The sequence below is a fragment of the Xyrauchen texanus genome, chromosome 28 (assembly GCF_025860055.1).
Source record: "Xyrauchen texanus isolate HMW12.3.18 chromosome 28, RBS_HiC_50CHRs, whole genome shotgun sequence".
Classification (NCBI taxonomy): Eukaryota; Metazoa; Chordata; class Actinopteri; order Cypriniformes; family Catostomidae; genus Xyrauchen; species Xyrauchen texanus.
Window position 1 is genome coordinate 41,350,542 of NC_068303.1, and position 60,948 is coordinate 41,411,489.

A 60,948-nucleotide genomic window follows, 5' to 3' on the forward strand; every position below is an offset into this window, starting at 1 on the left:
ACTGCGGAGAAACTCATAACATGAGTCTGAGTCTCTGTAGACTTAGCGAAGGAAATAGAAAGAATGACACACACACACTCGGTCTGTATTCAATGTTTATTAGAGCAAGCATGTCATTTATATGTTCATGAGAAAATAAGCAGCCAATGGGAGAGCGGTAACAAAGGAAAAATGGGTGTACAGAAAAGAGGCCATGTACAGATGTTCCAGCCGTGATGCCTCACGGTTGACCTCGGTGGACGGGTGTGACCTTAATCAGATCACAGAAATAAGTATGCAGAACATGATAAAGGGAAAGAGAAAACTGTCAGCAGTTGCTAAATATATTGACTCACTATCGTGCGCACTGCAGCCTGCATCTGGGGTCAACAGATCATACACGGGAGGCCAAAAGACACGTACACAGAGCAGAACAATATGTACAACATTACAATTTCTCACAGTATCATTTAAAGCGCTAAAATCCAAATAATTAAGTCCACCTTTTTCATTAATGTTCATTACAACGGATTTTCTAATACTGAATTGATTTTTATTTTTTATTTTTTTCACAAATAAATTAAAGAGTATCTGGTCAATAACGTTACCCAACTTAGGCTCCAAAAGCACAGATTGAGCAGCATAAAGAAGCCTTGAGAGGCCTTCAGCCTTTGTAAGAAGTATTCTACCTCTCAAACTAGAGATCTCTTTGTACCCACTGGTTAAATCTCTTCTTAAATTTATCCGAAAGGGGTTGAAAATTTTAAATACATCTTTCTTTTTGGTCCTTCACTATATGAACTCCTAAATAACAAACCTTTTATTTCACAAGAATACAATGAATAAATGCACTGAATGTTATTGCAGTTGTTTATGGCCAAAAGCTCACATTTTGTACATCTATTTATATATATATATTTTCTTTTATTTATTTTTTTTTATTCAATTTTACAAACAAAATAGGTATTGAACAAACAATATAAATTTACAATTCTCAGAGGGCAGACATAATTGTAAAATACAATAAGTAACAGCGATAAAGTCTCAAATCAAATATACAATCAAGAAGACTAAAAAAAAAAACAAATAAAAAAATTAAACTAAATAAATGAATATCATTTATGTAAAAGTCCTTGCAAGGGGTAAAGGAGCTAAAGTGCACTTTTTTTTTATTATATAAATGTAAAATCTAAATACAACAAAATGGCACAAAACAGTTATTTTCAAGAAAATACAGGTGTGGAAGGCTCAACACAAGGAGAAAAAACCAAAAACAATAATAAAAAAAAAAAAAAAAAAAATACATTTAAAACAGGTTATACAATACTAACAAATTATACAATTTTAATGCACATCGATTTTCCATTTTAGAGAGGGCATCTGAGAAGTATTTTAATTCGTTTTTGAAAATAATAAACAAAGGAGGAGATTTAAGAAATCTACATTTATGTATAAAGTATTTTGCCAATAATATAATGTTATTAATCAAATCAAATAACCTACAGCAATCATTTGTTAATCCATACATTATATTTTGTAATTTGAAGGTGAAACCGTCCTCCACCACATTTTTTTCTATCAGCCAGTTCTGTAATGTTCTCCAAAAGGATTTGGTGAAGTTACATGTAAAGAATATATGTTCTGTATCTTCAATTAAATATTTACAAGGCACATTTTCTAAATTAAATTTTAAATTCAAAAATCTATTGGAAGGATATATGGTATTTAGAATCTTAAAATGTGTCTCTTTTGCTTTGGGGGGAAGAGGAAATCTTAGATAAGCTGTTCTTAAATATTTTACAGTATCTTTATCAAATGTATGATCTAATTTATTTCTTAAAATTTGGTAGGGGCAGGAAGATTGGATGATATGTTTTATGTATTTGTTAGAGCAAACTAGTTTATTTTCAAATTCAATATCACCAATATATAGTGACGGGAGGACTGCAGTAATTTTTGAGTATGACAGGGAACACTTCATTAACATTTTTAAACCAGAGGGCATTGCATTAATAATTGTAAAAAATTGTTTTGGATGACAGGCAAATCCATGTTTTAGCGTGAAGGCATTGTAATCCAAGATATTACCATGAACATCCATTAAGTCCATTACAGACCAAATATTTCTGCTTAACCTGTTCTCGTAGAATAGAGACCTGTTTCTATGTAGAATATATCTGTTATTCCACAAAGGAGTATTGTGGGGTGTAAAATTATGTGTGTGCACCAGTTTCCAAAATAATAGAATTTGTTGGTGGAATGCTGATAGTTTCACCGGGAGTTTGAGTAAATCATAGTCACATTTGAGTAGAAAGTGAATTCCAGTTTACAAAACAAAGCTGAAGGAATGACATACCAAAAACTATTAGTGTTACATAAAAACATTTGTAGCCATTTTATCTTTAACAGAATATTCATATTCTCAAAATCAATCACGTTCAAACCGCCTTGTTCATATGACTTGATAATATCTCATTTTTTTATATAATGCATCTTGTGCTTCCAAATAAAATCATAGATTTTTGTATTAATTGTTTTTATAATAGCTGAAGAGGGAGCCAAAGCAGAGGCAGAATAAATCATTCTAGATAAGCATTCAACTTTGGATAGAACATTTCTCCCAAAAATTGAGAGATCTCTCTGCAACCAGCAATTCAATATTCTATTGGCTTTTTGTAACTTGTTTTCAAAATGTTCCTTCATACTAACTTTCAAGTCTCTGGTAATTAAAATACCTAAATATTTCACGTTTTCTTTCACCGGAATATTAAACAAAGAAGTAACTTGATTGGGGTGTAGTGCCATAAGCTCACATTTATTCAAATTTAAATGAAGGCCTGATGCCTTAGAGAAGGAATTAACTAGAGAAATAGCCAGAGGGATTTGGTCTTTGTTTTTTAAAAATAATGTCGTATCATCTGCTAGCTGACTGATTGCTAAAGTTTCCCCAAATACATTTAATTTCTTTACCGATAAATCATGCCTAACCAAAGTGGACAACATATCTGTCGCCAAAAGTATATCTATTTATGTCTATGGTTTGAACAGTCTTCCTTCGTCGTCAAGATGCGACACAGCTGTGACGTCATACGCAAAGCCCACAAGTTAAGAGTTTCAACAGAGGAAACACCAGGGGATTGAAATGTTAAAGTGATATTAAGGAGGTGTGGACCGCACATATTCTTCCGTGTTTAACACGTTTACTGTCCACTGTTGAACGTCAGCGCTGCATCTCTGTGCTGACGTTACTATAGCAACCGATGTAAATATAGAAAATAGAAACAAATGTTGAATTATTGCGCTGACATCTACTAATCTCTAATCAAACACACCCGAGAATCACTGGCAGGTCTGCGAGTGTCATTCAGTTCAATTATTGGCTGGAATTAGAGCCGTGTTTGATAGCTGTAAAATAATAAATCCTCTCAACAACTTTTTATTCAGTACAATTTGTTCTTCCTGTTCTGCAGGACAGTTGATGTGTTACAAGCTGTTTCCTGTTTCGTATCAGGATGTGTCGACAAACTGCCATTTTTAGAAATGTGTTTCTTGTGTCTGTACTCTCTGTCCGAAGCCCTCACGTATCTCAAATCAAATATTATAGAATTCGAGCCGCGTTTGATAGCCCTAATCTAACTCACAAGTCTTTTCTATCCGCACAGATTATTCCGTCCTGTGATGTTACATTTTGCTCTGGTTTTAGAAAAGTCTTCAGACGTGAATCCAGTGGAGTTATAGAGGAAGAACAGGACAGAAATGTAAGTGAAAATGTATTCAATTCATACTGTAAAGATCCCAAAACAAAAATCATTTATGCAAAATCACATAACATTTTGTTTTCAGTCGAATCTAACATTTTACAGGGGGGTAAAACAAATAAAAAGTTTATTTTTCTTACCTCATTGGTTTTATCCCACTAAAGTTGTGGGGGGGGGAAAGGGTTCAACTATATTATATTTTCTTTATGAATGTTTAGATATTTAACTGGAAAACAAGAAAAAAAATACTGAGTAAGAAAGGAAATACATGCTATTTTCTTGTATAAGAATGTGCAACATGCATCAAATGGTTGCTGACCATAAAATGTAAATGTATATGACCGTCAAGGCAAGCGCTAACAATTAGTTATATTTAGAAAAATAAATCAAACCTGTCATTCGCTACAGAAACCGTCGTGTCCTCCACCATGTTGAAAGTTTACCTCTCCTCCCAACTCCGGTATCGACTCGGTTACTAACGTAACCTCGGTTCCCTGAGAGAGGGAACGACTATTGCGTAAGTAGCTTACGCTATGGGAAAACTCCGTTTCTCGAGAAATATTGAAGTCTTTATGTAAAACGCATTGCAGCTGCACAGCAGACAGTGATGAGCGAAGCAGCTCGGTCATTGGCTGTGCTGCGGCAACTGCTCGAACCAGTGACGGGGCGACTTAGAACGCGCCACCAATGGGGGCGCGCCCCGCTTTCGCGCGCTCATAGCCTGCTGAAATTAGCATATGAGGGCTATATAATGAGCATCCCGTCATTCCGGTTCTTTAGGTTCAATTGACTGAAGCGACTGACCAAGCACAGGCACGGCAGCTTACGCAATAGTCGTTCCCTCTCTCAGGGAACCGAGGTTACGTTAGTAACCGAGTCGTTCCCTTATCGAGAGGTCTCTCCTATTACGTAAGTAGCTTACGCTATGGGAACCCCATGTAAAACGCCGTGCATGCTGACTTCGCTGTATAAAGCCAGAGGCGGGTGCCTGAGCCTTAAAGCAAAGTGATGTTCCACGAGCCGGCCAGAGGCGAGCTATTTAGTGGGGTATGACAGGGCTCTTACCTACAAGGTGGGGTGCTCCTTGTACAAACACAAACACATATCTTATGTACTGAGTTTTTATGTACTGGTACGCATAATAAACCCTCTAAACCGGTCAGAGACGGACCTTATAAGGGAGGAGATAATGCCCAGCATGTACATACTCCAGTTCATTCCACAGTCAGACTGATAGAATGTTGGAATGTAGTGAGGGGACCTGTAGGTTATAAAACCTGATAAATGTCGAAGGCGAGGCCCAGCCTGCCGCCGCACAAATATCTTGAATGGGTATCCCACTCGACCATGCCCACGAGGAGGCCATGCTCCTCATAGAGTGAGCTCTGATGCCTAAGGGGCATTGAAGGCCCTTGGCCTCATAAGCTAGCGCTATAGCATCCACTATCTAGCGCGATATTCGTTGCTTTGAGACAGCGAGACCCTTAGTTCGGCCGCCAAGGCATACGAATAATTGTTCCGTCTGTCTGAACAGGGCAGAACGTTCCAAATATACTCTGAGCGCCCTGACCGGGCAGAGTAAGTTTAGCGCCGCCCTCGCCTGCTGAAGACGATAAGCTGCCAGAGATATCACCTGTGCTCTGAAGGGTGTAGAGAGCACCTTAGGAATGTACCCGTGCTTTGGCCTAAGGACAACTCTGCAGTCGTTAGGTCCAAATTCCAGGCAAGCAGTGCTTGATGACAGCGCTGCAGGTCGCCTACTCTTTTAACTGAAGCGAGTGCCAGCAAGAGCGTGGTTTTGAGCGAGAGCTGCTTGAGGTGCACGGCTCGGAGAGGTTCGAACGGGCACCTTTGAGTGCGTCCAGGACCGTGGGCCAGGTCCCAGATCGGCACCGAAGGTGGGCGAGGAGGGTTCATCCTCCTAGCGCTTCTTAGGAAACGAACAATCAGATCGTTCTTTCCCAATGAATGTCCTTTATCAGGATTGTGTGACGCTGCTATGGCAGCCACATAGACTTTGAGCGTGGAGGGTGTGCGGCCCGCCTCCAGCAGCTCCTGCAAAAAGGCAAGTACACTCGGTATCTTGCACGCTTTGGGGTTCAAGCTCTTGGTATCACACCAGTCACTGAACACTTTCCACTTTTGGGCATACAAGCCTCGTAGAGGGGCTCGTGCCTCAGCAATGGTTTTCAGAACTCCACTGGGGAGGTTCTCGGAACCCGCTGAGGGGCCATGCATGGAGGGCCCACAGATCGGGCGGGATGAAGAATCATCCCGCTGGCCTGTCCGAGGAGGTCTTGCCTCAGCGGAATCGGCCATGGGGCAGATTGCATCATCTGTACCAGCTCTGGAAACCACGCCTGGTTTTTCCAGAGTGGGGCTACCAGGAGCACTGCACATTTCACCTCCCTGATCCGACTGATGACCTGAGGCAGCATCGTGATCGGGAAAAGCATACAAGGGGCGGCTCGGCCAGATTTGGGTGAGCGCGTCCGTGCTTTTTGAGAAGAAGAGAGGGCAGTGCGCGTTTCCTTGGAGGCGAAGAGGTCGACCTCTGCCTCGCCAAAGGTTCGCCATAACCACTGAACCGTCCGAGGGTGGAGAGACCATTCTCCTGGGAGAACTTTGTCTCTGGATAGCATGTCCGCTCCTTGGTTCAGGACGCCTGGCACGTTCGCTGCTCTTAGCGAGCGCAGGTGGTGTTGTGACCATAGGATGAGCTCCCTGGCCATAGAGTGCAGGAAGCTCGACCTGAGTCCACCTTGGCGATTTATATACGAAACTACAGTCATGTTGTCCGTTCGGACGAGGACGTGTTCGTTTTGCAGGTACAGAAGCAGGGCTCTGAGAGCCAAGGCGACCGCTTTCATTTCCAGACAGTTTATATGTAGGCGCTTTTCTGGGTTTGACCAAAAACCGGAAACAGGCCTGCCCTCGTAAAGGGCCCCCCATCCTATTTTGGAGGCATCTGTCGTGATCATTTTTCTCCACGTATTCACGCCCAGACTCACGCCGGTTTGATACCATTTTATGGCTTTCCAGGGCGTCAGGGCTTTTATACAGCCGTGATTCGCTCTGATCAAAAAGTGGCCTGAGCGCCACGCGTGAGTGGGGACGCGGCTCTTGAGCCAGCGCTGGAGAGGACGCATGTGCAACAATCCTAGCTGGAGTACAGCTGATGCCGAGGCCATGAGGCCGAAGCATTCTTTGAAATCGCTTGAAGGGGGCGGCGCTACCGCTTTGAACGATGTTGCAAGGCGTCGAATAGAGAGCGCCGCTCTGATGAGAGGCGCGCTGTCATCTGCACTGAGTCTAGCACTATTCCCAGAAAAGAAATATTCTGGCTGGGGGATAGCACGCTGTTTGCAAAATTTATTCTCAGACCCAGGCATTGTAAATGGCTGATAGTCCAAGATCTGTGTGTCATTAACTGAACCTCTGATTGTGCTATGATTAGCCAATCGCCGAGGTAATTCAGTATCCGCACTCCCGCTGTCTCAGGGGAAAGTGCTGCGCCCATACATTTCGTGAATGTACGGGGCCAATGATAGGTCGAATGGTAGTACTGTGTACTGGTATGACTGTCCCTCAAAGCTGAATCTCAGAAAAGGCCTGTGATGAGGCGCTATCGGGATGTGAAAGTAAGCATCTTTCAGATCCACTGATAGAAACCAATCCCCGGGCGTAACTTGCGCGAGGATATGTTTGGTTGTTAACATTCTGAATGAGCGAATCATTAACGCTTTGTTCAGATGTCTGAGATACAGGATGGGGCGAAGGCCACCGTCCTTTTTCGGACGAGAAAATAGCGGCTGTAGAAACCCGCCTCGCTCAAAGAGGGAGGAACAGTTTCTATAGCGCCCTTCTCTATCAGTTTGAGCACCTCGGTGCGTAGAACATGTGACACATCTTTCCTCACTTTCGTCTCGACCACCGCTGAAAAGCGGGGTGGTCTGCGAGCGAATTGAAGTGAGTATCCGTGTTTTATTATGTTCAAAACCCATTTCGGCATGTCGGGGATTTTTTCCCAGGCTTCTGCTCACACAGATATGGGCTGAATGCCGGCTAGGGGTGTGTCGTAGTGACGTATGGGCCCCACCGGCAAATCGCTTTGTGCTAACACAGAATCTACAGCTCTCAGAGGCGCAGGTGCGCGCTGAGCAGCTGTATTGAGTGCCGAGTGCAGAGGTGCGTGTGAGAGTACAGGCACATGCGCTATTTCCGAAATGCCGACAGCATGAGTGCTTGAAACTGTATGATCAGTGTTTTGAAGTGGGGGTGCATTCATCATTATGGGCACGCACGCCACGTTCATAAAGCTTTCCGCATTTAGCGGGGAGTTTCTTAGCTCGTGCATTACATCTGTGATGTTTGCGGCATAGCTGTTTGAAACTGTGTGAGTAGCTGTGTGTAGGGGTGCGTGCAATGCAGCAGGCACACGCGCTACACTTATAGCACTTCCCGTTTTTACTGGGGAAGTGTTTATAACTGTGGGAACAGTGCTTGTGTGTAGCGGTGCATACATGACAATAGGCACACGATCTACATGTTTGGGACATCCAGCCTGAGCTGGGGAGGTGTTTGGCACTGTTTGGACAGTATTGATATGTGGGAATGCGCACTTTAGTGTGGACATGTGAACCCCTAGTGACACAGGCAGAAAATGACTCTTTGGTGATTTCTGTGTGTCGCCGTAAAACGGCGTTTGATTGCAGGTGAGCGAGTTTTATGACTGGCCCATTGACTGCTGTATAGACATTTCCAACCGCCTGTAAGGGGACTGGGTAATGTTTTGAATGTTTGAGAGGAAGCAGTCCGGCATCTGCGAGACACGTACTTCCTCTTTTCCTTCCTGCTGCTAGGAAGACTTACGAGACTCCGAATTCAGGGTGATTCTGGGTCGAGAGCCTCGTTGCTCCTGCGGCTTTCTTCGGCCAGCGGAACGCGAGCGGCGTCGAGCGTCCTTCTCCGGTCTGCTCTTAGGCTGGGAGACGGGTGGCTCTGCCCTGGCTCGCTGCTGCTGCTGGGGCATTTTTTGAGATGAGCTGGAGCGCTTAGGCAGGAAGTGATGCATAGCTTGCGAATCTTTTCGTGCCGCAGTGAAGCGCTCCGTGAAATCTCTCACCGTAGATCCGAACAGGCCGCTCGGAGTGACAGGCGCGTCAAGGAAGGGTGCTTTATCCGCGTCCTTCATCTCCGTTAGCGTTAGCCACAGGTGGCGCTCAAGGACGACCAAGTTAGCCATGGCCCGGCCAATGGATTGGGCGGTGGCCTTTGTGGCTCGCAAAGCTACGTCCGTAGCGGTGCGCAGGTCCTTAAAAGCATCAGGTTCAGGTCCAGACTCGTCCATAGAACGGAGAAGTTTGGCTTGAAACACTTGTAGAACCGCCATCGAATGCAGCGCTGACGCAGCTTGACCGGGCGGCGGCGTATGCGTGACCGGTGAGAGCTGATGTGGTTCTGCACGGCTTCGATGGGTGAGAAGCTCTGGTCTTCCATCCAGCGGTGGAGGGTGGGCATAGATGGTTGGCCACAGTCTCCTCTAGGGGCGGAGTTGCCTCGTAGCCTCTTTCTCTCGCGCAGTCCACTGAGGAGAGCGAGGAAGAGAAAGAAGGCTTTAGGCGAGCCGAGTGCGGGGCTTTCCACGACTTTGTGAGCTCGTCGTGCACCTCAGGGAAGAAAGGAGAGGGTCTCTGTCGGGGGGCCTGCCGGCGCCCCTGCAGGAACCACTCGTCCAGCCGGCTGCGGGTGGGTTCTTCCGGAGAAGACCAGTCGAGCCCGAGGTCTTCCACGGCCTTGGACAGGATACAGACGATCTCCGAGTCCATACCGGTGCCCGCGCTCGTGTCCGCTGTTGTAGATGGCGCGGGGTCGAACGAGCCCGGCCAGTCGTCAGATGCAGCGTCAAGAGAGAGGCTGTCATCCTTTCAATCGTCGTCCCCCGATGCGCCGAACGAGACTAGACCCACCGCTTCATTGGAGGGGTGCAGGCCCGCTCTCGTGAAATGGACCGGCTGCGGGGAGACATCTAGTAGCGGCGATGCACGCGGGGACTGAGCCGGCATGACATCACCGAAGTCGGGGTGCTCTGGCAGCCTCTGTGAGCGGCGCTTTTTCTTGCGCGTCTCGAACAGAGGTGGCAGCACGGGGGCAGCTGGCTCGCTTGCGGTGAAAACGGCAAAGCGAGCGCGCAGCTCGGCGAGGCCCAAGGAGTCGCATTCAGGACATCCGCCCTGAATGAGTGCAGCTTCTGCATGGTCCAGACCCAGGCAGCGAGTGCAGAGGACGTGCCGATCTCCGTTGTGAAGAGGGCCTCTGCACGAGGCGCAGGCTGAAGGCATTTGCAACAACGCCTTGGAAAATCACTCTTTTAATTCTAAAAAAAGCGTCGCGGGGGCGAACGCTTGCAGAAGAAAAAGGATATGCGATGCGCGCCGGATGGCGTAGCAGAAGGCGGCTGAAGGTGCCGGCGTCCTCTCAGCAGTCCCGCTGTATGCGTGTCAACGGCGGCGAAAGACTCCAATAATCCGGAGGATCCAGCGAAGAGAAGGTCTTCGCTGAAGGAGATTAAATCTAAAGAACCGGAATGACGGGATGCTCATTATATAGCCCTCATATGCTAATTTCAGCAGGCTATGAGCGCGCGAAAGCGGGGCGCGCCACCATTGGTGGCGCGTTCTAAATCGCCCCGTCATTGGTTGGAGCAGTTGCCGCAGCACAGCCAATGACCGAGCTGCTTCGCTCATCACTGTCTGCTGTGCAGCTGCAATGCGTTTTACATAAAGACTTCAATATTTCTCGAGAAACGGAGTTTTCCCATAGCGTAAGCTACTTACGCAATAGGAGAGACCTCTCGATAAGGGAACAACATTATCTCCGAGTTTCCCAGTCGTAATGTCGATTTGAAGAGTCGGTCATGTGCAACTTCAGAGTGGGAAACGATCATTTCAATGGCACGTAAGCATGCACTCAAAAATACTTTAGCTGCTTGATCAATTTACTTAATTCAAATAAACTGAACAGTATTCTACAACTTTGCATTCTATCCATTTTTTTAGTTACACCGACACACTTTTTAGGTTTACCCAATTCAACTAGGTTCTTTATACACAATGTGTTTGTGTTGTGATTCTAATCGTTGTAAACGCTATGCAACCACCGGTAGCTCCAAAGGGGGCGCTATATCGTGAAAAAAAATTAACACCTCCCTATGTATGAGTCTATGAGTCGGGTATATGAGGTATCATTTGAAAACTTAGAATCTGAATATTTCAGAGATGACCATCACTTCTGTACTTCTGTTGCGTAAATAACAAGAGCGAGATGGATTACATAGATGCTCGTTTGCTCTTCCTTGCATTCCCCAGATGTCATCCTCGAATTGTGCCACCTGAATTTCTCAACCCGTATTCAACAACCTGAATAATGAGAGCTAAACTTCACAACCTGAAATCCACCTCTTGAATAATAAAAACTAGAATTTTTCTGAGGTGAATTCACCTAAAATATTTTTAAATATTTAAAATGGACAGCAAAGTATTTCAATAACATCGAATTACAGTCTTTTTTCAAGATCAAGAATTCGGAGGCTTTTTCAAATTCAAATTCTGGTGATATAAAAATGACACCATACAGACAAAGTTAGAACAACAACAATTATTATTATTTTCTTTACTTTCTGTTTATCATAAGATTATAACTGAAACTCTGAAACATGAAACCAATTTTTTGCAATTAGTCCGCAGTATGTGTGAATGGTGAGCTTTTACATTTGAGTGTGAATTTATGCAGTTAAGAACTCATTTCAAATATGTGGAACCACTGTCCATGATTGAATCAAGTTCAGCCAATGAGCTATTTAGTTGAGTGTGGAGTAAGAGCCTTACCTTAAAAATAAACACCTGGAGAAGATGTGTGCCAGAGTATATCAATGGCTATGATGATATTCATATTATTTGTAATAGAACAGCTATGTGCTTAATCATAATTCACAATTGTGCTGTTTTACTGTATATCAGCATTAACTGTGGCCGATGACAGGCATGTTGAATCAGTTTCAGTTATGTGGATGTGTTTGGAACTGAATGTTCTTGTCTTTTCTGCACAGCAGATTGATCACAAAATGTTACAACCAAATGAGGAATATGATGATATCAGTCTTCTGGAGCCATTTGCAGTGAAAAGGGAAGTTGAGAATGAGGGTATGTATGGGATGTATTCAAGGTATACTCTTTATCTGTATGTATATTCACTGAGAATTCAACCCATGGCCTTGTTGTTGCTAGTGCTGGATTCTAACAGTCGATCTACAGAAATTGTCAAAAGTTGTGTTCAGTCTTTGCCAAGATAATGTCCTTACCATATTTAACCCTAAATCAATTCAGAAAAATTAATTACAGTTAAGCTCAATCGACAGCATTAATGTGTCGATTCACATCATGGGTTTGAAAAATGAATCATGATACAACTTGAATTTATCTAAAACTTTTGACCATCAAAAAGTTTGAAAAACAGGGCGTAGTAAGTGTAGGCCATCGCTCATTTACCTTGAGAATTCAGATAGATAACTGACTGATGAGTTTCCTTATTCATGCGATGATCTAATCAGCCAAATGTTCACATCAACCATCAGAACGGGGGAAAAAATGTGGCATGATTGTTGGTGCCAGACGGGCTGGTTTGAGTATTTCTGGGATTTTCACTGACAACAGTGTCTAGAATTTACTCAGAATGGTGCCAAAAACAAAAATCATCCAGTGAGCGTCAGTTCTGTGGATGGAAATATCTTGATGAGAGAGGTCAACAGAGAATGGCCAGACTGGTTTGAACTGACAAAGTTTACAATAACTTCGATAACCACTTTGTACAATTGTAGTGTGCAGAATATCATCTCAGAATGGACAACATGTCGAACCTTGAGGTGGATGGGCTATAACAGCAGCAGACCCCATCGGGTTCCACTTCTATCAGCCAAAAACAGAAAACTGAGATTGCAGTGGGCCTACCATTTGTGTACCTCAGCAGAAAAATCCAGATTTGTCAGTGCAGGCAATGTGTTTTTTTTTTTTTTTTTTTTTTTTAAACTATGGTCCAGTTTTGGTGAACATGTGCTCACTGCAGCCTCAGTTTCCTGTTCTGTGGTACCCGGAGGGGTCTTCAGCTGCTGTAACCCATCCGCCTCAATGTTCGACGTGTTGTGTGTTCAGAAATGCCTTTCTGCATAGCACTGGTGTAACGCATGTTCATTTGGGTAACTGTCACCTTCCTGTCAGCTTGACCAATCTGGCCATTCTCCTCTGACCTCTGTCATCAACAAACCATTTCAGTCCACAGAACTGCCATTCACTGGAGGTTTTTTGTTTTTGGCAACATTTAGAGTTGTGTGTGAAAATCCCAGGAGATCAGCAGATACAGAAATACTCAAACCAGCCCATCTGGCACCAACAATCATGCCACAGTCTAAATCACTGAGCTCATATTTTTTCCCCATTCTGATGGTTGATGTGAACATTGAAGCTCCTGACCCGTATCTGCATGATTTTATGCATTGCTGCCACATGATTGGCTGATTAGATAATCGCATGAATAAGTAGATTTACAGGTGTACCTAATAAAGTGACTAGTGTGTGTAAGTGCCTTTTGTGGTTTAGTAATCCCGCAACACCATATTGCTATTTTCTTTTCCTTTTAAAGCAATCAATTTTGCAATCTTTGATATTATACAGATGTCTCAGTACACACTAATGTAAGCATTAATTGGGAATGGAATGCAGAAAATGTTCATTCTCTCTTAAAGATATCGCTGAAATAAGTGTCCTGAGATATATCACTGTGATGGCTGTAGACTCTGACAAGCAAAAGTGTTTTTGTTTGCAGTTTACAATCATTTTGCGTGTTCTTACAGTTTAGTAGTTGAAGCGGGTCATTGTCATATTCAGATTCATAATAATTGTCAGCTGAGGGTGCTATTTGGCTACTGCTGTGTTTGACAGCCATGGAAACACACTAATGCTGTTCTTCTGCAAGGTGGCTCAGTCTTGTGGAAGTTATAAGGGCTAAAATTACTTCCAGCACCTTTAATATAATTCATTGTGATAAAATTGCTTACTAATAAATCGGATGGCCGATATTCTTGGCCAATATTAGCCTTTCACTGATTTATTGTAAAGTGAAAACTTTTTTTTTATTTTTTAGAACATATAAATGCAGAAAACAATACTTGGGCTGATTTAGAGTTGGTGTCATAATGTAGTTTGTCCAGACGAGCACGCTCCGACATTGTTTACAGAGCTGAGATGGTTCTGCAGACAGTGCGGTGTTAAGCGTGGCAGAGTTAAGCGGTATCTACGCGGTAAGTTGCTAACTAGTTTGTGAAATACATACTGGAAAGTTAATAAACGATGACCCCATTATTTTCCCTTTTTAATATAACTAATATAACATTAACCTTGTCCCTGACATCCATGTCACTCATGTTTATCACATCTGTTTGCTATGTTAGCCAGCTATAGTTTGTATAGCTCAGCAGACAATGTTTTGTAGCATTTGACTGATACTGAACATACAGTGCTGATGTTTATTTGGCTATTTCTTGTATTTTTATTTATTTTCTCAGTGTTCATTTCTAGAATTTGTTGACAATGCATAGTAATAATGTCAAATATTCTTTGATATAAATATTTAAGAAAGCAGTCTCCTGAGTACCTTTGCATAGTCGTATTGGTGCACAATCCACATAGAAAAGATCTGTTTTCATTCTAGCACAAAAATTACTATATCGGTCACCATATCTGTGAATTTTCCCCCTGAAAAATCTGTATCGTATCGGTCTAAAAAAAAATCCCATATCGGTCAGGCTCTACTTATTAACCATTTCAGTGTTATATTCAATTTGCAATGGCCAAGACCATTTAAAGCCGGAAACCATAAAATGACTGTCAAAACAATGATATAAACCACTTTACAGCTCAAATAATACACAATGTTTAACAGAAGAATGAATTTTAGTGCTTTTATAGAATTATAAGCTTCACATTTCTGCCTAATTTTTTTACCCCAATTAATTTCCATTGTAAGTGCCTCACTGTAACACAGACTTATTTTTTTTTAGCCATCGGAATTCATTTCTGGTAATAAGCATAATGCCACAAATGCTGTCAATTGAACTTAATTTGTATTGAACCCAGAATACATTTTACCCTCCAATTTCTCATTATTGATCTCAGTTGTTTTCAAAGAGGATTCTTACTATTGTAATGCATTTTTTGTTTTTTTGTTTTTTGGCATTACAGTTAAAAAAACGTGGTTGTACAAAGATTTGTTAAAATTGTAAAAAGATTTAAAGACTGTACCAAGAGAGTACCACTAACACTAATACCATTAATACTTGGCCATATACAAACCTTTGGTGGGTGAATGTCATGAAAATAGTGGCACAATGTAAAAAAAATCATAACGGCCCTAAAAATAAGCTTAATTTTCTATATTGACGATCTGGGAAACCGAGAATTTATCCTCAGATTGCTCTGATGATTAGGGAGGTATTCATGGAAGCCAAGGTGGATCTATTTGCCTGACTCCATGACTCTGGCTCCGCTGGTCTTGAATGTCCTTGTGTTTTTCTGGCCATTTGTTGAACAAGTATGCCATTAATTTGCTTCACCAAGTGTTGTGCAAAATTCAGGAAGTCGGGGAAAATCTGTTGTTGGTTGTGTCAGAGTGGCCCAACCACCCTTGGTTCCCGGTGCTGGGAAATCTTTTGGATGCCTGAACTGTGGAAACTTTTGACCTTATCTGTCAATGATTCTTGCTTTGAGTTTGGACCTTGCTTTTCAAATCTGTTCTCAAGCCTAGGGAAGATTGCGTGCCCAAGGTTTTGGCCACTCTTTCAGGGTGTAACAACACCTTACAAGCTTTCTCTCCTCCTCAATTTGTGTCAGACAAGGTGCAGAAACGGCACATGCTCTGCCCTGTGAGGGCGCTATGCATGTACGTTGACCATATGAGTCAATCCAGGCTGACAGATCACCTCTTTGTCTGCTTTCTAGGCCATTCTAAAGGTTTGGCCGTCTCCAGGTCAAAAACTTTCTTACTGGGTTGTCAAAGCCATTGCACTCACGAATGATTTGCAAGGTGTGCAATGGCCTATCGGTCTCTAACCAGTGTCGTTCTTAGCTCTTTCCAGCTAAAAGAGTAATAGTTAAGGATCTTCTACCCTATGGCTAGTGGCATTATGTGTAGTTGTTATTCATGAACCGTTCCTACCATGGTATGGATGGCTATAGTTCCGTGGTGCTTCACTTACTAGATTGGCTAGTGTCAGTGTCACATTCCCTATACCTTAAATGGTTGGACTTTATTTCTCTCTTTCCTTCTTATTTGTCAGTATGAAGGGGAGACTCTATCAATGCCTTTTTAACTACCCTACAGGCTAGTAAGCATAGCTTGTGAGTGTGGATCAATAGCACGGCATGATGGTATACGATTCACATAGCGTCAGCAACTGACGTAGTGTTTAAGTGACCAACTTGAAAGGGAACGGTGTAGTTACAACTGTAATCCTGGTTCTCTGAAAGGTGGGAATGAGACGTTTGCTGCACTACTGATTTCTCACTATTATGGGTTCGAGAAATGTGCTTTCTTCTCTTCAGCCAAAAATCCTGATGAAATGGCATGCTTATGGTGATGCGCGCATTAGGGGCAGAGTGTATCAAGCGCCATATGCCATTAAATTGCCGTGATTTGAAAGGGCTTCAGAGAATCGCTTCTAGGAGGAGTTTCCCATAGCGCCAGTGTCCCATTCCCTCCTGTCAGGGTTACAATCATAACCAGATCTTGCCCATTACTAAATTTCCTTGTTTGTGTTTTTCTTAGACATTTTTATTAACAGTTTTGTTTGGTCTGTGTTAGGTCACCACATGATTTCTAGTGTGAAACATGGTTCTTGAAGCATCTACTGAATTTACACATATAGTTTTAGAAGAAGTATACATTTCAAAAAATCTGCAATAATTTGATGACTTTTAATGAAAGTTTGTTTTGTGGCATTAATTGTTTTCTATTTTTGTAGAAGTGCTTGTCATAAGAAGAGTGAAAGGAAGAAAGAATACAGCAAGCAAGCCTCATTATTGCTCACAGTGTGGAAAAAGCTTCAATCTGAGTGCACAGTTAACAAGACACATGCGCATTCACAGCGGAGACAAACCATACAAATGCTCAAAGTGTGAAATGTGTTTCAGAACTAAAGAGAATCTGTCTGAGCATATACACATTCACACTGACCAAAGACCTTATACGTGCTATCAATGCGGGAAAGGCTTTTTACGACCAGGAAGACTTGAAATCCACAAGAGAATCCATACAGGAGAAAAGCCTCATAATTGTGCTCAGTGCAGGAAAAGTTTTAAAAGCCCATCAGAACTCCAGCTTCACACAGCCATACACACAGGAGAAAAACATTACTACTGTTCTCAATGTGAGATGAGTTTCAGACGAAGCGGACACTTGACAAGACACATGCGTATTCATACTGGTGAGAGACCTTTCCAGTGTGCACAATGTGGGACATGTTTCTCACGAGCAGAACACCTCAGAGGTCATCAGGTCACAGTTCACAGACAAACAAAGCAAACAGATAACCTTGAAGAATGACGTATGCACTGCAGTTTTACAGTACATTTGTCCCTAAATCGCTTTCACATCACTTTTTGTAATCAAATCACTTTGATATGAAACCTCTTTTGTATGGGAAGTGTTTTCTAATATAAATAAATACATATATATGAACAGAAACTGATGACATTATAGCATGCAAAAAATGTTCAGTTATAAGTAATTAAACTACTGTGTTGAAGTTGTATTATTAAAGCTTAGTGAATCTATCACCGCCATATTAGGCACTTGGTTTGATTGTAATTATTTGTTAATTTGTTGAGTTAAAATTGTAAAAATATTGATTTAAAAACAAACCTCACCTGACAAGTGAAAGTTGTCTCATCTGTGGGTTATGTAATAATGATAATGGGATTAAAGAAATTACATTATATTTTGTATAATTCAAGTTGAAAAATGTGAAAATAAACAGACTTTTATTTGAAAAATTTGCCTGACTTGTGAAAGTGTGTCTGTCTTGTCTGGTTGGTGGTTATCTAATAATAGTAATTAATAGTTAAATTATTTGTATTCTATAATAATAACATCTAAAGACATGAATTGTAATTTTGAAACATACTGTATGTATAAAATCACGAGCACTCACATTAAAATGAAGACTCATATCAGTAACAGTATAAAAGTGGTTTTATTCTACATGTTACAGTCACATGACCAGCTGAATACTACTCCCTTAATCTCAGTAACATCCTGTTATTGGACACTTTCACTCATTGATTAAAATAAACATGACTGACTGTGAATAATATACATTTCTACAATGTGAAACTGAAATCTATTGATGTTAAATGATGCTGCATCAAGACGCTAGGTGTCAGTGTGAGTCCAGGATGACACAAACACTGAAGTCGACACAAACACTGACTGCACTTTTAAGCGAATTGTGTTCTCTCTGGAATTTTCAATGGGTTTTTTATAAAGGGGGTTTCAATTTATGAGAAAAATAAGGTCTGCGTTAAAGTACTCTAATATACTTAGACGTTTTGAATATAAATTACACACAATATTGCCCCAAATGTTAATTTGAAGCTGCCATTTAAAAACATGGTTGCTGTTGAGTTGCTAAATAAGGACTACAACTACCACAAGCCTGTGAGTGTATGTGCCTGATGAAACGGAAAACAGTTGTAGTCCTTATGTAGCCACTTGGATGCAACAGTTTTGGGGTAATACAGAAAAAACGTCAAAGTATCGTCTTGTATTTGACCACAGACTTTATTTTACTCATAGATTCAAACTGCATTATATAAACCACATAGGAAATCCTGAATGACCCATAGCTCGAAAGTGTTCATCATGTTCCGGGTTTGAAGACTGCGGCATGTACAGACTTTTATTTTGAAACGTTCTCCCGGGAGTGTCCGTGTGTCTCTCGGAAGGTTCGTTCCTCTGAGAAACAGATATGCGGACAGTCGTCACGAGCAGAAGATTGATCATCGATTAGTATTTGTATTATTGAACCCACACAAACGCAATCATGGCGAACGGTAAGTGAGATTTACTGGGGCTTACAATAACGAACTGTGATTTGTTTTGGACCAAAAAGACAATACAAAGCTACAAAATATGAATAATGAATATTGCTTATATTTAATATAATAGTTGGAAAGGTAGTATATTAAAAGACATGTAAATGAATGAATATGTGCTGTTGTTGGTCTTGTCTTAGAGTCAGTTGGTGTGCTATTCAAGCTGTACTGCTTGACTGTGATGACTCTGATTGCTGCCACATACACCGTGGCTCTGAGGTACACCAGGACCGTGACCTCTGACCTCTACTTCTCCACCACTGCAGTGTGCATCACTGAGGTCATCAAACTGCTGCTCAGTCTGGTGATGCTGCTCAGGTGAGCCCACATCAACAGTCTGGTCAGGGAAAGACACCAGTGTTGTGTGATTGTCATGAGTGTTGTTGTCGTCATGGTGATGCAGGGAAGCAGGTGACCTGGGCAGGTGTAAAACAGTGCTGGTCAACCACATTTTCAGAAGTCCAAAGGAACTGCTCAAGCTGAGTGTACCATCTGTGGTATATGCCATCCAGAACAACATGGCCTTCATAGCCTTGAGCAACCTGGACGCTGCTGTCTATCAGGTATTAAACCACTGAACGATGCTTAACACTCAAAGACCCAGAGTTATTGGGTTATTGGGGAGAGGATAATGCTTGAAAGTTGTTTATGAAGCCACTGTTTATGCATATTTTGTTTTGGGTTGTAATTTGGAGAAGAAAAAAAAACATTGCACAATTGCAACACTGGGCATTTAGGGTGGCAGAGTTTCATCTACTATTGGACTATTGATATTGATGATATATTTGCTGGTATAATCAAAATAACAACAAACACTCATCTCTATGCGATGTAGTGTATTTAATATGTACCATTACTATATGTTAATGACAGAACTGCACAGAAAACACAAATGTCTCCATTGTGTGAATATAGAAAACCTTTGAGCACTAATGCACAATGCTTATTTCTGCTACGCTTCCACAAATAGTCTCACATTTATAAAAGTTTATATTTTTGGGAAATGTAAACATCATTAAATCAGTGAAAATGTTGGGAATTAAGAAAAAAATGTCAAATTCTTGAAAAATGTAATCTATCTTTTTTGTGTATACTCTGATAGTTAATAAGCCTTTTTTTCTGCAAAACTTGTCACTTGTTATATGTAGTTTTTACCCACAATTCATGAATATTATGTATTATTTATTGCTTTAAGCAAACTTTGCATTTGTGCTATGCTGGGTCTCGGACTGTTAACCTCCTGAGACTCCCGATTCCCCTTTTTGATTTGTAACTAGTAGCACTTAAATAAAACTAAATCTAGAGCAAATAGTTTTCCTATAAATGTATGTCCTCATATGTGGACAGCGGGACTAAGTTATGAAATTTTTAATAATATTAAATTATAGAAAGTCTTTTTTCTTTAATCAAATAGTTTATTATGTGTCCAGGAGTGTTGATTATTCATGTTTTTGAGATGTTACAGACATTACAGTATTATCATTATTAATTATTGAAAGTAATGACCAGCATCATTCAATCACTGTCAACCATGTTCAAATAAAGTGATCCATTATAAATGGTGAATGTATGTACTGATGATCATTGTCCCATGTGTGTCAAACATGTTGAGTGATCCAAACATCATCTGCAGCTGAAACTGAACTTTTGATCAGATTTTGGGAGTGAACGCACTTAACTGCATAGAGAGATATAGGATGCTCCCTTGCACCCTATTTAGTGCATGACTTAACCTCCAGTGTGCTGTCTGTCTGCACTGGTCTCAGAACAGTTATAGAGAGCTATAGGATGCTCCCTTGCTCCCTATTTAGTGAATGACTTGACCTCCAGTGTGCGGTCTGTCTGCACTGGTCTCAGAACAGTTAGAAATGCATCTTATTTTCATCATAACTCCATATAAAGTCTCTGAAAGACACATTTATCAGTTTTTGATGCATCCATTGATTCTCATTGATTCTCATTATGATAATGTTCTGTGAATGTTGGATATTTGAACTGAAGCTGAACATACAGTCCACATACGTGTTCATTGTTTAACAGCGTGCCGTTTTGTGATAAATCACTCAAATTAAATAAATGGCATATCGGATGAAACTAGAGACTCTAATCTTTTGAATCAAACTGGTTTCAATGTAAAACTGAATTTGGTTTCTTACCAGATGTAGATTTGTTGGTGTTTCTCTCAAAGACAAACTCAGCTGCGATCAATGTCATGTTGTTTATCACATGACTGCGTCGAAAGTTTAACCCTTTACAGACAGCAAAGAGTCTGCTGAACTGAGATCAGTTGGTTTAAATTAAAATGATGCGTTATCTACAGCTAACAGGGTTACACAAGGTTATTTATGTAATATGTATCTGTATGTAGCTTACATGTATGTTTCAAAAGTCTAAATCCACTTGTGAAAATTAATGACAAATTATATTATCAACATAACAGTTGGAGTGAACAGTTTAATTGAGCAATGAAAATTAATTTCAGAGTTTGTTTTGTCCTCCTTCAGTTTTAATAAACAGCATGCACTCACAGGTATCTCAGTGAGTATTGCCGCTCCCCCTCCCCCTTTTGAAGACTCTGCCCCATTTGTTGGTCTGCAGGTATACCTACTTGGAGAGACTTCATATGAATAAAATATTTACTCCTCTTTTCGTTATGGTTGCGTGCCAGTGCTTAACCCTCCTTGTGCCAATGCTGGCAGATGAGCCTAAGTCGCCGACCTCTGTTATAAACAAAACTTTATAACAAAGTACTACAAGATTAAAAATGAAAACTTACTGGAGAAAGTTTAATACTATGTATAGCTCTAGCAGTCATATGTCTGTCTATCTGTCTGTCAGGTGACGTATCAGTTAAAGATCCCCTGTACAGCTCTGTGTACAGTGCTGATGCTGAACCGTTCTCTAAGCAGACTGCAGTGGTTCTCAGTCTTCATGCTGTGTGGAGGAGTGACACTGGTGCAGTGGACACCACCAGAATCCACTAAAGTTCAGGTACATCCACCTGTTATCTAACCATCCACTACAGAAATGACACGGCTCTCTTGCATTTGGGTATTTCTTACATTTTGGGAACTTCTTGAAAGTAAAGTCGGGTACATGAATCACAGGAGATTTATGTTGTTTTTGTGTCATTTCCAGCACATCTCAAATTCTCTGATATGTTTAATAGAATTCTGTGACTGAAATGACATTTTTAACTCCACACAGAAAGGCCCTGGGTGAGTCAGGACTCGAACCAGGGACCTTCTTGCTGTGAGGCGACAGTGCTACTCACTGGGCCATGAAATAAATGAAAGTTTCACTTAGATAGATTTTGGAACTGTAGTGAATCAGCTCTATATTCTTCCACCATTAGGTAGCGAATCAGCTCTATGAAATATTAATAATCAATCATAACTTGTTATAATCAATTATGAATATTTGGATCAGTTAATCGGGTTAACTTGATGTAGCTACATTAACATTACAACCAAATACTCGGTTCATCCCGTAAACACTCAATTTTGGTTATTAATTAATTAATTAATAGAAATGTACATTTCCGGGGCAAGGGAAATGTCTTTCTTACTAAGTATTAAGAGCAAGTAGTCAAAATCTATGATTAGTGACTTTAGATATGAGCTTGAGACACAGACAACTTTACATGTGACATGAACAAGACTTTATTAACTAGACTAAACATTTAAACTACTCTAACATACATATACATACATTCATACAGTTTACCAAGGGAAAGAGGGCTGAAGCAGAATACAGGAAGGCAAGAAGTTATAGCATTGTTTGAAGTTCAGCAGATCAACAGCCTGAGCAAACCATCATATTAGTTCTGACACGCCCTTTTTAGAAAGGGGTTAAGGATACTTAACGTATCAAATAATGAGACTAAGTTTGATACTTGCATGTCCCATTTGAATTAAACTGTCCTGATGCAATTTGTTGAGGCTCCAGTTGATCTTTGATGATGTTGTCTTGATGAGAGAGAACCAGTGAGAGTCAGAGACAAGGCCGGAGCCTGGCACACGCTTGGGAGTCCTTGGGGCCTTCTAGTTTGGCATCATTCAGCGAGAGAGTGAGAGAGCACAAGGCTCAGAGAACCAGAAAGCAAGAGATAAGCGACAAGAGAAGGGAGAGAGAGAGCTAAGAGGAAAAAGAGGGGGCGAGGAAGTGGGCGCAGCAATTTTATACCCTCAGGAAACAGGTCCCACCTCTCATTGGCTCGACCAATAAGAAGGGTTTGAGTTCTAGGCGGGAATTTGGTTTATTGCTCTTTGTTGTAAAATTGCCCATTGCATGTGCAAGAAAGAAAATAGGAAATGTACTTGTAATACTAATATGTTGTTGTTATCGACATATCATGTACACAGTCATTTCAATCTTCAAAATACCAAGTTATAGAGACCAAATATGCCACACATATGATTTTGGTTAACCATAGTATGCAAAGTCTGAAACATTAACCCATTAGTTTGCAAGAAAACATAGATCAAGCACATTTAAGGGAAAATGTGAGATGGCACATTAGATACATGTCAATATTTATCACATGGATATATAGAATATATATATAGGATTAACAGGGTTCATTTCTCTTTCTCAGTAAGTGAGAGTTGGCCATCTCTGCACATTCCTTTGGAGGTCGTAAAATTCTCCTTCCATTGGGACAGGAGAATGATTCCTTTGTCAAGGCTAATTTGCATGTTTATGACCGGGTTTATGACAGTAAGAGATTTTGGGCTGAATGACTCAAAAGATAGTAAAACATAGCGTAATATCATTCTACAGAGATCCTATATTCGAATTCAGCTCGGACAAATTGTAAGGTTTAATTTGATACCAAGAAACATGTGTTTAGTACACTTAGAAAGGGAATATACACTGAGGCTATTAAATATGAGGCCTCAGAGTTTAAAACACACAACGAAACAGTTCTAACGAGTTTGATATACCTCAGAAATACACAACATACAGGGATTACACGTATTTCATTAGCAATATGCAGTTCTGTGTTTAACTGAAAAACACACACACACACATTTTTACGTTCAAAGTTTCCCCCTTCCTGTCCACACGATAAGCACGTGGTGAGCATGCGGATGTCACATGCGGTTCTCTGTCAATAGTTCATTGTCTCTTTGTCAATACATTTATTGTGCTTGTGGAGACTGGTTGGCGCTATTTCAGTAATTAGGGGAGTTTTTAACAGTAAGTTCTTGTTTGTTCGTGAATCTGTTAAGGCCACTGATCCTCCGCCATACCTTACAGTCCCCCTTTTTCGCCAGGTGGTGTCCCTGTTGGAGACATCATCGGACGACAATCATCACAATGGCGGATGGCAGGTGAATCATGAGGGTTTTGTAGCAGGTGGTTGTTCCACGGTGGGTGATGTAGACAGTAGCCACATCCAGGTCTCTGCAGCAGGTGCAGAGGCAGCAGGTGCCTTGACAGTGTGTCACCTGTCATTATGAAGTCAGTTCGTTTGAGGCAGGTGCTTGTTTGTGGCTGCAGGGAGTGGTTATGGGCATTGTGTAGTGTGGAGAGAGTTTCAGACTGACCTAGTACTGGTAGCAAAAGGGCAGCAGGTGGCCGTTCAGCCCTTGGTTCGGCACCTAGTCACCAGGTGTCTGAAGTCTGCAGTGTTACTCTGCTCTGGCAGCAGTGCTGACTTGAGCTTGCCTGAGTGGTGTTGGGCAAGAGTCAGAGGTTTGTTCTTCCCAGTACTCCTCAGGGGAGTTCTGTTCCAGGAGCTCTTTTGCTAGTGCTAGCAGCTCTTGTAACTCAGTAACAGGCGTTTCTAGCTGTCTTTGTGCAGCCTCTGTTTGGCACCTGTTTGAAAGGTGTACAGGAGGATGTTGTTGTAGACTGCTGTGGGACGTCCTGTGGTGTTTGCTGGGTGAGGCCTTGTGTTTGTTAAAGGCCTTCTGTGTCAGGTCACGCAGTTGTTGGATAGGCATTGTGTGGGGGCAGGCCATAATGCCTAAATGGTGACTTACCATAGGATGGAGGTTTCGGAGGAAAAGGCACTTGAAGCTGGTGTCCTCCTCCATCCCAGGTTTGTTGCGAGCTCCGAAGTAAGCTCGTCTGAGTCTGTGGTAGTAAACATAGGGAGTTTCGTGCCGACCCTGTTTGGTGTCTAGGGCAGCGATCAGTCCGTTGTTAGACTCTGAGAATTCCCTTATGATGGCTTGTTTCAGCTGCTGGTAGTTAGACTGGATGTTTTCTGGCTGTCGAGCCAGAAAGCGTCGCAACTCTGGGCTGGACGTGATCCAGATCAGATGGAGTCTTATCTTGATGGTTCACACTCATCAAAGACTGCAGGTGAAAGTCAATGTCTCGCAGGTAAGCGTGGACGTCGTGGTCTCCTGCAAGCTCTGGTGTAAATGCAGGGATATGTCTGGCCATTCGGTTGAGGTCTTTGAGTGTCGCTACACGTGTCGTTTCAAGATTCGTCTTAATCAATCCTTTTCCTTCCGCGGCTGCAGAAGCTTTAAGGAAACTGTCCGATGACGTGTTAAGCAGAGGGGTTTGTCTCCCCCCTTTGTAAATCTGTGCTTGGCTGGGGAGGTTTCTCTGCTGATTGCAAGTGGGGGAGTGAGATGTCTCTCCTGCTGTGGTTCCTTTTGCAGCAGGTAAGAGTGTCTCAGTTCTCGTTGGACCATGTCAAGTTCATCTTTGGTGTTTTCCAGCTGCTGAGTCAGCACTTTAACTTCAGCTCTGGACACATTCAGTTGACCTTCACAGGCCATGATTCTGGCATCTTTGTCCAAGAGTTCAGAATTTGCTGTTTTTAACAGTGAATCTTTGTGAAAAAGTACCTTTTCCAGGTGCTCTCTGGCTGTCTTTTCCAACTGCTCTTGTTGTTTAGCAGCTGTCAGAGCCGTTTGAAGTCTGTGGATTACCTCCTGTGACTCCCTTCTGCCAGGGTCCTTGTGTCTGTCCTGAGCCCCCATCTCTAGCTGGTCTATGCGGCTTTTAGCATGTGTCAGCTCCGTTTGGGACTCAGTGATCTGGCGTTTGAGGTTGTTTACCTCCTGTTTCAAACCTGTGAGGTTGTGGGCCAGGACGATAACCTCAGTCAGATATTTGTGCTCATAACTCTGGTTTGAGTCGTCTGTCATTAGTTCTTTTCCCTCGTTTTCCAGTTGCTTTTTGTTCTGTTGCTGAAGGTCGTCAGCAGCCATGGATAAAAGGGTGTTCCTCAAAACACCTAGCCAGTCCTTTTGGCCTGCCATCTGGGCAGTTAGGCTGAGCATCTGCAACATTTTGGCACACTTCTGGTGAGAGTAAGGGCAAGAGACTAATGCAAGATCAAACAGAATTTGGAGCTAAAGGCAAAGTGAGACAGCAAGGTGTATAATGTACAGCTAGGTTTTGCTAGGTGTGGTTAACAATTGAAATGTGTTCCTGATTATTACTATCTTAGCTGCAAATAGCAGGGTGCTCAGATTTGTGTGGATCTGAGTGGCTTTGCTAAAAGAGCGTAAGCCTAGATTTAATAAATGACTTAAGATGTTTCTTTGGGTCAAATTATTTATCAGCACTTACTGATAGCATACAACAGGCTTGATCTTTGAACACATGAAGAGGAGAAAGAAAGAGGAAGAAAAGAGCTTTCCTATTAGATTGTGTCTATTAGTGGTGCTCAAAATTATGCCATAGAAATCGTCTAGATTACTAGTGTAGCTGGCTCATAAAATTTAAGCAACTTGTTGCAAATAAACACAAAATCGAGAAGAAAAGTATGTCTAGTTACTTTTGCAGTTTTATGGGGAAATAAAACCACACTAGACCAAGAGGGTTAAATGGGAAAATGAATAGCTGACTTCTATTATTAGTAAAAATAATAAAAAGACTTGAAGAAGTGATTAAAATAGCAGAATAACCTTGTATTGGGAATAATCAATAGCACTTATGATCAACAATTAGATTTGCTTTGGACATCATTCTATAGTTGGTCACAGCTGTTACGTGTTCAAGACCACACAATGTGTTTGTCCCTCTATAAAGTTTAGTCAACGTGCCATTGAAAGTTCCCAATAACTATAAAAATTATTCTCTATCTAAACAGTTTACATGTAATTAAGTTTTTAGATTTAATTAACAAAGTAACTGCAAATTTAGCTGAACAGCGTTCAGTAAGGGATGCACCTGAAAGGTGCAGGTGAAGTTAGATGAGAAGAATTCAAGTTAAGGAAAGAGAAAGTGAAAATTCAGAAACCAGAAATGGGGTTAAAGGAAAATGGTTTAGATCACTTCACTCTGCATGCACACAAGCTGTAGATAAAGGCTTCATGTAAATTATGCTAGCAGCTAACTGTTGAAGCTATTAGTTAGCTTAGCCTAAGCTAAGGGGCTGCTAAGTTGGGTTAGCTTAGCCACCTAGGCTGGTTTGTTTACAAAATGGCGTCGGAAGGAAACACATGTGCTATCTGGAGTGAGCACTTCCTGTGACAAGTCGTTGTCGTGGGAACCAATGCACTTCAGAGTTTCAGTGAGTGAAACACAGTTTTGATCACCAGGAAGCTAAGCCTTTTAGATGCACAGATAAAGTTTAGATGAAGGACATCAATCTAACTATAATTTGTAAGGCCTTTATACTGTGAAAAGGGGAGCATCGCCCAAATCTACATTTATATAACACTGTACTGAGATTTCTTCATCAGAAACAGGTTAAGCAATCAATTCTGGTACAGTTTACATGCCGCTGAGCTGAGATTCCTTCATCAAAACAGACTTACACTTTAATACTGAAATTAGGGTTTCTTCGCTAAAATCATATTACTCGTACACTGATACCTTTTGAAAATATGCTTAAATGTGTTAAGACTCTTTCAATTACAGTAGAGATGTCAATTCAAGCCATCACTTTATCCGCATCCAAACAAGCCAGGAACTAGTGAAGCAAATGCCGTTTCGCATGTCGTGTCCTATTCTGACCGGAATTATTCAATGCACACTTTTAGGTTGACAGTGGTTCAAGCTCATAACCTTTGTTTAATCATGCCCGCATTCTCCACCATTATGTAGCGAATCAGCTCTATATTCTTCCACCATTAGGTAGCGAATCAGCTCTATGAAATATTCATAATTGATTATAACAAGTTATGATTGATTATTAATATTTCATAGAGCTGATTCGCTACCTAATGGTGGAAGAATATAGAGCTGATTCGCTACAGAACTGACACAATGGAGAACTAACCCTTCTGTTAACCAGTGCCAATAATCTCCAAATATTTCTTTAACCTGACCAATATATCGATCTGTAACAGCTGTACATTATAATGTTTTGATGTGTCTTATTTCACTTAAAGTGTGTTTGATTATATATTGGAGCTACAGTGTGAACTACTTGGTTTTAAAACAACAGACACAACAATATAAATGGATAATGTCGGCCATAATATCGGTTATCGGACACAACACAAAAATAACAACAGTGTCCATATCTGTGTGTCACTTCTGTTATTGTTTTACCTGTGGCTGAATAAAAGCACTCTTATTGTGATTTAGGTGGAGCAGAACCCGTTCCTGGGCTTTGTGGCGATTGCCATCGCGGTTCTTTGCTCTGGGTTTGCAGGTATGATATTATCCGTGAGCTGATTCGATATTCAGTATTTGTATTACTGATAAGTCACATGAAAGACCCTTTTTCTTTGGAATAGGTGTGTATTTTGAGAAGGTTCTGAAGAGTTCGGACACATCTCTGTGGGTCAGAAACATTCAGATGTACCTGTCAGGTATACTGGTGACCCTCATAGGTGTTTACATGACAGACGGGACCAAAGTGTTGGAGAAAGGCTTCTTCTACGGATACACATCTTGGGTCTGCTTTGTAATCTGTGAGTTACCTTTGTGTCTTCTGAAGTGACGTTTATTTCAAACACTGTCACTGTCGTGATGTAAATGTAGAAGTTTCTGCTCCCTGAGGGTGAATGCAGTCAAATGGGCCACACCTGTTGACATGCTACTGAAAACTATTTATTCTTTATCATTACAAGGGAAACCTCTGAAATGACTTTGATTTTGTTAACTTGTCTAACAGGTTTATTTGTTTTCTGGTTGTAGTTTTGGCGAGTGTGGGAGGATTGTACACGTCAGTGGTGGTGAAATACACTGATAACATCATGAAGGGCTTCTCTGCAGCCGCTGCTATCGTGCTGTCCACCGTGGCCTCTGTCATTCTCTTCGGCCTGCAGATCAGTGAGTCCATTTCTAATTGGGTTACAGTCGCCTCGCTCGTGGATTTAGGGATCTCCACTGCTAACATAATGGTTTAAGCCATCATCCTAAACAGGAGTGACCCCTGAACCACAAAAAGTTCTTACAATCTTACCAACAAGTAATGCTGTTTATTCTTGGTTGCCAGTCAAGTCAAGTGGTTTTTATTGTCATTTCAACCATATACAGTTAGTACAGTACACAGCAAAACGAGACAACGTTCCTCCAGGACCATGGTGCTACATAAAAACAACAAAGGACCAACACAGGACCACATGAGACAACACAACGAAATAAAATACCTATATAAAATACCTATATATACCTATATAAAGTGCACGTGCAAACATGTGCAAAAAGTACAGGACAGTACAACAAATTTCTGACAATGAACAGGACAATAGACAGTGCAGCGCCGACCAGTACTCAGTAGTGCAAAAAGATGACAGTTTCTAAAAATGTAAACATAACATACTGTCAAGCGTTTTCTTTGACTGTGCGTTTCCCCACGCTTGAAGGAGATAGGTTCTCACTATTTGAAGTTACTAAACTGGATTCCACTCAATGATTAGGCCTTGTGAATTACTTCCATCCATTTATTATAGAATTCATGTAGGTAAAAAACCTTCAAAAACATAATCATACATAGTGTTAATCACAAGGAAACCCAATAAAGTGCATAAGTTAGCAGGTTTAACATCTTTGCGCAGCACTACAAATACATCAGTACCTTAAGTTAACAAACCATTTAAAACATGAACATTCCACCAAACCTAAATATATTGCACAAAGGTTGGTAAATATTACACATTAAATTAAAGATGGTAAGTATTATAAAGCTCAATAACAATAAATTACATCCGTAATTTATCCTACATTATAAGGTACAAAATAAATGCATTAATAGCTTTTACACATTTGCATGATTTAAATTGACTGGACTTTAACCACAAAGGCCATGAATTAACCTATGCTTTTAACCATATTTATAAATTAATTGCCATTTTAATAACTAAACAAACTATATGAAATTACATAGTCAAATCACTTGAGTTAATATTTCTATTTATCAAATGGGTTTAAGCAGTATTCCATATGATTTGGACAGCTGTTAAATATTTCAAACACAGTTACCAAATCAAACCAGACACTAAGTAGATTAATTTAAATATACACGAATAGGCATATTTTAACACACTACACCAATAAACACCATATATTAAAAATATGCTACTTAAGAACAATGACGCGATTAACAAAGCTTCATTGAACGCTATATTCACACGCTGATAACAGTAATTAGCAAGCATTTCAAAGTTCAGTGTTTTTCAACCAGCAGAGCTTCAAGCTTACCGGCTGTCACTTCAGAGTTCTTTGGCGAGTACACGATCCCGCACAGTGTTCAAAACAGACATCAAGCTCTAATACTCGAGCCAGCGCTGCTGTCTACCATAGCGTCAGCTTCCAGTACACACAAACAATAGCAACGGTGCGTTGCCTTATCCGGTCTGGGTACGCGCAACTTATTGCGGATTGGCTTCACCTGGTACTAATGAGGGAATGCGGGGTGACGGGCGGTTTGCCGCAACACCTCCCACTCGATCTTTCATAGTCCTTTCTGAAGATCGCACAGCTTGGCAACCGTGCCATCTGCAGCCTTTACGCTTTCTCCATCTGCTCTTCAACTGGGAGAAGAACAACAAGGCGTCTAACGTCCCTGTGCAGCACAGTACCTTGACAGACCCTCTTCCTATCACAAGATGTAGATTCTTTGACCGTTGACTTCTGGACAGGGACACAATGGTTTGGAGAAACTCTAACATTTACGTCCCTTACGATGCCCTTTGGATCAGAGTTTACACTGATGACTCTTCCGAGCTTAAACTGCCCCCTTAGTGCATTTTGATCACATAGCCAGACGATGTCTCCAACGGCAACATTCCTCTCTGCTGTATGCCACTTGTTCCTCACAAACAGATTTGGACCAGCAAGTTGGCTCCAGGATCTCCAAAAGCAATTGACTTGAGATTGTATCTCTCGCAGCCTTTTATAGGGGTAGCTAGCAAAGTCAAATGTCCTGTAGTCCCCTGTCTGTGTGGCTCGACCAAGCAGTAGTGTGTTTGGCGTGACATATTGTATGCAGCCCTCCTGGCACTGAACTCTTGCATCAATGGGACGTTCGTTTGCAAGATTGGCTGCCAGTTGAAGTGCTGTTAAGAACTCGCTAAAAGTGAGGTCTGACACTTTTCCAAGACTCCGGAGAGCTCTCTTTGTAATACGTACTGCAGCTTCCGCAGCTCCATTCCGATGTGGTGAATCGGCTGGATGCACTTTCCAGGCAAACTGTGTTCCATTCTTAACTGCATACTCCTCCAAGGCTGCTTTATCTTGATTTTCCAGGAAACCATACAGATCCTTCAGTACAGGTTTTGCACCAATGAAATTGGTTCTTGGGTCTGACCAGACCTTTCGGGGATGACCTCTGAGTGCAGTAAACCTCTGGTATGCCAATAGGAAGCTCTCTGTAGATAGAGTATTAGCCAGCTCTGCATGAATAGCTCTACTTGCCATACAGCAGAAGACAGCTCCCCAAACTTTCATTGACGCTCTTCTCTTGACATCGTCCTTTACTTGGTAAGGTCCGAACAGATCAATGGCGGTGAACTCAAATGGTGCGGCAGGTCTCGTTCTCTCTTCAGGTAGTTTCCCCATTACTTGTTGACATGCTCTAGCTTTTGCTTTTTTGCAGGAGACGCATCGGTCAACGACTCTTTGAGCAACTCTTCTTCCTCTCAAAACCCATGCTTTCATTCTCATCCTCAGCACGGTGCCCGCCACTCCATCATGTCCCTCATCATGAGCTTCACGAGCCAACAAGGTTGCAATCCAGGCATCAAAAGGCAAGAGGGGAACAGCTTTGAAGGCCTCATGAAAGCCTTGAACTCTGCCACCACACACCAAAAGTCCAGTTGCCCTGTCTCTGTAGACAACCAGTCAATCTATTGTGGTGTTTGAGAAGATCACACCTTCTTGAACTGCTAGGCAGAGGTCCCTGAATGCATCTACTCTTTCTTGGAGAGTGATAATACCAGCTGATGATACCGCCTCCCACTTTAGTTTGTCCATTGTTTTGACTTGAAGGAACTTCTTTGCAGCTCTCCAAACCAATGCCACAGTCTTGATCAGCCGTGTTAGGTTACCGAATCTCTTCACATCAATTAACTTTTGAACCGTTCTTCCACTAGGTGGTCTACTTGCCTCCATCCGGGTTGAACTCTGGTTTTCTTCCGGCTCTTGTTTCTTTAGCTGAGCTCTGGTAAGTGCAGCGACAAACACTTTCTTTTGGATCTTGGTGATGTTTTCTCTGGCTGCAACAGCAATATCTTTAGCAGATTTAATTGGCCACTCATTTACTGGTAGACTGAGGAACTTTGGACCTGACTGCCACTCAGAGTCTTCATCCAAATCTTTAGGGCCAGCCCCTCTCGTGATGATGTCTGCAATATTCATTGGCCCTGGAACCCACCACCAATCCTGGACGTTAGTGCTGCTTTGAATTTCTCCAATTCGATTTGCAAAGAAGGTTTGGTAACCATAGCTTTCACGCTGTATTGCTCCTAAGATGGTCTGGCTGTCAACAAGATGGTACCATTTTCCAATTTGGATCCTGCAATGCCTTTGGAAGTATTTCTTTAATCGGGCAGCAAAGACAGCTCCACACACCTCCGCTTTTACGGCATCGCCCTTGTGGTCGAGGGGCGTCAGTTTGGCCTTGGATTCGACGAGCCTCACGTTAATGCCTTGACTGCAGCTCCAACACAGATACAACACTGCTCCATATGCATGTTCACTGCCATCAGAGAAGGTGACGCCAAAGGGTTCAGCAGTAGCATCTGGGGGCATCAGGGGTCTGACAAATTTTACTTGTCCCAGCTCAGCATACTCTTCCAGAAGCTTGATTGCATCCTCCCGGAGCCCTTCCGATAAAGCTGCATCCCAGGTATTCTCGGTTAGGCCATAGTTAACTTTTGCCTCTTGAAAGGCTCTTCGCACCAGAATTGCACCTTTTTGCTTTGCAGGTGCCACCAAACCTAGTGGATCATACAGCCCTGAGACTTGACTCAGAAGTTCTCTTCTGGTGAGTGGATTTGGAGCTTGAGATCTCACCTGCTCCTTTGACAAATCTTGGCCAAGTCTCATTTTCCTCTTCTTTTTTGAGAAGTTTACAGCAATCATGACATGGAGCTTGTCATCTTGTACCGTGTATCCAAGGCCAAGGGCTTTATTGTCATCTTCTGCCAGCTGATTTGGTAAGATCATGGTCTGTAGCTCGCTCTCCTTATCTCTGGACTCTTTCCTCCCACTTTGATCGGAGTATACCCAGGGCTTCATGTGGAATCCGCCAACTTTTAGGATCTGCTCAACATTTGACGTGATGACTTTCAGTTGACCCATGCTGTTGTGGGAAGTTAGGATGTCATCGACATAAGCATCTTCTTGCAACACACGTTGCTCTTCCTTGAGGTGACTGAATATGGGTAGGTTTGCAGTCTCTCGCATGGCCAGTTGAGCAATGCATCCTGCTGGTTTGTCTCCAATGTTTACTCTTGTTATGGCATATTCTTCCATTTCATCTCCTCCAGAATCACGCCAGAGGAATCTGTGCAGATGGACTTCTTGGTCTTCCAGCCAGACAGAGTTATACATTTTCCGTATGTCGCCCAAGGCAGCGAAAACTCCAGCTCGGAACCTCAACAGGACAGCACGAATGGGGTTTAGCACGTCGGGACCTTTGAACAGCAGGTCATTCAAGCTCAAGCCTCTAAACTTTTGGCTGCTGTTCCAGACGAGCCTCACTGGGGTTGTGACCGAGTGAGGATTTGGAGCAATTAGGTGACTGATGTACCACACTGGTCCGGTCCAGCTCTTAATCACCTCATTTGACAACTTTACTGCAGCTTTGCGATGGACCATGTCATGCACTTGCGCTGCGTAGGCCACTTTCCATCCAGGTTCCTTTGCCAGCTGTTTTTCTGTCCTGAGGAATGTTGCTTCAACAGCCCTTCTGTTGTTTGGCAGGGAAACTGGATCCTCTTTCCATGGATATTTAGCATGCCAGTGTGGTTCCTCACAATGTTCATCTCCATTCACATATGTTAAGCCATTTTTCACAATTTCTGCCTCTCTTTCTTCAGCGAGAGTCATTTCCTTGCCCCCTGGTTGGCAATTACCGCAGCGGCAACCACCACACTTGGGCTCACAAGCTGCTCCAATGCTGTCCCACTTCCACCATTCCAGGAAGTCTCGCTTGAGGGCTGCAGTGCTAGATTGAGCGGCAGGATACACGGGAGACTGATGAGAAGCTGGACTCTTACAGGTGAATTCTTCGTACTTAACTGCTGCAGTCCTCATTGAGCGTGCAAAATGAGTTTTTGACATATGTGCAGTTACAGCAAGCTCTTCAAAAAGGTCAGGGTGACTACCTCCAATAGTTTTCCCCAGTGGGCCCTCCCAGAGGACAAGGTCTCCAACTGCACAAATCTTCTGGGGCACCAGCTGTCCTTCCTTATGGCTTATCAGGAGTTGGATTTCTTTGGGTCTTACCAGCTCATGCAGTGGAACGTCAGGGAATATTCTTTGCAGCTTCTTGGCTGTCACATGCCAATGGATCTCTGCAATACTGTCGAGTCCATAACACACTAACTGGTGTGACTTAAGAGTGCCTCGGGAGGTGCTAACTCTGATCTTCAGCAGGTACCGCTTGGTTTCAACTGATACCTTCATCCCGCCGACTCCATGGACCACCAGAGTGACGTCTTCGCTTCGAAGGTTTAATTCATTTGCAGCTTTATGAGTTATATAGTTTGTATCTGAGGCCAGGTCAATCAAGGCTCCAACTTTTTGTCCAGCATTGGCCGTTACCTGTTGTAGCATCATGATAACTGGAAATTCTTGCAAACCACTTTCTGCTAGTAGCCCCTGCTCACTTGCCCCGGAGTTGAAGGTCCTGGCTGCTGAATTGCAGAATGCATCTCGACACTGCTGAGCCAACTCAGGTAACAACTTGGAGAGGAACTCCTCCTGAGACTCTGTGCACTTTCCACCTCCCACCGAACCAGGTTTTGTTCTTCTCTGGGGTGTACTTCTAGTTTCAGCATATGGACACAGGTAATAATGGTGCTCTGGGGTTTGTTTGTCTTTGCATTCCACATTTCTGCACAAGTAAGTGGTTTTGCAGTAGGAGCCTCCATCATGGATTTCCAGACATCTCTTGCATGCTCCGAGCCTCCTCACCACATTCTCTCTCTCTGAAGATTTCAGGGTCCTAAATTTCTTGCAGAAGTACAGCTTCTTCCTGTGTTTGCCGTCTCCACAGACAATACAACCTGCTGGGTCACTGCTCAATTTGGTGGCTCTTGTTCTGGCATGCCTTGGCTCAGACCTACTCTCCTTCCTACTGGGCTCATCTTCTCTTAACTGCTCCAGCTGCTCATATATTGCCTCCTGGCCTTTAAGAAATTCGAGGAGCTTGTCGAATCGAGTTTGTGGTACAACAGCATTTTTCTCATCAGTAATATAAACCAGCCATTCCTTCTTCAGTGACTCCGGGAGTTTGCTCTCAATGGATTTTGTCACCAAGGGATTCTTCATGGCGCCGGTGTCTCCAAGCTCACCTAGGTCGTACAGGGCTTTCTCAATCATTTGAATCAGCTCCACTATTTTCCTGGCTTGGTGACCTCTTACTGGCGGCATTGCTTGCAACTCCTCCACAATTTCCAAGGCAATAGCAGCTCTATTCCCAAAGCGATTCTCCAGGACACGGAATATTTCTTCTGCTGTATTATAGGCTGTAAGTCGAAACTCTCTGGCCACTTTATCATCGAGACTGTCCAGCAGCTGAAATTTCTTCACCTCTTTTGATCCGGTTGGTTCGCCTTGCTTCTGAAGAGCTTCCCACTCCTTCCTCCAGCGATGAAATTCACGTTTACTTCCAACAAACTTGGGAAGGGAAGTAGGCTTCAACTTGATGGCTGGCCTTGGAAAACTATGGGCTGTAACAGCTCTCTCAGAAACCTGCTCGATTTTTGCCTGAATAAATTCAGCCTTTCTGGAAACCAGCTTTGGGAGACAAACCTCAAGCTCCCTCAGACGGTTTTTAAAGTCTTTTTGCTCAACTGAAGGTGCCCAACGATTCCACTGGACATGCGCTTCTCTTGCAGCTTTAACCAAACCTCCCAGGTGGCTCAGCATGAAGTCATATGCTTCCAGATTCGCACAAGGTTGAGCAGAAAAGACCCGGTCACACTCCGCCTCTGCCACTTGAAAAGCCAGGGACATTTGGGGGTCCCCAAAACTAGCCCAGAGAGTCTTCAAAATTAGATCTTTACTCTCCTTCAATCTCTGGTCACATTCTCTTGCCGTCTTCTCTAGGTCAGCCTTTTGTTGCAACCTTAATGCTGGCACGTCCTCTGCATCCATCTCAGCCTCAACCTCTGCGATCAAAGCAGCCTCCACATCCTCATTTGCTTCCATGACTTTCATGGCTTGTAATGAAAGATTTTTGAAGCTTTCTCTTAGCTCTTCCTCACACATGTCCATATGGGTCCTAGAAACGGAATTGACGAGCCGAGAAAAGAGTCTTTTTGCGCTGGTTCTTTCAGCTTTAAGCTGCTCCAATGACTTTGTCTCTGCCATATCCTCTGGTTGGAACAACGGAATAATTTGCACACTTTGGGATGACGCTACGGCAGTTTACCTTTCTTCTTCCAGGCCTCCAGGTGAGTTTCAAGGTCCTCCAATCCTGCAGGCGGTTTTTTACTGTCAGCATTTTCTTTGACTGTGCATTTCCCCACGCTTGAAGGAGATAGGTTCTCACTATTTGAAGTTACTAAACTGGATTCCACTCAATGATTAGGCCTTGTGAATTACTTCCATCCATTTATTATAGAATTCATGTAGGTAAAAAACCTTCAAAAACATAATCATACATAGTGTTAATCACAAGGAAACCCAATAAAGTGCATAAGTTAGCAGGTTTAACATCTTTAGCAGCACTACAAATACATCAGTACCTTAAGTTAACAAACCATTTAAAACATGAACATTCCACCAAACCTAAATATATTGCACAAAGGTTGGTAAATATTACACATTAAATTAAAGATGGTAAGTATTATAAAGCTCAATAACAATAAATTACATCCGTAATTTATCCTACATTATAAGGTACAAAATAAATGCATTAATAGCTTTTACACATTTGCATGATTTAAATTGACTGGACTTTAACCACAAAGGCCATGAATTAACCTATGCTTTTAACCATATTTATAAATTAATTGCCATTTTAATAACTAAACAAACTATATGAAATTACATAGTCAAATCACTTGAGTTAATATTTCTATTTATCAAATGGGTTTAAGCAGTATTCCATATGATTTGGACAGCTGTTAAATATTTCAAACACAGTTACCAAATCAAACCAGACACTAAGTAGATTAATTTAAATATACACGAATAGGCATATTTTAACACACTACACCAATAAACACCATATATTAAAAATATGCTACTTAAGAACAATGACGCGATTAACAAAGCTTCATTGAACGCTATATTCACACGCTGATAACAGTAATTAGCAAGCATTTCAAAGTTCAGTGTTTTTCAACCAGCAGAGCTTCAAGCTTACCGGCTGTCACTTCAGAGTTCTTTGGCGAGTACACGATCCCGCACAGTGTTCAAAACAGACATCAAGCTCTAATACTCGAGCCAGCGCTGCTGTCTACCATAGCGTCAGCTTCCAGTACACACAAACAATAGCAACGGTGCGTTGCCTTATCCGGTCTGGGTACGCGCAACTTATTGCGGATTGGCTTCACCTGGTACTAATGAGGGAATGCGGGGTGACGGGCGGTTTGCCGCAACACATACTATGAGATAATGTTCTATGCACATAGCAGTTATTGAGGTAGCAGACAGTTATAAAGTGACAGTAATTAAAGTGCAACTCAGGACACGTGTGTGTCAAACCAGTCTCTGAGTATTGAGGAGTCTGATGGCTTGGGGGAAACTGTGGAAACATGTGTAGCCTATTAAGAAAACTTGAATTAGTCTATTGTATAATGCGCCAGTATAATTAACAGTAATTCCAGTGAAAACCTTGAGAGAAAAAGAAGCCAGTTCTCTTTGCACATTTCTTCCCACATTGTATCTGGACTTCAGTTGTGATAGTTCACGCATCCAACTCAGTCAACTTAAATAATATTAGTCTTATTACTAAATACTAGAGTTTTATTACACAAGAGTCATATTTTTCATTTGTAATTTCTTAACTTTAAAACCCATGGTTTTTGGCCTAAAACTCCAGAAGTTTCTTTTAGGGTTGACAACTGTCCCGTATTAGTCGGAATGTCCCATTTTTGGCTCGAAATAAAGATGTCCTGTGGGTCCATTGAGTGTGTGACACAATGAAGTGCACATGGATACTGTATACATTAAACAAACAAAACTAGAGACTTTGAATAAAATGAGTCATATGGAGTACTTTAATGGTGCTTTTAAAATTCTTAAATGTCTTTTTTTTGGAGCTTGGCAGTAACAATCATGACTTCTTACCACATACCATTCATACCACAGCATCTGATTTGGATCTGGCTCGTCGGACTGATACCAGATCCATCTAAAAACGTCCGTATCGAAGCCGAGACCAATCTAGGTATTGGATCCATGCTTCCATAGTTGTGAAGTGATTACCTGGGATGTTGGTGGTGTAGTGTTTAAAACTCAGATGTGGTAACCAGAAGGTTGCTGGTTCAATATTTGCAAAAGATTATTATCTAATTATTGTGCTCTGGATCAAGTCATAATTACCTGTGACGGAAATTACAGGGCAAAATTCAAGCGAGCGAAATACGGTCATTTTAATGGGAATCCATGCGATCGTAAATTTGACATGATGGACTTCCGGTGGTGATTAATTTCCCCTCAGGGATTTCGCGTGAAATATAAGTTAGGTGAACTTAAGCAGGCAAATTCGTCTTGTTCAGCAATTGCTTGACTTGACTGATCACTGTGTGGGTGGTGCTTTGTACATTTACACTGAATATTCACAATGGACCAGGAAATCATTTTAGTAGTGAGTTTCTTTTTAACTTCACTTAACCAGAGTATGAGGTACATAAAAAAAAAAAAAAGAGGCTGCTTGGCTATTAGTTTGTTTCTGCTTTCACACACGCTCAATGTTCGCCCATGTCTCTTTCACCTGCGGAATGTTGCCGTGCAAACGTAAATGTTACTGTGGCTTTAAGCCCAGGTTACTCCAAGAAGACTGAACATGTAATAATAGTGCAATAGTCCTACTGGTCTGGAAAATCAGGCTCATTTTGCACATTATCAACAACTAGTGTTCATATGACATGATGAAATAGACAAAATACAAAGGACATTTGTGTCAAAATTATGTCTAAAAAACTGACATATTAGGAATTGTAAAATATGTATGCAGTTTGGTGTCTGTTTGAGATGTTATATTCATTTGACTGTTTTCTCTTTGCAGCTACGACTTTCATCACAGGAGGCATGTTGGTGTGTGTGTCCATTTACCTGTACGGTCTGCCGAAACAAGACACCACCAAAGTGCAGAAAGCTGATGCAGACACCACAAAACAGAAACTCCTTGCAATCTGACCAGCGAATCATGGGAAACAGAGACTGATGAGCTGCCAGCGTCGGCACTTGCCAAGCGCCTGAGCGACTCCAGTATTCATGCTCCGAGTTTACATCTTTGAACTAGACGCAAACAGATGATCGCTCGTCACTGTTGGCCATTAAGCGCTAACACTAGACCACACAGAGGGGAGGGGTATGGGTAGTTTTTTTTTTTTAATCTGTCATTCTTTATCTCTGTAACACTCTTAATGCCAAAACGAATACTGGATGTACATATGAGACCCAATTGCATATCTTGTTTATCTTTTATTTTTTCAATTGTTCTTAATTATTTACATGAGGTGAACGTTAAGACAATCCTACGCATCTGGGGAGCCATGCTTGTAAAATAACTTCCATTTAATTACAATGCAATGCAAAAGATGGCTCCCCAAGGTTAGTGTACACCTCTTTATTGAGGACAGTCTCTGTATGGTGCATTGACATTGCATCCGCTGACATGATTAAATGTATATTTATAGTGGACACTTTCTGAATTTGAAAGTTGTGTTAATTCAAGGTCTCTGCAGTTAAACAACAGAATGATGAAGCTTCTCAACTGGCAGGTCACTGATCAGAGGTCTGTCTCATGAAGACTGTTTGGGTGGCTACCCTGTGAACTTTTAAGTTTTCAGTCTCAAGGCGCCAGGTTGGTTTTTTAAACTTTGGTGTAGCAGCTGTTTTTTCTCTTACTGTGTAAATGTTAAAATTTTCATAATGTTCTCTTGATCTTCAGTTGAGGTGTAAATCACACAGAATGTTATGCGAGAACTCTCTCTGAGCTTCACATTCTGGCTGTTGGTATCAAATGTTGAATTCATGTGCGTTCAGGGTTAATCATGAACTCTGATGTTTATAGTGAGTGTCTTGAGGTCACTGAACCTCATCTAAACCGGGTTGGTTCGATTTGATTTTGTCAACCTGAAACTTTACTTTGAGGCTCTGGGTTTGTTCAACAGGCCTCAGTTGTGATTGCAGACAGCAGTGACAAATGCAGATTATAAAAAGCTACTAACCATCTAATCTTGCATTGTAAAGATACAGTCAATTAAAAAGGCTAATAAACTTTTAAAGGGAAGGAAAAATGCAATTTTTTTGTGTAGTTGACGTCAATGTCTGTGTCCAATCAAAGTCTATGACAAAAAATCATTTTAATATGGTTTGAATCAAAGATAAACCTGGTTTGTGTTGACTGCAATGAGTTTGATTAGTGGCTTGAAAGTGAAGTGAAGGGTTATATGAAGGTATGCTCTGCCATACTAACCTGACTGTTAGTGAGGGCATCGTATGGTTCTGGCACTATTAGCGATATTATTAATAACATATATTTCTTCACTAGGACCATTTCATACATGCAGAAAATGCCATGCCAAAACTTTACGTGTATTGGTCTTTTTTGGGCATACAGTGGCTCTTAGTGTTTTTATAGCACATTTCAAACATACTGAATGTAATTTAAATATGGCCAATAAAAATGTTAGCCAAACACAAAGATTCTACATTTTTAAACAGATTTATCATTGACACATAATTTACATATTTAGTCATATAATGAATTTACACTGGCTGGCCAAAAAAAAGTCATAGTTTGTATTTAAATAAGCAGACAGTTAAGAGTCTATGATTGGATCATTATTGCAGTAATTAATATGTTTCGGCTGACAATAATTCTTTTGACTCTTACTGATGCAGTGTGTAGCTTCTCATTTCTTAAACAATCATGTCGGAAGACGTATCCCAAGGTCGTGGAAAAGATGTTACGGTGTTTCAGAAGGGGCAAATTATTGATCTGCATCAAGTAAAGAAATCAACTAATGAGATTGCTCAAATCACTGGAACTGGGTTAAGAACTGTCCAACGCTTTATTAAAGGAAGGATAGTGGTGAACCGTCAGTTTCACAGAAGAAATGTGGGCAGAAATAATCTAGAATGATCACTAAAACACTTGAGGTCACATCTGAAAAATGGACAGTAGAACTCACGGCTATGTTTAATAGTGAAAGAAAGAGCATTTCCACATGAACAACAGCACGAGAACTTACAGGATTGGGACTAAACAGCCGTGTGGCCACAAGAAAGACAAAAAAAACTTTTAATTTTCTAGGGAGCGTAAAGATTGGAAAAAAGGTAAGGTGGTCTGATGAGGCCAGATTTACTCTATTCAAAGCGATGGGCACGTCAGGGTAAGAAGGAAAGCGCATGAAGTGATGCACCCTTCATCAATACAAGGTCTCGGCAACTCTGGATGGAAATAAATGTTCTGATGTTCCATAAGGATGTTGAAACAATGCCACGAAAAATACATGTCGTAATCAAAGCTAAAGATGTTCCGACGAAATATTAGAGCATGCAACTTTTTTGGGCCAGACAGTGTAGAATTCTGTCATTATTTACTTGCCTTCATGTCGTTTCAAACAATACACTTTTATTTCAGTGGAACACAAAAGCAGAATTGTTTTTGGAACAACGGAACGGTGATAAAGAAATGATAGTATTTTCAATTTTAAGAGAACTGTTCCTTTAATTAAAAGAACATCACATTCTCTCCACAGGTGTAATACCCAGAATCCTCATGCCATTGGCCAGAACGGAGCAGACAGAGCTGAAGAGACAGAGTCTGGCCTGAGTAGAAACAAAAGACAATCATTCAGAGACTGCAACAAAGTGCACATTTAAATTGGCTTGTTTTACCTTGTACAGCACCTGAGAATAATTGAATTTAAACATCATTTCATGATCATGTGCTATTTTTTACTTGTGACTTAAAATATTCACTAATGACCCTATTCTAAGCTAAAAACTACAGCAGGACTGGTCAATGACATTTATAAAGTGGGGCTTAGCAAAGGGTCAATAGATTTGACGGACATTTCAAACATAGGGGTGTTTACCTGAGCCACCTCTGGAGAACTTCCCTTCACAGGCAGCTGTCGATGGGCCGAGGCCACCAGATGACTGAAAACACAGTTAAACCTCATCAGAACTGCACGCCTACATAACAAACCTGTTCAAAGGTGACAATTCCATCTCTGGGACTTTCAGAACAAAAACGCCCAGTTAAACCCAACCTGCCCTTCAGCTAGTTCTCTGTAGACTGTGATGTTCTTTGTGCAGAGAGTAAACCACTATCATGATCCAGTGTGAATGATCACGGCTCATTAGATGTGGGCATGCGTACCTCAGAGTAAAGAGGAAGTTGACCAGATGTCTGGGCTGCAGGTCACGCGCTGACTGAAGAAGCACTTCATCGTATCTGAAAACAATCAGCCAGACTTGAGACACAAGTTAACAAAGCTCACATCAGTTTTATCAAAAGGTGAAAGCTTCATTCTAGACATCAAAATCATCATTTACAAAGATTGAATTTCTACATTTGGAAAAATAGTTCAAATTTACTTCATTATTACCATTACATTATTATTATTATTACCATTATTAGTAACAGTAGAAGTAACAATAAAAATTTATTCGATAACATTAATAAATGCATCAGGTATCATGAACATACAATGACATTATTTTAAAAGCTTTTATTAATCTTGGTTCATTTTAATGATACTATTGTTCATTGTTAGTTGATGGTAGTTTATAATACATGAACTGATGTGTAGAGCGGAGGAGGGCGGGGCCAGGCTGGAATGATGCACACCTGCTCCCCGATCCGGAGCCTCCTCAGCCAGGAGAGAGCCCCGGTCGCGACCCCATAGAGAAATAGCCCCCTGCCCCCACCCACACTTTAAAAGATGGGGGCAAAAGATGACCCAGAGGCCTTCCTCGATCTTTTTGAGAGAACCAGCTTAACAATATAAATAATATTTAATTAAATAAAAACACACAAAAATAACCACATACAGGGCAGCTGCCTGTAATTCTCTCTCTCTCGAACTGTCGTCACTAGCTGCCTTTATCCTTCACACGCCCCATCAGGCTGACTGGGGAATGGGTGTGCATTATTCCAGCCTGGCCCTGCCCTCCTCTGCTCTACATAATGTTAACATATACACCTTAAACGGTTAAAAATGTATTGGTACTGCATATGTTGAAATTAACATTAACCAATATTAATAAGTGCTGTAAATATATATATATATATATACTGTATACTATAATGTTAACAAATAGGATTTTATTGTAAAAGATTATTTATAATTGTACACATTGTATTAAATTATATATTTATAATGGTTAAAATAGCCTACATATAGTTATATAGATATAGTTGTAACTGCTGTAGCATAATATTAATATACCAGTAGTAAAAAGATTTATACAAGGAATAAGCTTAATTATGTAATTTTTATAATTATATAATAATAATATTAATATAAAAATGTCATAATATTTAATTATAAATATGTCATTGTCATTATTGAGTTTGTTCGTCAACAAAATATTATTACTATTATTATTATTATTATCAAGGCCGTAACCAGCATAGACACTGAGGGGGACATGTGTCTTTCAGAGGCTTTATATGGAGTTATGATGAAAATAAGATGCATTTCAAACTGTTCTGAGACCAGTGCAGACAGACAGCACACTGGAGGTTAAGTCATGCACTAAATAGGGAGCAAGGGTGCATCCTATAGCTCTCCTATAACTGTTCTGAGACCAGTGCAGACAGACGGCACACAGGTTAAGTCATTCACTAAATAGGGAGCAAGGGAGCATCCTATAGCTCTCCTATAACTGTTCTGAGACCAGTGCAGACAGACAGCACACAGGTTAAGTCATTCACTAAATAGGGAGCAAGGGTGCATCCTATAACTCTCCTATAACTGTTCTGAGACCAGTGCAGACAGACACACACTGGAGGTTAAGTCATGCACTAAATAGGGAGCAAGGGAGCATCCTATAGCTCTCTATAACTGTTCTGAGACCAGTGCAGACAGACAGCACACTGGAGGTTAAGTCATGCACTAAATAGGGAGCAAGGGTGCATCCTATAACTCTCCTATAACTGTTCTGAGACCAGTGCAGACAGACAGCACACTGGAGGTTAAGTCATGCACTAAATAGGGAGCAAGGGTGCATCCTATAGCTCTCCTATAACTGTTCTGAGACCAGTGCAGACAGACAGCACACTGGAGGTTAAGTCATGCACTAAATAGGGAGCAAGGGTGCATCCTATAGCTCTCTATAACTGTTCTGAGACCAGTGCAGACAGACAGCACACTGGAGGTTAAGTCATTCACTAAATAGGGAGCAAGGGAGCATCCTATAGCTCTCCTATAACTGTTCTGAGACCAGTGCAGACAGACAGCACACTGGAGGTTAAGTCGTGCACTAAATAGGGAGCAAGGGTGCGTCCTATAGCTCTCCTATAACTGTTCTGAGACCAGTGCAGACAGACAGCACACTGGAGGTTAAGTCATGCACTAAATAGGGAGCAAGGGAGTATCCTATATCTCTCCTATAACTGTTCTGAGACCAGTGCACACAGGCAGCACACTGGAGGTTAAGTCATGCACTAAATAGGGAGCAAGGGTGCATCCTATAGCTCTCCTATAACTGTTCTGAGACCAGTGCAGACAGACAGCACACAGGTTAAGTCATTCACTAAATAGGGAGCAAGGGAGCATCCTATAACTCTCCTATAACTGTTCTGAGACCAGTGCAGACAGACAGCACACAGGTTAAGTCATTCACTAAATAGGGAGCAAGGGAGCATCCTATAACTCTCCTATAACTGTTCTGAGACCAGTGCAGACAGACAGCACACAGGTTAAGTCATTCACTAAATAGGGAGCAAGGGAGCATCCTATAACTCTCCTATAACTGTTCTGAGACCAGTGCAGACAGACAGCACACAGGTTAAGTCATTCACTAAATAGGGAGCAAGGGAGCATCCTATAACTCTCCTATAACTGTTCTGAGACCAGTGCAGACAGACAGCACACAGGTTAAGTCATTCACTAAATAGGGAGCAAGGGAGCATCCTATAACTCTCCTATAACTGTTCTGAGACCAGTGCAGACAGACAGCACACAGGTTAAGTCATGCACTAAATAGGGTGCAAGGGAGCATTCTATATCTCTCTATGCAGTTAAGTGCGTTCACTCCTAAAATCTGATGAAAAGTTCAGTTTCAGCTGCAGATGATGTTTGGATCACTCAACATGTTTGACACACATGGGACAATGATCATCAGTACATACATTCACCATTTATAATGGATCACTTTATTTGAACATGGTTGACAGTGATTGAATGATGCTGGTCATTACTTTCAATATGAATTAATATTTAAGATATTAAGATATCTGAAGATATTTAAGACTTTTTAAGGACCTGCGGGAACTCTGTTATTAAGGCCCAGGATATGACTCATTTGATTCATTTTTTAACGTATTAATCAGGCAGAATTAACACTTTAAATCAACAGCCGTAATAATTGTATAATAAATATTCATATAAAATGTTGTAATATCATAGATTAGTATGGAATACTAATAAAGCTCAGCTTAAACTCACCTGAGCAGGTGCTGAAGAATTGAAATACTTCTGTTGTCCATGAGGGGTGAAACGTCACAGCACGTGTACTTCTCATTCTCATGTGTTCTCAACAAACTATAGATGACAAACACACCTCTGTAAAACCTCTTTTAGAGCAAGATGAATTCAAATGACCAAACGTTACATATTATAAATCTCCTCTGAAGAAAAAGCTACACTTTGATACTGTCCGTTTCATTTGAAGCCATCTAAAGGCTCCTTGATGAAACAAAATTTTAGCAGATAAATACATTTCAAATTCACCTTCTGGAAAATGGACCAAAACTTGACATCATCTTGCACTCAGGGGAGTACACATACGTTTGCCCAATAAATGCTGATAGATGCTTTAATGTGAACTATATATTCATGCGTGTGTTTGTTAATCTTGATACCTGCGGAGTCTGGCGTGTGTGTACTGCAGAAATACACCCGTGTCCCCTTGAGCCTGCAGGACTTTGTCCCACTCAAATTTATAATCAGACATCAGAGGCCCTTTAAAGTCCTTACAAACACATTCAATAAAAGTTAGTACACTATTAGAGCCGTCGGGCTGATCAAGACTATAAAACACACCTTCATTACTGCCAGACATTTACAGGGCCATGATTGTGCCATTGACAAAAACATATAATAATACATCAAGCATGACAGGACAGATTACAACAAATGTGTGACAAATGCAGTCAGTCAGGCACACATCTAAACGTCACCCAGACTGAGGAACGGGTGCTGTGTTCCTGAATCACGTACAATAGAAAGTACAGCATGCTTTTAGAGTACCTGTATAATTAAAGCACTGATCCCAACCCTCTCCGCTGTTTGTTCTGGATCCTCTAGCACTTTTGAAGCTACAGAATAAACACAAAGAATGTAACCGCATGAATGAGATATCAAGAAGATTGTGAGTAAAGAACTGAATTGAGAATACCTTTACAATTCCTGAATTTCAACTGAATTTGAAGTGAGGTAGCAATCAGGATTGTTAAAAGAAGTTAAAGGTGCAGTAACTTTTGTGTTTGTGTCATCTTGGACTTACACATGAAACAGCTTTTATAAGGTTACTGATATCATATATCCTTTTAACGTGAGTGCTCGTGATGTTACACAGTATGTCTTTAGATGTTCTACTTTTATAATGAGAACAAATGTACTGAGTGCACTTCTAAGGACATCGTATATCTGCTGCATTTTTAAATAATACTATAGTTTTAATATTGAATTGAAATATTACATTTATTAATAATAAATATGAAATTGAAATTTGTATTCATTTTATATGTGTATTTATTTGTATTAAGTTCAAACAAATGTATGCAGATCTGGGGAAATGTTCTTCCACTAATTTAGGCAAGACTAAATCCAATTACACAAATGTGTGTTTTCTCTTTCAGAACTTTTTTTTTTGTTGGTTTCAAATACCTAAATTAGAATATTTATGTACATTTTATCCTCCAAATTAAATTGTCAATTTCATATACAGTTGTGGATCACTTAGTAAATATGAGCAAAATGGTTGTAAAAATGTCTTTATTATTTATCCTTTTGAGGTTTCATTCCAAAAATTCACAAAAATCGAACATTTAATTAAATTAAAACTATTGAATGAGGGGAAATATCTCATTATTAAATACATATTTTTTCTCCAAATATGTTGGCCACAATTATTGGCACCCCTAGAAATTATTATGACTACAATATATCTGAAATGTATTTCCATTCATATTTCTTTTTTTTTTACCTGCGTGACTGCGAACATGAAATTGTTCAGCCATGACTTCCTGTTTCACAGGGGTATAAATATGAGGTAACACACAGGCCAAATTCCCTTAACCAATTACAGTGGGTTACACTGAAGGATATAGTTCTGATGTGCGGCAACAGGTTGTTGAGCTTCCACCATCAGGGCAATAATTAACATGTTCCAATCAACTGGAGATCTTAAGAATTGGCCTGGAAAAGGAAATGCGTATATTGTCTCCACGCACAGTGAGGAGGACGTTCAAGTGGCCAAATAATCTCCAAGGATCACAGCTGGAGAACTGCAGAAATGATTTGGGTATTGGGGTCAGAAAGTCAAAAAAAAAATATATCAGACATCACCACAAGTTGTTTGGGAGAGTTTCAAAAGAAAAAGCCTCTGCTCTCATCGAACAACAAACTCAAGCATCTTCAGTTTGCCAGACACTACAAGAACTTCAAATGGTGGTCAGATAAAACAGAAATAGAGCTTTTGGCTGCAAACACAAGAGATGGGTTTGGCGCACACAAAGAGGTATCCATATGGAAAAGTACCCAGTGCCCACAGGTAAATATGGTGGATATATGGTATCATGGACTCTATCAAATACCAACAGATACTAAATCTGCCTCTGCCAGAAAGCTTAAAATGAGCTCCAGCAGGACAATGATCCAAAACAATCATCAAAAACAACAAATAATCAAGGTTCTGCCATGGTCATCCCAAAAGGGTGCCAATAATTGTGCCACACATATATTTGACAAATATATTTGTTTTTTGATAAAAGTTGTGTTGTGTTTGTAGTTGTTGATATCCATAGAGTTTAGATTGTTGTGAATATTGTGAATGAAAGTTCAAAAGGATAAACAATAAAGACGTTTTACAGACTACTTTGCACATATTTACCAAGGGTGCCAATATTTTGGGTCACCACTGTATGTGTACTAGCTGTTGGCTAAACAAGTACACATTGTACATTATAAAATACATTCAGACAAGAAAGAAGATTATTAACAAAAGAACTCAGGACAATGGTATTTTAAATGTCATGAATTTACACTATGTATTTATTTGTATGTTACCTTTTCCATTGTTTCATGAAAGGCCGCTTTGTGCTTCCTAATTGTTTTACTTTGATCATGTGACTGAAAAGCCTGTAGGAGGGTGTAGTTTTAGACAAAAGCGTAGATTATGTCATGGCCAGTGGCGGCTGCTGGTCTTTCAAAGAGGGGAAGCTCATTTTCGGCCTACATTATAAACTTATTTAAAAGTAAATTCTGCCCTACGTTCCTTTTCGAGAAAATGCACTGTGACTCTGTCGTACCAACTAGGCGTCTTTTCCAGTGACTTGACCAGTGGCTTCTCAATGGCCAGCAGAGCTAGGCTGCTTAAACGACCTTGGCCCATTGTGTTACTTGGCCCTTGTTGGATGATTCACTACTCTCATCATGTCCCCTAAATGACAGCTCCTGTCGGCCAAGCAAGGATGTTACATCAATAAGGCGGTTTAGGAAGGCCCTGTTTTGTTTGACTGTTTCATTATGTTTAGTCACTTGAATGCGAGCACCTTCATTGATTGCATGCTCAACCCTGATCCTGCCCATGCAACTTAATCTTGCACATGCACTCACATGTTCATTGCTCTTTTCATGTCTTTTATATGCCCTGTCAAAGTTAGACAGATCTCCAAACCCCACTTTTGACCAAACAACACATCCGTGAGATGGTTTCATCAAGAGGCATGGCCAGCAGTACATTTTATTTGTCACAGCACTTCCAGTCAGCCAGCTAACTTTGTCATACCAGGAGAGCTGAAAAGACCTGTTATTTTTCCCTATTTTTTGCACTAAATCAATCTTAGGTGTTGATCTGCCCTGCTGTTTAATTCTAATTTTTTCCTCGTAAGGAAGACTTTCAAATGGCTTCGCCAAAATCAGGTCGACAATATTAGCACCGTCTGCCATCGTGCGCAGTTTCACCCGTACAACGCTAGCCTAGCCTACTGTATGAATGAATGAATGAACGAACGCTCTAAAACAAAATATATTAAACTTGGTAAAACTGAAACAAGGAATGTGGTGTATAATTGTGTGAAATGTATTATGCAAATTGACTAGCAATTTTGCCAAACAAATATAAAGAAATAGGTTGCAGCAGTTTGTCTTTCGACTACACTTGAGAAATCCGCGATGGGACTGAGCTGCGAAATAGCTTCAGTGACTTCTTATAGTACAGATTCGCTGTCAATCAAAAGGAGATGCAGTCTTTCGACAGATCCTCCAATCATCACGCGGAAGCCTGGAGTCCGGGCCAGCCCACTCCTCATTCACCCCCAGAGACGCTGAGCGTCCGTGGGCGGGACATAATCGCAGCATTTATCCAATGACCGTCTATTTTCGGAGCACTGAAAAAAACTGTTCAGAGCAGCCCCATTGAAGTCAATGGACGCTCGGCTTCAACAGGGAAATGCACTGACGCTACGGGAATGTATGGGAAGTAAATCGAGTCAGCCGACCTGCTACATGTAATGTAGCTGATTCTGAACGAACTCGTCTTCGAGATGAACGTGTTCTAACGCATTTTTAGTCAATAAATTGTTTACACAATAGTACATATTTGACCATTATTTTTTTGACATTATAGGGGAAGCTGAGCTTCCCTTGCAGTCTTAAAGAAATCCCCACTGGTCATGGCGGTGATGGTGTTAGGGTAAGTAACTTACATGAAAGAAACGTTAAACAGAACTCCTGAGATGTGATCTGGTGTTGCTTTTTTTTTCCAAAATCAAAACAAAGTTAAGAAGTTTAATCTGTGTTAATTCTCAGTTGAGAATAATGCTATTTTTCAAAATAATGATAAAATAATTTAGATTTGATTACAAAACTAATTAACTGAAAGTCCAACTCATTAAGCTAATTCCAACACTGGAGAATAAAAGTGTGCAAAACCTCTCTGGAATTAATCGATGCTGCTCTTGAAAACTCTCTCGATATGTTGGTGATGTTAGTGTTTCTCACTTGTGGACCGTCTCATGTTGTTGAGCATCCTGTTTCGCGCTTCCTCCAGCACGTCCTCCAGGAACAGCACCTCTCCATGCCGCGTACTCATGCCCTGAACCAGCCCGAACGCTACGTGATGACACCTGCCACACACACAAATACACAATCTTAAAAACTGACACGTGATATCTGCTGCTAACAGCCAGAGGAGTGAAATAAGTAGCTGCCCAAATCCTTTTCTTCAAGGGACTAATTGCTAATGTGCCCTTGTTGCAGATTTCAATGTGTATAATGCATAATTCTGACATACAAATGCAAAACACAGTAACTACACCAACACTGAAACTGAGAAAATGGCAGTCAGTTATGAAGGAAAGCGGGAACTATAAATGAGTCTTTCACTGGCAGGCAAGACGAGGCGAACTGATTTGAATTGTAATTTGATAAACATCATCTAATATTGCTGCACTGCTCAGCACACCGCCGATAGAGGGTGCCACTCGCTCACGTAGTGCTCACTGAAGCGCTGAATGCAGGCTGTTTTATAAAACACAGCCTTTTTCAGTTTAGTAATCGTGCAATCTTTTGTTCTTAATTCAATCTCAAAGTCTCAAAGGTCAAATTATGGAGGTTTCAAAGCGGTTTGGATGTTTTTCCCCTCATCAAGCAAGTGCCACTACTGTCACATCTGTAATGCTGTTTTTTCCTCTAAATATGACATGTTCATAGGAGTGCCAACCCTTCAATATTCTTGACTATTTTTATTTCTGATTTGTGCATTTAAATTCACACAGTTTTTACAGAGTGGGTGATCTCCAAATTAGCGGGATTAGCAGGATCTAACATTAGGTACGCATTAAACTATTTGAATGCACTTCAGGAAGGATTCGGGTGGTTCTTTCCATTCATGGCATGCATTAAAATAGTTTAACGGACACCTAGCCATATATAATATATATCATCTATTTTTCTATGACTTCCATCATGGCTCAACCAATCAGATATAAGTATAATTTTGAGCTTTTTAATGTATTTAATTGAAGCTTTTAATGGTGTGAATCCTTAAGTGTGAAATTGTGTTTGACATTTATTTCTGCAGGTTTCTAAAGATGCCAGGAAGTGCTAGTGAGAACAGGAGATTACACAGTATAGTGGAAGTTGTTTAGTTAGTAGGTGTTCAAATTGCAAGAGTACTTTTTTATTGTGAACACTTGTCATAAAGGTATATTTTGAAAAGGTGTGTCCTCTTCCTGAAATAAATATAACCACTGAATCGGTGTTTGAGAAACAAAAATTACGTTTATGGAGTCAGACAGGCAGTGAAAACAGCAGTCTCATGACATTAACAAACAACCTGCACAAAGACATCTTTGCTGGAGTCATGGGATTTGATTAATGCAGCTGAAACAGGTGAATCTTGTCAGGCGATTGGACTGGAGGTTGATTTCTGCACATTTCTGTCGTCAACTGATGCTTACGTGCAATTATTGAAATATGGTCTTTTAGTGCTGTCAGTCGATTAAAGCATTAAGGGAGTGAGTGAGTGAGTGTACCTCTCTGCCCACTGGTGTCCCATGGCTAACAGGATGTGAAAGAGCTGCTGGAAATGGACGGATTGACTCTTATCTGTCTAAAAGAGGACACGAGGAGTGAGTGAATACAGAAAGTGAATGAGTCACATACTTCAGCAGGGATTTCAATCAGTCTTACCACATAGATCATCTCATCAAAGCCAAACCTCTCCTTTCTGTCCAACGCTGCTGCGATATCTCTGAAATTACATGGAAAAGGCTTTGAGAAAGGGACCATGTGCGTCAAACCTCCAAACAACAGGAAAAACTAATTTAAACATAATATATAACTGATATGCTCTAGTTACACACCTGGTGATGTACAGAGACGTCCCATCACTGCGTACTAATGTTGCATAGGATGACATATCGCCTCCTCCAGACATGTCTACCACACCTGTGCCCTTCCTGTTCATCAACAAATCACAATCAGAGACCAATAATACAATCATAATCAGTTACCAATGTGTACATTATTACCAAATCCCAGTTCAGCACATATTCAGTGTTAAATGGTCACATGAAAGAATGAGAGAAGATAACGTACTCAGAGGTTTTTAACAGGTGTTTGCTCATCAGATCCTCCAGAACATTGTGTGTTTGACTCTGATGGAAAGACTCTCCAGAATAATGATCAAAGTGAACTCCTAACCGCTGAGAGAAGACTAACACTGTCAGACGCTCTTCACAGCAACACAAAAAAACATCTCAAATCAAGCCTCCTGACTGAAAATATCCTAGAAACTCTCTTAACAGAAAGTAAGCATTGTAACTTACACCGATGAGCCAAAACATTATGACCACTCACAGGTGAAGTGAATAATGTTGATCAGCTCCTAACAAGGTCACATGTAAAAGTCTGGGTAGATTAGATGGTAAGCAAACAATCAGTTCTCATAGTCAGCGTGTTGAATGCAGGAGAAATGGGCAGGAGTAAAGACCTGAGCGACTTTGATCAGGACTAAATTGTTATGGCCAGATGACGGTCAGAACATCTCTGAAACGACAAGGCTTGTGGGGTGCTCCCGGTCAGCAGTGGCGATTACCCTAGTAGCGATTACCGGGTACTTACCGACAGTGGTCCGAGAAGGGACAAACTACAAACTGGCCACAGGGTGTTGGGCACCCAAAATCATTGATGGGTGAGGGCAATGAAGGCTATCCTGTCTGGTCCATCAGAAAGTCTACTGTGGCACATCACAGAAAATGTTAATGATGGTTACGGGAGGAGTGGGTCACAACACAAAGTGCATCACACCCTGCTGCGTTTGGGGCTGCGTAGTCACAGACCGGTCAGAGTGCTCATGATGTCGAAAGCACCTACAATGGGCACACGAGTGTCGGAACTGGACCTTGGAGCAGTGGAAGAAGGTCATCAGGTCCAATGAGTACACTGGGAAACTCTGGGCCCGGCCATTTATGTGGATGTCAATTTGACACGTGCCACCTAGCTAAACATCGTTGCAAACCAGGTACACCCCTTCATGGCAATGGTATTCCCTGATGGCAGTGGCCTCTTTCAGCAGGATAATGCGCCCTGCCACACTGCACACATTGTTCGGGAATGGTTTGAGGAACATGATGAAGGGTTCAAGGTGTTGCCCTGGCCTCTAAATTCCCCAAATCCGATTAATCATCTGTGGGATGTGCTGGACTAACAAGTCCGATTCATGGCGGCTCCATCTCACAACTTACAGGACCTGAAGGATCTGCTGCTAATGTCTTGGTGCCAGATACCACAGAACACTTTCAGGGGTCTTGTAGAGTTCATGCCTCAGCAGTTCAGTGCTGTTTTGGCAGCACGCAGAGGACCAGCAGCATATTAGGCAGGTGGTCATAATGTGTTGGCTCATCAGGGTATTTCACACACAAAAAGGTAAGCAATCCAATTTCAAAGTCTTAAATGTACAATGGCAAAAATGGCCCGTTTAAATGGATAGTACACTCAAAAATTACAATTCTGCCATTCTATCCTCATTGTTTTCTTTCTTCTGTGGAACACCAATCTCTATGCAGCTCTTGCCATAAAATGACATTTTATAGCGATCACATCTGTCAAGCTCCAAAGACGATAAAAAGCACCAGAAAGGTAAATAATAAGTTCATGCAACTCATGCACTTTATTCCAAGTCTTCTTAAGCCATATCATAATTTTGTGTGATAAACAGACTGAAATTTAAGCCAGCTGTTCACTAATAATTTGGGGTGAACATTCCCTTTTATTTTAAGAGTAAAAAAGGGTGAAAAATTGTCATGAAAAACTACTTTTTGGTGAATAAAACAGTGGCCTGCAGAGGAGAAATGCTACAAAAAAATCTAAATATGACCCATTTGATTACATGATGCACAGCACAAAAGACTCTTCAGTTATCTTGCTGATATGAGCTGTCAGTACCTCATAGATGCGTTTGTACTCCTCAACCGTGATCTCGCGAAACTGTTTCCACAGTGACAGGGCCTGATCCTCATGCTGCTCAAGACGTCTGAAGAACTCTGCAGCAGCCAAACGCACGCTTTCATCACACTTGGCCTCACGGTTCACTTGAACATACACCTGTGCAGTCCACAACATGAACAAATACAGCTCAAAAGAGTGTATGTGACAAAGCTACACATCACTTCATCTACAGACAGCGGAGTGTGGTTCAGATATCTCCAGACTGGGCCAGTGCAGGAGATTTATAAACCAAACTCAATTAAGGAACTGACCTCAAATAGGTGCTGGAGGGCGTGTGCTCTCAGTTTCTCTTGAGATCCAAACCGTTCAAAGCCTGCTCCCAAAAGACCTGCAAAAGCCCTCAAAAAGTTTAATAACCATCCACCAAAATCCATCTTATTTATGACAGGCAGGATTTTGGGAGTCACACCCATACAGGACTGGAGTAATTGAAAAATAATATGTCATTTATAACATCAAGATAATAGGACAAAATATACATGTGCTATAAATAAATACTTGGATGTTTCTTAAACTCTGGGCACTTTCTTGTCCCAGGGGTTGATTTTTATTAAACACATGGCAAGGTTGGTTCTGAAGCAGCTGAAAGAGGGACCGGATAAGATGGATCATTGTCATGTCCCAGGCAAATCCAAGGCCCAGTGTTACCAATTTACACTTTACCATCACCTGATGATATTTGATGTGAAATCACTGTAGCGGCAGTGGCAAGGATGGATGGGGGAATGCTCCCAAACTGTGGTCAGCAGCTTCCGGAATGCAAAGTAAATCGATGGTAGTTACAGAAGTATCTAGAATGGAAGAGGAAGGGTATACGATTAGAGCAGTCAGCCAGCAGCAGCAAGGGCACTGGACAGTGTGGAAGGGAACATCTAATAGGGCTTTGGGGTGGGTTGACCTGTGGAAGATACCCTTGGCAAGGCTAAGTTTTCCAAGAACATTCACCTATGACACCCTTCCAAGGCCTGGAAATTTGTCTCAGTGGTATGACAAAGAGGAGAATTGTCTACTCTGTGAGGCCCAAAGCGCATATCTGCAGCATATGTTGACTGGGTGCAAGAACGCCATGGCGCAAGAATGGTTCAGGTGGCATGATCAAGTCTGGAGATCCTAGAGATGTGTAGACTAAGGCAAACAAAGGCCACCATGCTCCTCAGAGGAACTTCAATTACTTTTCTAAAAGGGGAGGGGCCGTGCGAAATCAGAACAATCCGAATGTCTGAAAGTGATTGGACGATGGAAGTCGATCTAGGTCAGTGGTTGAAATTTCCTTCTGTGATCGCCATTATCTCCTTGAGGCTGGAGGCAGTGTTATCAGGATCTGGAGTCCAGCTGAGGGCGGTGCAGGGAGATGTGGCCGCTGCTCAATCACCAGGGGATTTATGGGGCAAAACATCTATGATGGGTGGCTCACGGTTGATGAACCCACAGCTGGACTGAAGGCACTAGCAGAGATGTGGCAGGCAATAACAGAAAACAGGTTTGACAGCTAACTTTGCACCTGATGATTATTGAAACAGATTTAAACTCTTTCCATTTTTATCTCATTAAAACTGAATTGGAAACTTTTGACCAAGCCTTCATTATTTATTTTTGCTACTTTTCAAAGGCCTAATATGTATAGATTCATTTGATTTAAATGTTTTTAAAGGGATTTACTTTCTAGAAAATCACGAGGCTAAAAGTGTCTGAAGTTGAAGAAACATCCACAAACTTTTTTTATATTTTATCAAAATGTTTAATTTCCTATTAGCTTTAATAGTCCTGTAATGTGAAAATGTTTATTTTAAAACTATATTTCACATAGCTTGTAAAAACTTGAAAATGATGTTAAAATAGTTTTAGCATGTCATACTGGGGGACACTGCCGTCACTGCTTTACATGGTCACATCAACTGCACACCAACTTGAATACTAGGCTTTCACTTTCACTAGGTTATTCAAGTTCAGAGATAACTCACCAAACTGCATTCCCCAGTCACCCAAATAATTCACTCGAATAACCTCTTTCCCCAAAGCCTTCTTTAGGTTGGCAATGAAGTTTCCTATGAAAAATGGGCATATAGTTTGTATCTTGTATATGCAGACCACTCCCTCTACTGGTGACAGGGAAAACTACTTACACATTCAGGTAAACGCATTGGCTATGTTCAGAATAGCTACCATACTACCATTCTACGCTTAATATTTCTGTAGTATAGAGTATGCATATTTTCTATGTGCACAGAATAACGGATGACCAACAATATTTACCAATTATTATTTGATTATTCTTTTGTTTTATTTCTTGTTCTTACTATGTTTGATGTTGTACAGCAGCACAGTGGTAACTACTGTTGTTTTAATTGTGTTATATAAGTAAACGTGACATTGACATTAACAATTATTTTGCTACATTGCTATGGAGCTAGAACAATGACTTAAGTATTTGAACTGCATTTAGTTCATTTAAATTCAAGACACTTTAAGATTTTTGTGACATTTTATAAATTGGCCATAAGTTTGTTTCCAAGCACCACTCACATTTTCTTCAGGAAATGTACCTATCTAGTTTATTTCTTTTTTCCCCCGATCTTTGAAAGCATGTAATTCTGGTTCTGTTTGCTCTATCTCACTGCAAAAAGCCTTATTTCATTACACTTGATGACAGCAAGTACTAGGAAATTAGATTTTCCTCTATCACCTTCCTTCACAACATACAGATCTGAAATGTAGGTGGTGCTTTAACGCAGCTGAGCACTCGCACCATAGACACCCAGTCTATTTTGGATTGAATATCTCGGCCTCTGAATGGAGCTCAATCAAGGTGTCTTTGGAAAGCTGCGATCCTAAGCTTTGCGAAGATAACGTTTCATCGTCAATAGTTGATGAAATCATCATCATATTTTGTAGATGACTTGTTTATCATGCTTTTTCTGCTGGACTGCAAATTTGTTTCTACCAAGCAAGCTCACAGATAATGGAGTTTGTGGCTATTTGGGGCTTACAGAAACAGTGGTGGAAGCAGAAATGAGACATATGTGGACTTTCAAATGGTACCCCATATGAGTGACTTACAATGTATGCTTAAATGTATTGTGTGCTTCAGTCCTGCCACCAGAATTTAAGCGGTAAGAATACTAGACAGTGTATAACAGGTATTCTGCACAATATGCCGTAAGCAGAACGCGGTGTTCCATTCTGAACATAACCATTAACATGCAAAATACATTTTTCTATTCACTTATTGACAAATGTCCATATGCAACACAACTTAGCAGGAATTAGCAGGAAGTGAGTGACGACCTCACCAATAATTGTGGAGCGAAGATGTCCTGCATGAAACTTTTTAGCGATGTTTGGAGAACTATAACCAAAGAAACAGTTACTCAATTTACAGCATAACGCTGTGGAATCAGACACTTCATTTAACATGAGGTGTGAAGTACAGTATTTCTTCTAGATGTTCATAACAGGACAGAGAGGACCTCTATAAACCAACCTGAACTCCACAAGCGTCCTGCCACCCTGAAGATGAGTCAGAAGTTCACTCTTCACCCCAAACGTCTCAGGCTCTAAATGCAGTTGCTTTAATAGTTTCTGTAACAGAAGATGACGATAAGATCTTGATATCCAGGAGGACTAGAGCAAAGACATGCAAACTGCTCCCAAAACCCCTTTGCACCTTCATCAGTTAACCTCGTATCAAGTTTCACCAATATTAATGATGAGTGAAAATGACAGTAATGAGAATTGGTCCGAAACGGCCCAAAAGTAGGCTTCATGTTGGGGCGAAATATGATCTGAATATGTCCTTGCTGGGTTTTGTGTTTGTTTACCTGTGCCAGGATCAGTTTATTTAATCTGAAGTGAATCACTCCTCGACCAGCAATGACCTCATCAACAACGCCGTCCAGCTTTATCTAGAGCGGAGCATCACAAACATAAAATCGCTGTCTGATTCATCAATGAACATACAAAAGTAGATTATAATATATCTATGTGACTTGACAACAGTCAAACTCTGCCAGCTCACCTGTTTGACGAGTGTGTCAGTGATCATCTGCAGATCTCCATCAGGTATGACGACTCCAATCTGCACCAGAGAATTCACTGAGACCCGCACATCAGCCGTCGACCTGAGATCGCAAAATACACATCCAGTTTGACAATGACAGACAATCAGCAAAAATAACTTTGATAACTTAAACCTGGAAATTACTATAAACAATGTAAGATTCTGAGAAATGTAGAAGAAACCAAAAAGCTAGGACGTGAAATAAAGAAGAAATATTTCAGCACTATTTCTAGGTCTTTGAACAAAAGGTCAGATTTCTTTGCTTTCATTGAAGCGCATATTCACAATCATGCTGGAGAATATGATCATCGGGCTTTGTTCATGTGTGAATATTTCATACTCATGTACATTAAGTAGACTACAACTGTTATGATGATGAAACATTAATTGTCTGTTTCAAATTCAAAGCATTTCACAAGTGGAGCACTCTGTAAATTAATGACAACAATGCAGTGTTATCTACAGAATATGAGTGTTTCTTCAGCTTCTTCAATGAGCAATTTCATGTCTCAGGTGTTGATTTTTATTAAAACATTTCAACTTTTTATTTTTGAAAGTCAAATTAAAACTGACAGAAGAACATTTTACCAGGCCTTTATCATTTATTTGTGGTACTTAACAGTTTCTTTAATGCTTTAGATATTTAGACTATATTATCTTTTATAGATTTGACAGTTTTAGTCTTCAGACTCTCAAACTAAACTATGAAAATACTAATTATTACAAGTTTAAAACTATGATCATCTGAACCAGGAGTGAAATAAACACATCAATATGTATTGTGTGAAAATGATCAAACATTACGACTGTCCCACAGTTGTGACGTCATTTCCCCCTTAATAAAGTTTCATCAGAGTTAGTGTTAATCAAGTGGACAAGAGTGTGAGGAGCATGAAATACCAAACAAAGGGGGAAAATAGGATTTAATTGTGTGTATTTAGGACACATGACACATTTAATAAAGGTTAAAAATGTCATTTGCAGCACATAACTGAATTAAACACAAGACAGAATTTGAGATGTGCTGGAAATGACACACAAAGGACAGAAATCTGATCAAATTAAATAAAAAAGAGAGTGAACATCGCTAAAGAAACAGTACTTTGAGTATTTTTGATCTTACTGTTTCTTTGACACAGGAACTGCAGAGATCAGAGGAATAAAAACAGACTCAGACTGTCCACAAATCCGTGCAAGCTGCAAAACAAGAACATAAACTGAGCTCATGTTTTAATACTTCAGCGTTTATTCTTTCATTAAGGGTCTCCTGATACGTTTACCTGCAGCGCGATAGTTCTCCTGAAGAAGCAAGCCATGTTTATGTATTGATATAACAGCTGTATTATTATTATTAATATAAGACATTACATGATGTTAAAGTGTCATTGATTTGTTCTGTTTCTCTGGTGCCTTGGCTCTGCCTGTCGGGACGTGAGTTTGAACATTTTGAAGTCAGCTACTGTAATCTTCTTCTTCTTCTTTTGTTTTTTTATGGCGGTTGGCAAACCAACTTAACGGTGCATTACCGCCACCGACTGGGCTGGAGTGTGAATCAAGAGATATTGGAACTTAGCTAAAAAAAAAAAAAATAAAAAAAAAAAATTTAAATCCTTTTGTCTAAGTCTATGTCTCTCAGATACTTAATAACAAAGTGATAAATGTTACTAGATGTTTTCCCTAATAAACCTTGCATTGTTAAATTATTCTGATTGATCATTCTGAGAGACTGAAAAAGCTGGTTTCTTTCTTGACTGTATTTT

At 40.9% G+C, this 60,948-nt stretch overlaps 3 protein-coding genes across 4 annotated transcripts; 2 read left to right on the forward strand and 1 right to left on the reverse strand.

Moving 5' to 3' along the window:
- Positions 1-3,299: 3,299 nt before the first annotated feature.
- Positions 3,300-17,817, forward strand: zgc:101562 (C2H2-type zinc finger protein). 2 transcript variants are annotated; one of them, XM_052095943.1, is made up of 3 exons: positions 3,300-3,737; positions 11,848-11,938; positions 16,807-17,817. In XM_052095943.1, the coding sequence occupies exons 1-3, from the start codon at positions 3,492-3,494 to the stop codon at positions 17,385-17,387; spliced, it is 918 nt and encodes a 305-aa protein (XP_051951903.1). In that variant the 5' UTR covers positions 3,300-3,491; the 3' UTR covers positions 17,388-17,817. The 2 variants fall into 2 exon arrangements, with proteins under 2 accessions (XP_051951903.1, XP_051951902.1); XM_052095942.1 differs by having other exon boundaries at positions 3,306-3,737; positions 11,845-11,938.
- A 922-nt stretch (positions 17,818-18,739) lies between these two features.
- slc35a1 (solute carrier family 35 member A1) lies at positions 18,740-41,151 on the forward strand. The gene is made up of 8 exons (XM_052095930.1): positions 18,740-18,895; positions 19,078-19,255; positions 19,341-19,500; positions 21,776-21,928; positions 28,448-28,514; positions 28,600-28,776; positions 29,003-29,137; positions 39,717-41,151. The coding sequence occupies exons 1-8, from the start codon at positions 18,886-18,888 to the stop codon at positions 39,845-39,847; spliced, it is 1,011 nt and encodes a 336-aa protein (XP_051951890.1). The 5' UTR covers positions 18,740-18,885; the 3' UTR covers positions 39,848-41,151.
- Positions 41,152-41,337: 186 nt separating this feature from the next.
- On the reverse strand, positions 41,338-60,672 carry rars2 (arginyl-tRNA synthetase 2, mitochondrial). Its single transcript, XM_052095928.1, has 20 exons — positions 60,469-60,672; positions 60,312-60,385; positions 59,147-59,249; positions 58,950-59,033; positions 58,613-58,710; positions 58,422-58,477; positions 57,093-57,176; positions 55,383-55,459; positions 55,069-55,227; positions 53,221-53,327; positions 52,986-53,081; positions 52,813-52,873; positions 52,656-52,732; positions 51,121-51,245; positions 47,146-47,213; positions 46,758-46,867; positions 46,342-46,437; positions 43,047-43,121; positions 42,760-42,823; positions 41,338-42,490 (listed from the first exon to the last, which is right to left on the reverse strand). Exons 1-20 carry the CDS (start codon positions 60,502-60,504, stop codon positions 42,404-42,406), a joined length of 1,737 nt encoding a protein of 578 aa, XP_051951888.1. The 5' UTR covers positions 60,505-60,672; the 3' UTR covers positions 41,338-42,403.
- Positions 60,673-60,948: the final 276 nt, after the last annotated feature.

What these genes read in the sequence shown, in the direction of transcription:
- rars2 (XM_052095928.1), bottom strand. Translation starts at nt 60,504, where the DNA reads ATGGCTTGCTTCTTCAGGAGAACTATCGCGCTGCAG. An exon ending in TGACTGGGGAATGCAGTTTG is followed by an intron (nt 55,460 to 57,092) that starts GTGAGTTATCTC and finishes GGGCTTTTGCAG; the next exon opens with GTCTTTTGGGAGCAGGCTTT. An exon ending in CAACATGAGACGGTCCACAA is followed by an intron (nt 47,214 to 51,120) that starts GTGAGAAACACT and finishes TTTATTCTGTAG; the next exon opens with CTTCAAAAGTGCTAGAGGAT.
- zgc:101562 (XM_052095942.1), top strand. Translation starts at nt 3,492, where the DNA reads ATGTGTCGACAAACTGCCATTTTTAGAAATGTGTTTCTTGTGTCTGTA. An exon ending in AGGAAGAACAGGACAGAAAT is followed by an intron (nt 3,738 to 11,844) that starts GTAAGTGAAAAT and finishes TTTTCTGCACAG; the next exon opens with CAGATTGATCACAAAATGTT. An exon ending in AAGGGAAGTTGAGAATGAGG is followed by an intron (nt 11,939 to 16,806) that starts GTATGTATGGGA and finishes CTATTTTTGTAG; the next exon opens with AAGTGCTTGTCATAAGAAGA.
- slc35a1 (XM_052095930.1), top strand. An exon ending in TTGGGTCTGCTTTGTAATCT is followed by an intron (nt 28,777 to 29,002) that starts GTGAGTTACCTT and finishes TTCTGGTTGTAG; the next exon opens with TTTTGGCGAGTGTGGGAGGA. An exon ending in TCTCTTCGGCCTGCAGATCA is followed by an intron (nt 29,138 to 39,716) that starts GTGAGTCCATTT and finishes TTCTCTTTGCAG; the next exon opens with CTACGACTTTCATCACAGGA.